The following is a 72,089-nucleotide window of genomic DNA, read 5'->3' as shown; positions in this document are numbered from 1 at the left end:
CAACCAATGAAAAGGTAAATTTTCTTCACGGTACTCTGTTTGAGATCATAAGAATGAGTAATTGTTTTTGTTAAAGTAGAATAAATAAAGTTCTAAAAACTCTCAAGGTTTCAAGATTGCCAACAGAATAAAGGAAAAATAGGCAAAGTGTAGAGGTATTGCAGTCCATTTCTTGGATATCAGCTTCTGTCTGAAATGGCTTATTGGATTGATAAATTGCATAAATAATTCTAAAATATATTCAACCACTGTCCTAGGACTTATATTTGGCACAGAGTGTATGTAGTTTTAATCATTGTTTTAGTCCAAGTTCTGTGAGAAGTAGATGTCAAGATTGTATTAAGCCTCCATGGCATTCATCAGAGGAACAATTTGTGAACCAAAATTGGTAGGGGGGGAAGCCAGGATGGGGGAAGAGGGGTGTTAGACCATGATGCAGGTATGATCTTGAATTCAGGAAATAAGTTGGTGAAAGCACTTTCATTTGCAGTAAAGTTCTTGAGAAAATTAGATGAGACTGTCAAGGGAGTTCTCTTCTTCTTTTTTTTTTTTTTTTTTTTTTTTTTTTTTTCAAGGGAGTTCTCAAGCCAAGGTTGCTCCTGAGAAACATACTGTGTCTTCCAGGAATGGGTGTGCCTTGGCGTCTCTGCTGTGTTCAGTGACTGATTAAGCACACAGATATTACAATTTTTGTCAGATTTATCCTTGAATATTTTATACTTTTTCATGCTGTTAAAATGTCATTTTTAACTTTGATTTCTGTATGTTCTTTGCTAGTACTGTAGATTATCACATATTAGTTCTGTATCCCTAATTTAAACTTACTAAATGATTAGTCTAGTGTCTTTTTTTGGTCGATTTCTATTTTTGTATATTTTCTATTTAAAATATCATGCCCTCTTTGAATAGAGACAGCTTTACTTTTTCCTATACAATCAGGATGACTTGTTTATTTTCTTGCCTGATTTCACTAGCTAGACCTCTGTAGTAGAATGGTGAATAAAAGGGTGAATGGTGAATAAAACATTTTATCTTATTCCTGATGGTAGAGGGAAAGTTTTCAGCCTTTCACTGTTAAGCATGATGCTATCTGTAGGTTTTTATAGATACTGTTTATCAGGTTGAAAAAGTTCAATCCTATTGCTGAAAGTTTATCAGGAAGGGCTTTGAAATTTGCCAAGTGCTTTACCTGTGTCTATTGAGATAACCTTATGTTTTTCTTTTTCAGTTTGTTAAAAAAGTGGCATTCCTTGGCCATGATGTAGTTAAATATCCTTGGTCATGATGTATTACCTCTCATATATTTTTGGACTGAATATTAATATTAACTATTAAATGATAATATCAATATTAAGTAAATTTATATAATAGGAAAATCACATTTATTTATCATGTCTTCTGGTCTTCATTCATATGTTGATCCTTATTTTCACTTGGTATTTCTGCCTAAAGGGTTTGTTCAACATGTCTTATAGTATAAGTCTTAGGTGGTGTTATTTCTGCTTCTGCATGTCTAAAAAGTCTTCATTTTTACTTTTTTTTTAAAGATATTTTTACTGGAAATAAATCTTAGGTTGGCCTCTTTTTCCCTTCTTTACTTAAAACTGCTGCTTTACCATTTTTATCATTTGCATTTTTTTCTGACAAGAAAGTGCTGTCATGTGTTTCCTTGTTCCTCTGAAAGTAGGGTTCTTCCCATTCCTCATTGGTTGCTTTAAAGGTTTTCTGTTTATTACTAGCTTTTGAGCAATTTTATTATAATGTGATTTGCTATGAGCTTCGTCATGTTTCTTGCCCTTGGGGTTTGGTGAATCTCTCGGATCTGTGGATTTATAGTTTTTATAACATTTGGAAAATTTGGCTCTATTATGTCTTCAAATATTTTCTGTCCCCTCTTTTTGAGGATTTTGATTCCACATATATTAAAATTCTTGAAGTCCTACAGCTCCATGATGCCCTTTTAACTTTTTATTTGATTACGCATGTGTTTAATTTTAAATAGTTTCTGTTACTATGTCGTAAATTTCAGAAATCTTTTCTTCTGCAAATCTAATTTGCTGTTATTTTTTTTTATTTCAAACATTAACATTTTCATTTGTAGAAGTTTATTTAGTCTTTATATTTTTTTCCAAGTCATGATTTGACTCATGGAACATAAGAAATACAGTCATAATAATAGTTGGAATGGCCTTATCTTCTAATTTTAACATCTATGTCAATTTGAGTTTCACAATTAATTAGTATGTCTTTTGAGTACATGTCACGTTTGCAATTCTGTGAATGTCTGGTAATTTTAGATTTGATGCTTAACATTTTGAATTTTACCTTGCTGGATACTGGATATTTTTGTATTCCCATAAATGCAAAAATCCCTGTAATTATTTCTGAGCTTTGACGTTATATTTCTTAACTCTTAGACTAATTGGGAGTTTGGATAGTTAGAACTGGTAGGAAATAATGCATGAGAAATACCAAAGACTGCTTGATACTGTATACACCTGCTTAGAAATATTCCAAATGAATTATGTCTATGATATTTATTTCCATCTTGCCAAAATGTAAGTTCACTTTATTAATGGGTCATTTAACAAACTGTAAGCAACAAATAACTATAATTGACTGAATATTTTCTTAGAAACATTAATCCAGATCTGATTATTGACTCTATCACTTGAGAAGATAGTAGTTCACACATTTAATATCTCCCTATAACATTCTTTTCTCCCTTGTGTAAGATGATACAATATGTCTGACTGTCTAGATAATTAAGAAAAATATAGAAAAATACAAGTATAAGACATCAGGTACTTTCAAATATCTAAGTAGGTCATAAAGCTGTCTTTTCCTAAATCTTACTGTTTTGTTTATATTTTTTGTATTTACACTCCCATCAGTGCCAGACTTCTGCTTGGATACATTCCAAGGCATGTCAACATTTTACTGAGCCTCTGCCTATAGCAATTTGAATTATAGAAATTGAACAACTTCATGGTTAAGCCTTTTTCTATATACTGGACCTCCTCCTGATGCAAAAGTAGATCTGCTTTCCAATGGTTATTGAAATGCATTTCATTTGAAACTCAGGGGGAAAACCAAGAAAATTTATGCTCAGCACTTTGAAGATTCAGAATAATACCAGGGTTTACCTTCTGTTTTGCTTTTAACATTTGCACATACCCACGGTGCAGTGAATATTTATTATCTCACAATGAAAAGACTAATTCTTATCTAGCTAAATAATAGTCAATGGTTAGATTTACATGACCTCAGTCTAGTGAAGTAGATAACTTCAGGGGTCAGGGAGATATTTCACATAAGCCCATTGTAAATAGTGGGAAAAGGGGCTGCGGATGTATTGTGTGAGGTTTAAGTTCAATTCCTGTTGCAAACATAACAGAAAGGTAACATTAGTTTATATCCTATGGACACTTGGTTTTACTTGCTTCTAGGAACATCTATCTTTTTTCCCTTTCTTTGTACAAGAACACTGCATTTACTTAAAGGAAATAAAATCAGATTTTAATTATAAGACTTCAAAAATTTTAGTTATTGCCACATTTAAAAGCATTGAATGTTTGATATAGCTTTGTTTATGAGAAACCATTTTTCAGGTTTCTCAGTTAATAACTGTAGAATCAATTTTTTTAAAGAGGTAGTTTTACCAATAACATTTTGGTTGTTGGTATATTGGTGGTATATTTGGTATATTTGGTTGTTGGTATATTGGTGGTATATTTGGTATATTTGGTTGTTGGTATATTGGTTATATTTGGTATATTTGGTTGTTGGTATATTTGGTATATTTGGTATTTGGTATATTGGTTGTTCCTTCTTATTTGGAGTACTTTTGGAATACTGGAATGAATCCTTTTGGAATCAGTCTTCATCACTCAAGGGTAAAAAATTCATGGTAAGTTATGAAAATCTGCATCTGAAAGGTGAACAAGAGATCTTCCATACTTTTCTAAAAATGACATATTCTTTATATGTTAGAATATCAAGTGATGGCAATACTCTGAGGCATTATTTACAATATTATTCTTAAGCTCAATAATCCCCATTTTTTGTCTTATTTATAGTAATCTTTATATATAATATATAATCATATATTTTTGCTATTGTTCAGAAATGTCTGTTCTGATGGAACCCTTAATTCTTTAACTGCCAGATGGATCATATTTAAAGACTAGTATTGCAATACTTTAACTTTCCGTAAAGAATAATTTGTCAAAACATTTTATTGACTCTTAGATATAATGAGTTAATAAAATAGCTTTGCACTGCTTCATAAAATAATGCCACAGTAAAGTGTTAACAGTGAAAAGAAGAAGTGTGGGCTTTGAGCATCAGGATCAAGCAATGAGACAAGATGATCATGGGTTTCAAACTTGGGAAATTTCAGATCAAGTGAGGATGCAGAATCCAAAGCAGATTGGAAAAAATGGCTCAGAGTAAGGTGTTGGAAGCCTCCATGAAAGTGATAATTGAATTGTGTTGCAGGGAATAGTTTCTTAGAACTATTCACTTTGCATTTCTTTCCAGTTGACTCCATGGTACAGCTGCAATGAATTTTCTCTGATTTCAATTTTGTAAAAAGATTTTATTTATTTATTCATGAGAGACAGACAGAGAGAGAGAGAGAGAGAGAGAGAGAGAGAGAGAGGCACAGACACAGGCAGATGGAGAAGCAGGCTCCATGCAGGTAGCCTGACATGGTACTCGATTTCGGGTCTCCAGGATCACACCCTGGGCTGAAGGCGGTGGTAAACCGCTGAGCCACTGGGTTGCCCAATTTTCTCTGATTTCAAAAAAAACTTCAGTGAGATTTTTAAAGAGTAGTTGAGAATGTGATAAGGAATATAAGCAAGAGCAATCAGTCCTATAGGAGTTATTTGGAGGGTCACATGACTTCTGTTTGTTGGAGCGGATGGCAAGATTGTTTAGGGAAGCCTCTATTTATGCAGTGCTCTCAAATTGTTCTTGCATATCTCTCCCTGTGGAAGTTTTTTAACACCCTCCACCAAGGAATCATGTGCAACTAATGCAGATAAAAAGGAAAGTAGGAATCTGATAACAACTGACAAAGAATACTTGATATTATAGTTCATTGAATACAAACAAGAATAATTATTTTGAAACTTATGACCATTTATCTTTTTTTGATAATCTTATTTCATTTCCTGCAGCCTTTTGCGTTATTGTCCTAGAGAGAGGTGAGGGCAAATTGAAAGAAGGACGATAGGGCATAAAAAGAATTTGCCATAAGAAATAGAGAGACCTAATGGTGGAGGTTATGGTGAAGCTCTGGTGCAAAAGAGGATAGAGTATAGCAGGCAGTAAAATGTATTTTTACTTGTCTCCTTTGCACTGACCATCATAGGGCAAGAGAGGAGAGGCACACATAGAAACACTTAGATAGGTTTGGGAAGATACAAGAAGCTCATGTTTAGTGCCCTATGCTCCCTCTTGTGGTGTTATTGAGACTGGAAGCCTTCCAGAGAAATCTCACATGTGGCATAGCACAGTGGACATTACGGTAAGAGTGGCCAAAGGAGCAGCATTACGGAAGGAGGTCTAGATAAAATCTGATATGTAGCACTACATGTTGCTCACAGCCTGAATGTACCATGTAGGAGGTCCAGAAATTAGAGTGGAAACCACAAAACACCAACATATCTGAACACATTTTTTAGGAGGAGAAAAAAGATGTTAAGATGAGTCCAAATTTTAAATGTATAGCATTTATGAAAAAGTATCTATTCTAGAGCAGAGAAGATAGAGTTATTACCAAACAGCACTTCACCCATGGACAAAAGAAAAAAAGGCATTTATATTTGCTTCAAATAAAAGCTCTTCCATAGTGCCTAATGACATAGTACAGTTGACCCTTGAACAACATGAGTTTAAACTGCATGGGTCTACTTCTATGCAGATTACATTTGATAAGCATGGTACAGGGCTATAAGTTTATTTTAACTTCCCTCTGATTTTCTTAATAACATTTTTTTTTCTCTAGCTTCCTTTGTTATAAGAATATAGTATATAGAACATACAACATACAGAATATGTGTTAATCAACTGTTTATGATATAAGTAAGGCTTCTGTTCAATGGTACGCTATATCGCTAAATTTTGGGGAAGTCAAAATGATATACATGATTTTCAACTGCACAAAGGTTCAAGGGTCCCCAGTGTGTGTAAGCAGTACAAAAGTAGAAATTTAAGGTCAAGGGTCAAAAGAAGCTTTTGTTTGTTTAACAGCTTTTTGAGTAAATAGCAGACAAAAAATTAAAAATAAAATTAAATAAATAAATAAATAATTTAAAAAAAATAAAAAAATAGCATTTTTAACTTCTACCTCAGATTTATTTTCAAGATAAATTTGTCACAAATTAGTCTATGTGTCTTCTCTTTTTTCTTTTCTGTTCTTCTTCTCATTTCTTCTTTTTTCTCACCGTACTCATCCCTTTCCTTTTCTTGGACAAAACAGGGATTATTTAACCTGTATTTTGCTTCCTTTGATTAACTTGGGAACAGCCCAAACATATTTCTTAAAGGTTGCCACTCCTTCATTCAAGCCTTCCTTTCTTTCTGGAACCCTAAATCATTCACATATCAGACTTTATTTTTAATGTCTCTAAAATTTTCTTTCAGATTTTCCAACTATTTGACTCCTTCTGGTGCATTATATATATTATTTAACCTGACATGCAATTTATTACTTTTCTCTTTAACTGGTTCTAATCTGTTCTAAACTTATTCACAGAATTTTACTTTTAATAATTAGATTTTAATTTTGAAAATGTGTATTTGGTAATTTAAAAAGATGATATTTTATTATTTTAATCACATTTTATCTCTTATTTTTCATTATTTCAATCACTATTTTATTCAATCTCTTATTTTTCAAACATATTGAGGGGTGTGTGTATATGTGTGTGTAATGTAAATCTCCACATATACTATTTTTGCATTTTTCATTCTGCTACAGTTTTTGTTGGCTTTTGATCATGGTACACTTTTCCCTTGTGACTTGGTGGTTTACTTTTAATTGTGACTCATATTCCTTGGATATTTAATTGCAAGGATTACTGAAGTGAATTCCTACAGAGAAAATTTGAACATATTTCTGAACAATTTCTGGGGAGCAATATCAATGTTGGATCAAAGCTGAATAATTGAAGCCAAATTATTCACCAGAAATGGTTTTCCTCCCAAATAAGTTCAGACTACAGACTCCTATGAGAACTGCCTTCAGAAATGACATCATTTTCTCTATCTAGCACCTTATTCAAGACAGGTACCATGGTATGGAAAAATACGGTATTTTTCTTCTTCAACCTTACACTAAATATGTCTCCATTATAATAAAGCTGAAGTTTATGCAAATTCAACAAGTGGCTATATATAAATACTTCTTCAGTTATCTGACAATCTTTCTGGACATGAGCTTTCATATAGTCTATAGCATATGAGGCTTTCTTGCTTTCTTTCTTTCTTCTTTCTTTCTTCTTTTTTTTTTTTTTTTTAGGATTTTATTGATTTATTCATGAAAGACACAAAGAGAGAGAAAGGCAGAGATACAGGCAGAGGGAGAAGCAGGCTCCATGCAGGGAGCCCGATGTGAGACTCGATCCCGGGACTCTGAGATCATTCCCTGAACCAAAGGCAGATGCTCAACTGCTAAGCCACCCAGGCATCACTCTTTCTTCTTTTTATCTGCCAGCTTGTTATGCAATTAACAGATGATTTTTATATTAACTTGATGTTATTAGATGCTATCAGTGAGTAGGTAACTCAGGGTATGAAGTGAACCAGATTACTGACAAGGGAAATGCAAGTCTTGACTCCACTAAAAAATAAATAAAAAAAAAATTACAGAACATACCAGATAATTAAAATGCCCATACAAAGGCATATCTCACTGTTATAGGTTGCATTGTGCTCCTGCACCACCAAATATTATGTTTGAGTCTTTAACCCCAGTATCTGGAAATGTAATTTCATTGAAGATAGGCCTTTTACAGAGGTAAAAATGAGGTCATTAGGGTAGTCTCTAATCTTATATGACTAGTATTCTTATAAAACTCTTGGTCACAGATCTGGGATTATAAAAATCTTGGACACAGAGGTTAAGTGACCAATATGGTCTCTCATAGGCCTTTGAGTAGTCTAGAAGAGCCTAATGACCATCACATAAGCCAAGATCTAAACAAGGTAGTTTCATGCAGCCACAGGTGTTCTGTAAACCTTAAGCCAGTATTATAGTAGGGGTTTGTGGGAGTTCAGGGAACTTTAGTAAGATGATTGGGAAGGTCCCTTGAATGAGTTCATATGGTTTAAGATCTGAATGACAAAAAGGAAACCATGGGACATTCTTGGTAACAGATATAGAGAAAGAAGGAGCAGCAAAGGGAAAGATCCAGAGAAAGGAAGTGGCTGCAGTATTCAGGGAAAAGAAGAAAGATAACTGTGGTTATGTATTGGTAAATGATGGCAAATGACACTTAATTCCCAGCAAGACAGAAGAGACAGCTGTTATTACAATAAATCAACCAATGTCTGCTCTAGGGACATTAAATGCTCAGGGCATTTTTCAAGGGAATTTCCTGTATGGAGTTCAGCAGATTTATAATCAAGAAGCACTTAGTTGCCTTGAAAATGGCCTCACCTTTACAACCTAGGGCCAAAAATCCTAACCACTGAAGATGGCACAAATACGAAAGAAATGGATATTTCCATGTTACATCCTGGGGCTCCAATTCCATAGGCACTTTTTGACCTCATTTCACATGCCATAAAACAGAGGCTTAGAGAGGTTTTGCAGCCAGTCCTTGTATTCCAGAGCTTATAAATTGCTCTCTTTAAAAAAAAAATCCCGCTATATCTCACGTTACTATACCCTTTATAACTAAACTCAAGCATCTCTGAGTACAAAATGAGTCCATTCTTCAAGACATCAGTTTTTACCAAGAAAAGCGTGTTGATCAACATGGCTTCTCCAACAGGTCAGAATGTGGCCTTGTGCACATCACTTCATTTAGTTTACCTAAGAAATACTGATTGAGTTCCTATTGAGTGCTGAATACTCTCCTTGAAGTGAGGCACATAGCAACGAGTAGGACAAAGACAGGTCCTGATAGCTTATGTTCGAGCTAGAGAGTTAGACAGTTAACAACAACATTGAAAAAGAAAAACAAAACCAAACCAAAAAAAAAAAAAAAAAAAAACACAGAGACACTCACAGCGGCAGAATGTCACTTAAAGATAAGAGCTTTGCTACCACAGTGTAGTGAGCTAATAAACTAATTTTATTTATCATTTAGTCTACACCAGAGACTTTTCTGTGTGCTTGGTGTGTATCAACTCATTTAGCATTCAACTGTCTGTGGTGGATACTGCTGTAATCCCGCTGTTACAGATGAATTAACTGATGAATAGAGAAGTTTAATATTTGCCAAAAGACACACAGCTAGTAGATGCAGAACAGATGCCAATTCAAGGAGTCTAAAGTGTGCATATCCTCTACAAACCATCTTAATATTGATATCTTTAAATGCATACCTTCTAAAATGTGTTTGCCTGGATGCTTCTTGTTGTTCCTTTGATATGGTCCAGCCACACATAATAGCCAAGAAAAGGACAGAAAAAAAAAAAAAACACTTCCCTAATATTCCCTCATTTACCTTCATGTTTATCTTTCTTTTCTTATTTTTAGTTTTTTGACTTCCATTTTCTGCTTCAGATTTTAAAAATTTTTATGAAAACATATACTTAACTTAGTTCATCATAGTCCATTCAGCACTCATACTCTTAACCAGTTAATATGTTAATATGTTAATATGTCTCTACATATTAACAGCTACAGGAAGAGGACACCCATTTTTTTTTTACTGAAATCCATGACCAGTGAGGCATCTGTCCACAACTGGCTGTGCAGGGAGAGATTGCCAAAATGTTAAAAAAAACAGCAAAAGCATTAGAATCAGATAAACCAAGTCTTTAACAATATCTCCAACCACCTGGAAGTATGTAGTATGTGACCATTTCTAAGTCATTAAAACCCTCAGCCTCAATTTTCCCATCTGTAACATGGGGACAGGAAAACAATCTTCTCAAAAGACTCTTACTTGAATAATTTCTGCATTACACCACTACTGGAAGTAACATCAGTTGCAGGCAATGGTTGGCTGGAAATTGAATTGCATAGAAACAAATAATGACTTATTTTTTTTTTTAAGATTTTATTTATTCATTCATGAGAGACAGAGACACAGGCTCCATGCAGGTAGCTTGACGTGGGACTCGATCCCAGGTCTCCAGGATCAGGCCCTGGGCCAAAGGCAGGAGCTAGACAGCTGAGCCACCCAGGCTGCCCACGAATAATGATTTAAAGAGTAAAAACAAACTCTATCCTTAAAACATTTTCCCAACATGATCTTTGGTAATGATAGGCCATAAGATCTTATAATTTATTCAGTGAAAAATCTATGCTGATTTGTTGTATTTCCTCACAGTATTTTTGTAACTCTGTTCCTTTCCACAATGATTGTATGGCTATATTATTTGTAATATTTAGCTAGAATTTATATTAGAAAGAATAATTTATAGACCATTTAAAGCTAAACTATCTCAACAAAATGGACAACTCATTTCTACTGCCATAGTAGCCATGGGCACACTACAAAATGTTATAAATTAACATCCTAGAGTCAGTATTTTTTCAGTGCATTATTATATAGATAAAGACATTTTATAATATCTGTGGGAGGAAATTTGACAAATACATAAGATAATTGTTGTCGTTAGCAAAAGAAAATCATCCCTTCAGGTTTTTGTTTTGCTAATTCAATGAAGATGACCAAGATCCCAAGACACCTGGGTGGCTCAATCAGTTAAGCTACTGACCTGTATTGGGCTCAGATCCTGATTTCATGGTTGTGAGATTGAACCCTGTACTGGGCTCTCCACTCAGAGTGACATAAGCTTGAGTTTTTTCTCCCTTTGCCTCTGCCCCTCAGGCCCAAATAAATAAATAAATAAATAAATAAATAAATAAATAAATATTTTTAAAACAAAAAAAAGATAACTGAGGTCCCAAGGCAGGATTAAACACACAGAGCACAGTCCATGATGCAGTTAGATAGATATACACAGCTAAATGAATAAGAATCCAAGCCCAGGATGACAGAAAATATTTGCAACATAGAGACACAAAGAACTTTTAAAAGTCAGCAATAAGAAAATAAGCAACTTAATTAAAAAATGAAGGAAGAATCCTAACAACCACTTTAGAAATCAAGATTTTTAAAAAAGTAAGAGATGGCAAATAAATGACTGAAAAGATGCTTAACATTATTTGTCATTAAGGGATTGCAAATTAAAACAGCAATGTGATACTAGTACTTACTGATGAAATGACTAACATTTTAGAAACTTATAACACCAATTACTGGCTGGGATGTGAAGCAACAGGAACTCTCATTTATTGTTAGTGGGAATGCAAAACAGTACAGCTGTTTTCATAGATAGTTTGACAGTTTCTTACAAAACCAAATATAGTCTTATTATATAATCCAATATTCATGATTATATATATTTGCTTATTTGAAAATATGTGTGCATATATATTTGCACATGAGTGTTACGGTAGCTTTATTTATAAACACCAAAAAGTGAATACAAGCAAGATATCCTTTGATGAGGGAGTGGGTTAAAAAATAAATAAATAAACAATGATCCATCCATGTAAATGGAATACTAGTCAACAACAAAAAGAGCTATAAAACCATGAAATGGATTAATCTTCAAGGCATATCGTTAAGTGAAAGAAGCCAGACTAAAAAACTACAAACTGAATGGTTCCAATTATACAACATTCTGAAAAAAAATAAAACTATAGAAGCAGTGAAATGTTAGTTAATGTTTTGACTGAAGCCCGGGAAGAAGTTTGAATATCTAAAGCACAGGGGATTTTTATGTTGGTGAAACTATTCTTTATGGTAGTATACTGGTGCATATAACACATTAAACACTTGCTGAAACTCATAGAACTTTATAGTGCAAAGAGTAAATCTTAGGGTATGCGAGTTAGAAAAAAAATAGGAATTTGGGGGAATCTCCAAATAGGATGAAGAGTATGACACAAGAATCCAAACATATTAAAAATATGTATAAGAACCTCACAGAATGAGGTAGGAGAATGTTACTGGCCTATGTAGCTTTGCAAATGAGTGAAATCTGTAAGGTGAAAAGCAGAAAGAATGCCATATAAGCACTGTACTTTAGTTAAAAAAAAACATTTTTTAACTTTTGTTTCCTACAGGGGTACAAATTAACAATTCTGCAACTACTACACACGTATAGTGGACTTGAACAACTAAATAAATGGATGAGAGATGATGGAAGCTAGTTTTCTTTCTGTGAAGCAGGACGTTGCCCTACAGATAGGGCAATAAGTGAGGTTGATCCATTAAATATAGTTTAGAGTTGGAGACATCAGTATGGACATATGTTTGACTTAACACAGACACAGATGGTTACATATAGAAGAATTTATTGGTATTTGTGAATATGACTTTTTAGGGGATAAAGCAATGAAATCCCAGGGACAATGAATACATCTAATGCCAAGACTTTGGTGATTAATACCATTATTCAGTAAAAGCAATAGAGCTCCTTGGAGAAATGAAAGATTCCAAGACTGGGGAAAGAAACATACATACAGATCCTGCAGCAGCTTGTGATGCCAGGAAATAAGTATTCAGACCAACAAAATACAAAAACCAACTGGTCTACCAACCAAAACCCCCAGTATGATAAGGATATGTTAAAGGAATATAAGGACCACCTAAAAGAGCTCTTAGTGGCCAACCTGGAGCACTTTGAACAAGAAAATAAATAAATTAGTATTGAATTATAACCTAAATAATAAAATAAATAACAATAAGTCCATGCTGACATAAATAAATTATTACATGAATAAATAATTATGGAAGAAGAGCCAAATCTCCTATATAGAGAATCCCAATTAATTAATGTAGATATCGAGCAACAAGATGGAGTGTAACACTTGACTACTTGAGTGTGGGTTCTGCATAGTGACTTTCTTACAGATTATAATATAGAGAGGAGGAAAAAAGAAAGAGTAATTTTACAGTGTCTAAGTCTGACAAACACTGCCTCAAGTTAGTTGATGAAGGTTAACATCAACAGTGTGTCATATTAATAGCCTGTACTCTTGATATGATGTGATAAGAATGGACTTACCTCTGTAATCTTCCTCTTCAAAACACTTTACCCTGTTCTTATCATGGGAAAATCATGAGATAGGTCCCAACTGAGGGACATTCTGCAAATTATTTGACTAGTACTTTTCAAAACTGTCAAGATCATAAAAAAGTCTGAAAAACCTGTCACAACTAAGAGAAGCTTAGGGAGACCTGACTATGAAATGTAGCGTGGTGTCTTTGGAGGGATCCTGGAACAGAGAAAGGATATTAGAAGAAAACTGAGGAAATCTGAATAACATATGGACTATACTTCATAATATACCAACATCAATACTTTAATTATGACAAATATGTAATAGGTGAACCTGAATGTACAGTATACAGAAACTGTATTATCTTCATTTTTAATTTTTTTCAAGATATTATTTATTTATTTTTGTAAATAAAAGAGAGAACATGAGCAGAGGGAGGGGCAGAGGGAGAGGGACACGCTGACCCCTTGCTGAGTGTGGAGCCTGACATAAGGCTTAATCTCACAACCCTGAGATCATGATCTGAGCCGAAATCAAGAGTTGATTGCTTATCTAACTGAGGAACCAGGCAGCTCTGTACTACCATCATTTTTTTTTTTTTGAATCTCAAATTTAACTTGAAAAAAAAAGTGTGTTTAAAAATTTTTCATTCTTACATTTTGTTATTTGATGGTTTCTGGATCTTCACATACACAATCATTCTCAAAGAAAGCAACAATAATTTTATTTCTTTTTATACAACCTTGCTGTCTTTCATTCTTTTTCTCTCTTATGTTCAAAAATGTCCAGTAAAATATATTTTTTACATCCAGTAAAATAATAAATGAAGCTGGGCTTTTCAGCATCAGTAAGCTTCCCCAATATCACCATTATATGTTTCCTGTTTGGTGTTTTTAAGATACATTTTCATTTGTTCAAATTTTCTCTGGGTGGATAAAAGTGAGAGTTGAAAAAGTTTCAGAGGTAGGGACCAATAATAATAGTTACCATTTATGACTTCCTTTTGTGTAGATGTTATTCTAGACCCTTTACCTAGATCTTTTTGAGTCTACAAGATCACATGGCAAGTCACTTTATAGACTTTTAACTCATCAGCAGAGTACGTCAAAAAACATGATTTAAGAGTTTGAAATTGAAGGCTTTGTAGAGAAAGGAGGCTGAGTATGGAAGAGGAGGAGCTGAAAAGGGGTCCATGGCAAGGAGATTATATTTGGGGTCTAGTTTGTGGATGTCACATAGCACAGATCAGGATAAGAGCTAGAGTGTCCCAAGAGAAGTGACAAAAGTATTAGGGTTAAGATCAGAAATGATACTCTGCTTTTTGGTGTAACCCACATGCTTTCGCCCTCAGATGCACAGACACTGTAGCTGTAAATACAATAATTAAAGAAATACCAAATACCCACCTCATCAATCATATTTGGATTCAGTATCTGTCTCTACCCACTGAAACTGTGTGTTGTTACACAAACAATTTAATAGTTCTGTTTCAGTTATCTGATTTGCAAAAGGGAAAGAATAATGATAGAAACATCATAGGAGACACTGTGAAATTCACTGAGGCTTTAGAAAGACAGATCCTCTAACTTGCCAGATTTGAAGCTGAGAACTGTCAAGCTACAGTATCCCCTTTCTATCCTGAATGAAAGACTAAGAGGTGGAGAGAAACTTAGCTCTGAGCACCTTAGTCCACCATGCCTGAAGCCACTGAAGACCAGTACCTCTAAGTGGATGGTGTTGGCATGTTCCCTTCTTTGTCTAACCTAGTTTGAGTCAGATTTTCTTTCATTTTTGAAAGAGAGAGAGAGAGGGAGAGAGAGAGAGGCTTAACTGATACATTCTTTTCTTCCTCATACTCAAATTCTCAAGTTCTTTGTCTATAGGTGAGTGTGGTCATGATTTCTGGTAGCACTGCTCAAATGATTTACCAAGAGGGCCACTGTGGGTTAAGTATGACATTTAATTAACTAATTAAAATCTCAGAGATGTTCTCTCATGGCTGCTGGCCCCAGACAGAGCCCTGGGGAATGAGGCTATTCCAATACCTCTCAGATTCTCACCTTCTGGGTTATATGGAAAGAACCAGGTTTCCAAATCTGAAGTGGGAACTGTAGTGAAACTCACGTCTCACGCGAGAAAGGTCCCTTAAACAGCAGATGGCTGTCTGAGTGGTTCTGAAACATTTAGTTTCTATTTGATATTAACCACAAGTAGTCAGAAAATAGCTTGGCTCATGCTACTCAGCAAATTCTCTCAAGGGCAAGGATTCACGCCATGAGTTTTTTTAAGGTCTGATGACTAAATCTCCTACTTCATTTATTACGGGGGCACTATCTGTTCTCTGGGGGCAGCACAGAATAGAAAAGAAACATTTTGTAGAAAGAGGTTGGATGATGAGTGTGCATCTCTTTCCCCAATGCTGCATTTTGTCACATCAGCCCAGGACGAGAGCAGCCAACTAAAGAGCTTCTCGATGTTGCATTGTAAAAGATAAGAAAAGAATCCCATTGAATGGCTAGCAAGCAGAAGCATGCATGTCAGCTCCTTCTGGAATGGAATGGCAGCCCTGCCCCCCAACTTCACAGGTACTTTTGCATTTCGTGAAGACAGTTGTAGATTTTGTTGGAAAACTTAGCCACTAGAGGGTTCCTCTGTTCAGCCAGGGCATACAAGGTTGAAGAGTTGGCACAGAGGAAGAGAGAGAGAGGGAGAGAGAGAGAGAGAAATGGGAGGGGGAGACGGAGAGAGGGAAACAGTTACAGCTTTGAAAATATGAATAAAAGAGAAAAACAAGAATTGGAAGGTAGTAGGATTGCTTTAGTTCATGAATATCTGCCTGTATTCCACTAATACAGGCTGTTGGCTGAGCATCTTAAATGGGATTGCTCCACTTTGAAGGAGAAATAAATGATTTTGCTCTAAAATACACAATGTCATATTGATAATTATTGATTCTAACTAGCTAGTATATTAACATCGGAACGGAGGATTAAGGTAGTTGGTTGCAGTCCTTCTCCCCCTCACCTGCACCATCATGGAAATCCTGACAGCTAAACTGAAAAAAAAGATGAGATTATATGATTTATAAGAAATATCTATTTTGGTCATTCAGATAATGAAAAAATATTTTTCTCGGCTCACACTCTCCCAAACCCTTGGAATTTTCTAAGTGAGGAGAACTATAAAGGTGTCTTTGTTTGCTCTAGGGTGACTTTTGGACCCCACCCAAGCCCAGGGCCTGGTTGCCAGGAGAACCAACCCTGCGATTAAAGGTTGGGATTTTCAATTCCCACCCATGACCTCTGGAGAAGGGAGAGGGGCCAGAGGTTGAATCCGTCACCAAGGACCAATGGTTTGATAAATCATGCCTCTGTAATGAAGCACCTTGTAAAAACCCAAAAGGATGGGTCAGAGAGGCTCTGGGTTGATGAAAATGTGGGCATTTGGGAAGAGTGTCACAATTAGAGAGAGCATGGAAGCTCCTGGTCCTTTCTCCATGGTTTGCCGTATGAACTTTTTCCATTTGACTATTCCTGAGTGACATCCTTTTATAATAAACCAGTGATCTAGTAAGTAAAATATTTCCCTGAGTTCTGTGAGCCACTCTAGGAAATGCACTGAACCTGAGGAGAGGGTCATGGGAATGAATCTCTGATGTACAGCTAGTCAGTCAGATCAACAAGTAGCAATACAGAAAAATGCTTTTGACTTGAGATGTTAGACTTAGATAAGAATTAATTCAGAAAATTTATGGTTTTCTGCCATAAGATGAATTGTGCCCAATTAACATCCTTCCGAAGTGTTTGGGTGTTTATAAATGTGACTCTAAAAGAAGGTTGTGTCTTCCTTGGTTTGGAAGTGGCCATGGATGGCCATAAAATGAGGTCAGATATTTATTAAACATTTTCTACTTTCACTTAGAAACTTGAAAGGTCCAGATCGTTAGTAAAAATATATCCTGCAAGTGAAGTCTTTCTCAGCATTGGGTGTCCAAAGCATTTTGCCCCATTTTTAGTTTTGCTGACAGTGGGAATATATTTTCAGGCTGGCTGAGATAGTGAATCAGATTGTAATAATTGTTCCTGCATGGACACACTCATTAAGCTGGTGAAGATTTTATGACTGCTGTTTTTTTACTCTTGTTCAAACAATATTGTTTTTTATTCCTCCATCAGTAATGTCTTGAAGTCTTTTTCATGTATTTACATTCAATCAATCTTTTAAGACTGTTAAAATCCTAAAACATCTTCAAAGTCTTCAGTCCTCCCAGATGAATGATTCTTCTGAACTAAAAGACTCTTTAATAATCTATGCCTTCATTTGGCCCTTGCTCATATGAATATGATCTTAATATTTATTATCTTCATTTATTATTATTATTATTATTATTATTATTATTATTATATAAACTATGAACTATTATTTATGGAGATTTTTGCCATCTATATAAAAAGTGGAGAGCTGAGACCATGTCTGCTTGACTTTAATACACTAAATCATCCATCTATTAATTCAGATGAATTCCTAAGTATGGAAGACTTTTCAGAGAATCCTACATTGGCTATGATTGGTCCTGCATCTGACTCTATTAAACAATTCTCACATTGAATTATATACGTTTGCTTCTCTGGCACTCTTCTGGATAGAAAAGGAGGAATCCTTAAGGGAGAGACTTTTCTTTTTCATCTTTCTATCTCCTGTATCTAATGTAGTACAGGTGACATCTTAGGCAATTATTCTTTCTTTCCTCCATTTATTCACCAAGTCAATCATCCATTATATTTCAAAACCATATTGAAGCCCTACTCTGTCCCAGGGACTCTAATTTCTAGTAATGCAAAAATTAATCTGGCATTAATTTTACCTCTCAAAAAGTCCTTGGCTAGTGGTGGGTCATTTATATTTAAACAAACAGTACAAAATAACATTGTTATTATAGAATACACGGATACACTCAAAGAATATACAGATAGAAATGCCCAGGTTATTGGGTGCCTGGGTGGCTCAGTTGATTGGGTGGCTGACTCTTGATTTTGGCTCAGATCATGATCTCTGGGCTTGGGATTGAGCCCCAAGTAGAGGCCCACGTCTGGCTCCATGCTCAACAGAGTCTGCTCCAGCACTCTCTCCCTCTCCCCCAACTTGTGTGCACACACTCTCTCTAAAATAAAAAAAAATATGGGGATCCCTGGGTGGCTCAGTGGTTTGGTGCCTGCCTTTGGCCCAGGGCGTGATCCTGGAGACCCGGGATCGAATCCCACATCGGGCTCCCGGTGCATGGAGCCTGCTCCTCCCTCTACCTGTGTCTCTGCCTCTCTCTCTCTCTCTGTGTGACTATCATAAATAAATAAAGAAAAAAAATATTTAAAAAAAAGGGAAACTTTTTAAAAAATAAAATAAAATAAAATAAAATAAAATAAAATAAAATAAAAATACGTCTTTAGAAAAAAAAATGCCCATGCTTGGCTTCTCAGAGGTTGATGTTCAATCACCTATTACCTTTCCAAGGCTCAAAGTATAATATTTCCTTTAATGCTAAAATCAAGAATTACAACAACCACTAGTTTGTTTTAAATGCTTTCACACAAAACATATAAAAATCCAATGAAATATAATTCTACTACTGGCAAATATTAAAAAGATTTCTGAAGTACTCATAGGATACTATAAGTCTGGCCATATGTGTTCAGCTCACCTGTAGTGGTGTAGTAGGCATGGGTAGAACTGTGTAGTAGCAATGGGTATCCATGTATGTCTGTAAGTGGAAGATGTATGAGAAAATCCAAAGATTAGCCAAGGGAATATATACAAAGGATTCTGAGTAACTGCTGTACAAGAGTTGTACTGGGTATGGGACCATGTGGGAGTAAATGGTTTGAGAAAATAATAATATCTTCCCTTTGTCAAGCTTTTAGGATTAGTGAGAATGTGTGCTCTCCAACAAGAAGGAGCTTACAGAGCCACAAGACACAATAGGTATGCTGTGGGAGGGCTCAGTCTGGAGGAAAGAACGGGATGTGAAACAGCTGAGAGAAGAGTCTTGATTTGGCTCATTCCTTCTAACATTTATTTATTCTCTCTGGGTCATCTTCTTATTCTTGATTTAAGACTCATTTGAATCACAATTGACCTAGATGACAGTGATGGGAGGAATAGGGAATGAGACCCCAGATGCTTTATTAAGTGTCAGTGAAGTATTTGACTCCCTAACTTACTGCTCTTACTTGGTGTGACAAAACATTCTGCTCTTATTCAAAATTGATATATGTATACTTATCTCTTGTATTTTAAAGACATAAAATTATAACATAAAGTGAATACTGAAGAAAGTATTGTTAACTGTTTGGTGTGTGGGATTATGGACACAGAGTGTCCTGCCTTTTGGGGTTAATGGCAAATTGATAAAGGACATTTGAAGATCATTCAGAGCTTCAGGTGGGAGAGGGGATTATCAATCAAGATTGTACCGAAGGCTGGCAAAGTAGTGCTTTGAACATAATTATATGATGGATACAATGTCCCTCACCCCTTTTTAAATGCCACTTTGCTTTCAGAATCTGATGATGTTCTTTATATAATACAAAATGTCTTAGGGGTGAAAGTCACTATATTAAAAGTATCTCTATGTTCCAAATGTGTTGCAAAATATTGCAGCAAGAAATTCAACCAGAATGAAAGGAAGGAGCTCTGAATTATGCTGTGTATGGATCACTGTAGATTTATAGAAAAGTTATAAACCAGATCCCTATATGTGAAGGGTTTGCTTAAAACTCCTTTCCTATAGAACAGAGACCAAGAATATTAACAAAGAAAGTATATAAAGAGTTAAATCCATGCTACTTAATCTTCCCAATAAATTGATTTTATTTATATCAACTCAGCCTGGCTAGCTTATTTCTTGACTTTTTTCTTTAAAAAAAAAAAAAAAAACTATGTGTCAAGGAGAGAATTACCTGTTTCCACTCAGATCAAATTTATTTCATAGAAAATAATGCCTTTAGGAAGCAGGTGCGACAATGTTTTATTCTGTTTTATAACATTAAGAATTTCTCTCTTCTCAAGAAAACATCCTGAGCTTTTGGGTTAACAGTGGTACACACAGAAAACATGAATTGGGAATAACAAGGCCGAAATTAGTTATTTTTAAAGTGTATCTTTCCAAATTGGACTTGATATAAGCTTTATTAACTGGTATGATGGCTGGCTGAGGGTGGCAAATCAAGAAAAATGACAAGAGGCTAGGTAGCTGGTCTTGTTTTACATCTTCATTAATGATCGAGAAGGAGCAAACAGCACATTAAGTTTGGATGATATTAATTCAATAGCTTTTGAAAGCCTAGTGAGGTCAGGGAAAGAATTTTTTAAAAGGCCTGTAAAACTTAAAATTGATGAAAAAAGATTGAAATAAGAGAAAGGAGACTTCCCAGAGCTTGGGAATAGGTAATGTTCAGAACCAATACTTAATGAAAAGGGTGTATTGCTAATGAGAACTACTGAATAATACCTCAGATTTATAATGGGAAAAATTAATAGAATTTGCAATATGACCCAAGGGTGAAAAGATAAAGATAAATTAGCCTAATCATGTATTAGTCTAATACATGAATTTAAGAATGTGAGCATTTATACAAAATGAAGCTATCACCCACAAATATTCTTCACAGTTCAGTCACAACAAATGAAAGCCCCAAAAATCTTTATATATGTCATTCATCCATAATACCTATGCTTAAATTTTCTGTTTACTTCCAGCAGCAACCAGAATCATATTCAGATTTTCCTTTGACTTATAGGCCAAGGACTCAAGTTGTCATTCTATCTATTGGTAATGTAGTTATGAATAAAACAGACCAAATCCTGCCCCTACCGAGCCTATATTCAAGTGGAGGGAGACAAACAATTTTGGGGAATCAATTGAAAGAGTTTTAAGAATAAAATTAATAACTTGATGGGATGGGCACTGGGTGTCATACTATATGTTGGCAAATTGAATTTAAATTAAAAAAGAGAGATGCTTGGATGGCTCAGTGGTTGAGCATCTGCCTTTGGCTCAAGTCATAATCCTGGGGTCCTGGGATCAAGTCTCGCATTGGACTCCTCTCAGGGAGACGGCTTCTCTCTCTTCTTATGTCTCTGCCTCTCTCTGTGTGTCTCTCATGAATCAATAAATGCAGTCTTTAAAAAGAAAGAAAAAGAAAAAGAAAGAAAGAAAGAAAGAAAGAAAGAAAGAAAGAAAGAAAGAAAGAAAGAAGAAAGAAAGAAAGAAAAAAGAAAGAAGAAAGAAGAAAGAAAGAAAGAAAAGAAAGAAAGAAAGAAAGAAAGAAAGAAAGAAAGAAAGAAAGAAAATAAAATTAAATGATAAAATAAACATTTTGGAAAGTGTTGAAAATGCCACATTAATTGCATCTGTGTTAAACCTTATTGATAGAAGTATTAAAATAATAACTTTAGTATCCATTTCAGTTGTCTGTGTAACAAATCACCCCAAATTTAGTGTTTTAGAACAATGTCAATCATCTTTTGTCATTATCCCGAATATTCTGGGGCTTTGATGAGGCTTAGCTGGGCAATGTTTTCTTGGATTCTCTTCACTGTTTTAGTCAAATGGCTGCTGGGGCTGGAAGCATCTCTAAAGCTTCTGTGCTCTGCTGTCTGGTACCTGGTCTGGGAAGATTCAAACAGCTGGAGGCTTAAACAGTCACAGCTCCTTGAGCATCTCTGTCCTATGTGGTTTATCCTTGTGATTTATCAGCATGGTGGCTTCAGAATAGTTTTGAGCTCCAAATGCAAGTGGCCTGGGAGGAAGAGACAAAACCAGGTGAGAACTATATTTCCTTTGTAACCTAGACTAGGATCACTCAGTGTCACTTTTACCACAATTTCCTGATTGAGATATTTATAAAGGTGCAATCCAACACTTCCATAGGGCATCCTGTGCTCATCACAACAAATGCACTATTAATCCCTATCACCCATTTCACCCATCCCCCTCTCCTGTGGTAACCATCAGTTTGTTCTCTTTAGTTAAGAGTGTATATCTTGGTTTGTTTCTTTCGCTCTCTCTCTCCCTCTTTTCCCCCTTTGATCGTTTTGTTTCTTAAATTCCACATGAGTGAAATCATATGGTATTTGTCTTTCTCTGACTGACTTATTTTTCTTAGCATAATATACTCTAGTTCCACCCTTGCCATTACAAATGGCAAGATTTCATTCTGTTTTAGGGCTCATTATATACATATATCTTCAGCCTATGCTTACTTAGGCTGTTTCCATAATTTGTCTATTGTAAATAATGCTGCTATAAATGTAGTGGTGCATATATCCAATTGAGTTAGTATTTTTGTCTTCTTTGTTTATTATTTATTTATTTATTTATTTATTATTTTTAAATTAATTTAATTTATTTTTTTTCTACCTTGGGTAAATACCCAGTAGTATGATTGCTGATCGTAGGGAGTCCTATTTTTATTTTTATTAATTTTTATTTATTTTTAAAAGATTTTATTTATTTATTCATGAGAGACACAGAAAAAGAGAGAGGCAGAGACACAGGCAGAGGGAGAAGCAGGCTCCGTGCAGGGAGCCCGACATGGGACTCGATCTCGGGTCTCCAGGATCACACCCTGGGCTGAAGGCGGCATAAACCCCTGAGCCACCGGGGCTGCCCCGGAGTCCTATTTTTAACTTTTAACTTTTTCAACCCCATACTGTTTTTCAGAGTGGCTGCATTAGTTTGCAATTCCCACCAACAGCGCAAGAGGATTGTCTTTTCTCCACATCCTTGACAACATCTGTTATTTCTTATGTTTTTGTTTTAGCCATTTTGACAGGTGAGAAGTACTATCTCATTGTAGTTTTGATTTGTAATTCCCTGATGATCAGTGATGTTGAACATCTTTACATGTGCCTGTTGACCATGTGCATGTCTTCTTTGGAAAAATGTCTATGTATGTCTTCTGCCCATATTTTAATTGGATTATTCATTCTTTGGGTGTTGAATTTTATGTTTTTTTTATATATTATTTTTAAAGATTTATTCATTTATTTTACAGCAAGAGCATGAGAAAGAATGCAAGTGGGGGAGGCGGGCAGAGGGAGAGAATCTTCAAGCAAATCCCCTGCTGAGCAAGGAGTCTGAACCTGTCTCCTTGCTCAGCAGGGGATGTGCTCACAACACATGAAATCATGACCTGAGCTGAAATCAAAGGTCAGATGCTCAACTGACTAAGCCACCTAGGTGCCCCATATAAGTTCTTTATGTATTTTAGATACTAACCCTTTATCAAATATGTCATTTGCAAACACCTTCCATTCCATAGGTTACCTTTTAGTTTTGTTGATTATTTCCTTCACTGTCTAGAAGAAGCCTTTTATTTGGATGAAGCTCCATTAGTTTTTTTTTTTTTTGCTTTTGTCCCCCTTGCCTTAGGAGACATATCTAGAAAGAAGTTGCTATGGCCAATGTCAAAGAGGTTACTGCCTGTGTTTTCTTCTAGGATTTTTATAGTTTCAGGTCTCACATTTAGGTCTTTAATCCATTTTGAATTTATTTTTGTGTATGGTGTAAGAAAACGGTCCAGTTTCATTCTTTCGCAAATTGCTGTCCAATTTCCCCAACACCATTTGTTGGAAAGACTGTCTTTTTCCCTTTGGATATTCTTTCCTGATTTCTGAAGATTAATTGGCCATGTAGCGTTTGATTCTTTTCTGGGTTTTCCATTCAGTCTCATTGATCTCTGTGTCTATTTTTGGATCAGTGACATATTGTTTTGATCACTATAGTTTTGTAATGTGACTTGAAGTCAAGAACGATGATTCCCCAGTTTTACTTTTCTGCTACAAAGTTGCTTTGGCTATTTTGAGTTTTTTTTTGTGACTCCCTACAAATTGTAGGATTGTTTGTTCTAGCTCTGTGAAAAATGCTGTTGGCATTTTGATAAAGATTGCAATAAATGCATAGATTGCTTTGTGTAATATATACATTTTAACAATATCCCTTCTTCCAATCCAAGATCATGCCATTTTTTGTGTTATCTTCACTTTCTTTCATCAGTATTTCATAGTTTACAGATTACAGGTCTTTCACTTTGGTTAGGTGTAATCTTCGATATCTAGGAATGCAGCAGATTTCTGTATATTGATTTTGTACCTTGCAACTTTATTCAATTCACATGAAGTTTTTCAGGTTCTCTATGTAGAGTATCATGCCATCTGGAAACAGTGAAAGTTTGACTTCTTCCTTGCCAATTTGGATGCTTTTTATTTCTTTTTGTTTCAAATTTCTGTGGTTAGGAATTTCAGTACAATGTTAAATAACAAGGTGAGAGTGGACATCCTTGTCTAGTTTCTGACCATAGAGGAAAAGTTTTCAGTTTTTTCCTATTGAGAATGATATTAACTGTGGGTTTTTCATATATGGACGTTATTATATTGAGTTATGTTCCCTCTAACTTACTTTGTTGAGGATTTTTATCTTGAATGAATATTGTACTATATCAAACACTTTTTCAGGATATATTGACATGATTATATGGTTCTTAACAGATATATACAGAACATTCCATCCTAAAACAGTAGAACACATTATTTTCAAGTGCATATGGAATATTCTCCTAAATAGATTACATATTATGTCATAACACAGGCCTCAACAAATTCAAGAAGATTGAAATCAGACCATGCGCCTTTTCTTTTTTTTTTTAAAAAAAGATTTTACTTTTATTTATTCATGAAGGACACAGAGAGAGAGACGCAGAATCACAGGCAGAGGGAGAAGCAGGCTCACTGCGGGGAGCCGACGCGGGACTCAATCCTGGGACTCAGGATCACGACTTGAGCTGAAGGCAAATGCTCAACCACTGAGCCACCCAGATGCCCTCTCATGCACCTTTTCTGACTACAACATGATGAAACAAAAAGTCAATCACAATAAATAATGTGGGAACACCACAAATATATGGAGGTTAAAGAAGATGCTACTCAACAATAATTGGATCAACCAAGAAATCAAAGAAGAAATTTAAAAAATAATAATACATAGAAACAACTGAAAATGAAAACACATTAGTTCAAAATGTTTTGGTTGCAGCAAAAGCTTCCGTAAGACAGAAGTATGTAACAATATGGGCCTAATTCAAGAAGCAAGAAAAATCTCACATAACCTTATATAAAAAGAAGCTAGAAAAAGAACAACAATTGAAGCCTAAAGCCAGCATAAGGGAGGAAATAATAGAGAAGGAAGAAATGACATAGAAACTAAAAACAAAATGAAATAGATCAATGAAACCAGGAGGTGATTGTTTGAAAAACTTAATAAAATTGATAAACCTCTAACCAGACTTCTCAAAAAGAGAAAAGAAATAAATATTTATTTTATAAATAAAATCACAAATGAAGAGAATTAACAATCAAAACCACAGAAATATAAGCAATTAGAAGAAAATATTATGAAAAGTACATACTAAAAATTAGACATCCTGGAAGAAATGGATAAATTCCTATAAACATATAAACTACCAAAACTGAAACAGGAAGAAATAGAAATTTGAAAAGACTGATAACCAGCAAATAAATTGAATCGATTAAAAAAAAAAAAAAAAAACTCCAAACAAACAAATATCCAGGGCCAGATGGCTTCACAGGTGAATTTTACCAAACATTTAAAGAAGAGTTAACACCTATTCTTTTCAAACTATTCCAAAAGTTAGAAAAGGAAGGAAAACTTCAAAATTCATTCTGAGGCATGCATTATCCTGATACCAAAACCAGATAAAGACTTCTCTAAAAAAAAAAAAAAAAAAAAAAAAAAAAAAAAAAAAAAAAAAAAAAAAGAACAGGCCAATATCCCTGATGAATATAGATGCAAAAATTCTCAATACAATATTAGCAAACCAAATCCAGCAATATATTTAAAAAAATCATTCACCACAATCAAGTGGGGTTTATTCCTGGGTTGCAAGTTTGGTTCAATATTTGCAAATCAGTCTGTGTGATACACTACATTAGTAAAAGAAAGGATGAGAACCATATGATTTATGGTTTCTTAAATCAGGCCTAAAATTCCCATAATTGTCCACATATATGCCCGAATATGGACAACTCCATTGATCAGATTCTCCATCCACACTACAAATGATGTGTTTCATTCTGTAGTATCTGTTGATTAGTTTCATTAGATATGCATAGATTTTCCTTGAGCTTGTTATTTGCATGCAGAGAAAGGAGTTAGAACTTTTTTGTGACATCTTGCAAAAACAAACTTTTTTTAGATTGGGAACAATGTGGGAAAGACTCCCCTACCTTAAACTCATGGCATCTGTGATTCTGTCTTCATAAAGCAGTTGAGAATTCAATTCCTTATATTTTCATATTGTAGGCTGTTTTTTAATTGGACAACATTTCACATTCATGTCCTATTCTTGGATATTTTGTCTAAAGTGACCTGGGTCCAGTAGTTCTTAACAGCATCTCAATCAACTTTGCAGATTCTGAACAATTGGCTCAAATATTGACAATATATCTTATTGGAGCAAGAAGATAAACACAATACTGCAGATTACTCTTATAAACCCACTCCACTCCTCCCACACACTCACCTCAAAACCACCACTGAGGGAGCATGACTCCTTCATTTCATTTTTGAATTTTGAATCCATAGCAGTGATTCACTTCGTAACAACACAATTTAACTGTGGTAGAACTGCCATTCTTCCCTACAAATTCTACCAGGCCATAGTGTTTTATAGACAAACATAGAGTCTAGTGTATACTCTGGGAAGAATGAAGACTGGCTGTAAAGAATAAACACAACTGTCTGAAAACCCATTATTGATCATCCTCTTCCCTCTCCATAGGCAATGATTCCCTTGGAATAACCCGTATCACATAGTTCTGAAACCTAAAGCAAGCAGTAAACCTCATTTAAGTGCCTCTGCTTCCAGGAAGTCTTCCCTGAAGTGATCTAACAAGCTCTTTAATGTTCCTGGAGATCTGTTTATATTCTTTTGTTTTTTTATTCATTCAATAAGTATTTATTAAGCACCTAATATATGGACACATAGTGCTAACTAACGGGTGCATAAAAATCAGAAAGAAAACAGACACAGATCCTATCTTACTAATTGGATTGACGATTTAAAGGAAGCAAATAGGGACCATGTAATAATAAAAACAATGTGTGTTTCTGTGTGTCTGTATGTGTGCATGTGGTGATGGAAGAATAGTAGTGGTTACAAAAAATACTCCAAAAAAATCTCTTAAAAGAGGTGCCATTTATTTTTTTTTAATCTTTATTTATTTATTCATGAGAGACAGAGAGAGAGAGAGAGAGAGAGAGAGAGAGAGAGAGAGAGGCAGAGGGAGAAGCAGGCTCCATGCAGGGAGCCCGATGTGGGACTCTATCCCAGGACTCCAGGATCACGCCCTGGGCCAAAGGCAGGCACTAAACCACTGAGCCACCCAGGGATCCCCTAAAAGAGGTGACATTTAAATTGAGACCTGAAGAAGTTAATGATGTAAAGGATATGACCAAGGTTGAAGGAGAGAGAATGGAGCTAAAGGAAGCTGAATGAGGCTGAAGGAAGAGCACCAGCTAAAGCTCTAGAGAATAAAGAGCTTGGCATGTTCAAGACACTGAACTCCAGAATGTTTGGAGAAGCAGCAGGTGAGGCTTAGGAGCCAGATGTGGCACAGAGTTTAATTTTAACTCAAAAATGCTATAGAAAGCCATTACAAAATCTTAAGGGGTTTCATGCAATTTCATAATGAATATCTTTCATATTCTGAAGTTTGCATGGTTTTCACTAGATCATTTATCATAGTTTCTTTTTCTAAGTGGTAAACTACTTTTGTCTGCAGGCTTGATGGTTACCTACCAGTATTTTTTCTATGATATCTGATAGAAAGTTGGTGTTTATTAAATAGCAGTTGAATCAAATTGAAAAAAACTAACTTAACTCCTTATTTACTCTTCTCAGGCTCATCAGTTGTTTGATTATGTATTAGTTATCTAGTACTATACGTCAGAGTTTTTTGACGAGGTAAACAATAATCATTTATTATCTCACACATGTCTCACCATATTTATAGGTCAGGATTTTGGGAGGAGCTTGGTTGGGAAGTTCTGGCACAGGGTCTTTCATGAGCATGCAGTTCACTGGGCTGCAGTCATTTGAAGGCTTGTTTGGGGTTGGAACATCCCACTTGTGAGATGGCTTATATGCATGGCTGGAAAATTGGTTCTGGTTGTCTACAAAAGTCTCAGTTCTTATCCACATGGACCTCAGGGCTGTTTAAGTGTTCTCATGTCATGATGGTTAGCTTCCCTGAAGGAGTGATTCTAGGACCAAGGTAGAAGCTGCAATACTTTTTATGATGTAGCCCTAATTCAGTGTTAGTGGACAAGCACAAAAGCACAGATGCTAAGAAGCAAGGCTCATTGGGAGCCACCTCGGAGGTTGATTGCCACAGGTTGTAAGTACTAAATACCAAATGTGTTCTACCACAGATTGGTTAGGAGTCATCACACATTGTTTTCGCTTTGCTAAGTCTGGTATGCTCCAGCAGGGCTGCACGTGAAATTGATTTTTCTATCGAAAAGAAAATCTGGAGATTCTAATCCAGATGCTCTAGGCTGTGCAGAAACCCACCTCTGGCTGCTGAATACAATCCAATATCTCTTCTGCTCTCAGCTCCATTTCTTTTTTGCCACCATGGGAACCAGATGGTAAATCTCTCAGGAGTACTGGTGGCTTTTAAAGCCTATTTACAAGATTACATGAGACAGCATGTCTTTAATTTGCTATTTAGCTGAAGAGTAATATGTTTCTCTATTTGCAAAATGGTTTTATCAAGGTACCGGAACAAGAGATAGGAAATTAGGATTTCTAGGATCAATTTCCTAACTGACTTATAAGTTGCTGTGTAGCCTTCAGCAAAGCACCTGATGTGCTTATGTGTAAAACAGGGATATGAAGAATAAATCCCTACTTCAAGGGAATGCATCATAGTTGAGTTCATATTAATTTAATGGGCTTTGAAAAATCTCACAAGAAAAAATACTATGGAATGCAAATTATTATGGTGTAAAGCTTTTTGGGATAGAAGTGCTATGTGCCTCAGAAATATCACTCTATTTTATCTTCTTTTTGGGTATCACCTTTTAATTTCAAAAAGTATCTCATCTTCTTGAATTGTGACAGGACAAAGGGCAAGCTCAAATTACATTTTGTAAATGATACATTGTTTTCGGAGCTGTCTTTCTCATAACCTTAAAAGTGTTCCATCATTCTCATTTGGAACTCACTCCTGTAATCAAATAACTCTGCTCAAAGATGACAATTGCTTTTTACTCTTATGCTAACAATAAAAGGTATATCACACTATGCACATTTATTTTACTGCTTAAAGTGTGGTTTTAATAATTATGGAAGTCTGAGGGAAGGTAAAGGAAGAAGGAAATTGAACTATAAGCTTTGCCATGATTATTACACATAATAGTGCATATAATACAGTTGTGTATAATAGTGTATGGCATATCAATATATAATATATATTGTGTGGATATAGTGAGGGTCTAGTATATATTGTTTATTTTTCATTTAGTATCTGGTATAATTAGGTTCTTGAAAATTATTTGGGGGTTGTCTTGTCTTAGGAAAGGAGAGGGGGAAAGGTAGGTATTGAATATTATAGAAATTTTAAGGACTCAGTCATAGGAAATGTTGACAATATGTGACATGCACATGTGATCAAAGTTCAAAGTTCACAAAATTTAGAGTAGTTGGATTTATATTTTAGAGTTCTCTCCCTTCCGCATCATGTTTTCCTTTTTCTAATCAGTTATGCTGCCACTTTTTACCTTTAGGAATCCATTAGTCTCATGCTGTTTCTCTATCAAAATCTCTTCTTGAGAATGAAGCTGAAATTGCTTCTCATGAGAAGCCAAAGTGACAGAGAGTAGTTTAAAATATGACCTCAGCCTCGGGAATTTGCAACTTGAAGAGGGATGAAGGTCCCGTGATAGAAGATAATAAATGACCCTAAAATGTCTCTTAGTGACAAGAAGACTTCTTCACCCACAGCAAGTATATGATTGGCTCTGCTCACAACAAATCCAATACCAATTTGGAATCTTGTGGGAAGAGTGAGAAAAGGTGACAAGGAGGTAAATCTGAATAAGAAAAGGGGAAGAGTCAGAGCTGTGGCACCCCAAGTAAATCTTCTTAGCATCATGTATTCTTCTATTCCTGTCGCTCCAAATATTTAGGCATTATTTCTTTTTATCCAGGAGGAAGAAAAAAAAAGAAAACTCTGTTAATAAAAAATTAAGTGCATAACAAATCATTCCAAGAACTAGTACTTAAAATAATAAGCATTTATTGTTTTTTATGGTTTTGTGGAATGGCTAGGTGTTTCTTCTGGTCTGGGGCAGGTTACTTGCGATAGAATAATTTAGAATTGCCTCAGGAACCTATCTGATGGGTGGCGGTAGTTGGTCTAATGTACCTCACCTATCTTTTTGTTGACTGGCTCGATGTTACACGGGACAAAGTCATGCATATCTCATCATACAGCAGGCTAGCCCAAGTTCGTTTTTATGGAGCTGGAAGGCTTCCTAGCAGTAACAACAGGCTAGCCCCAAATTCACAAGCATTTGCTGACAGCATATTTTCTCATATACCCCATGTACAAAGTGAGCCAAAACCTAGGCCTGGCATCAAAGGACTGAGAAATATACTTGACTTTTTGACGGGAAGAGTTTGAAATAATACATGGCCTTTTTTTTTCTGTCACATACCATATATTCTTTCATTACATCTGTAGTCTGTCATTTCTTACTGATGCCACAATATTAAAAATATGCTCCTTCTTTGTTTCCCAATGGATATGCACTATCAAAGTGCTATTCTTTGTTCCCTAACAAAATATTTTCTGGAGAAAGGGTATAAAATTTTTGTTTATATTGAGGTGCATTATCATCATCCTCTTCCTAGGAATATATCATTTTAACATGGAAAAGTGTATTGATGTCATTATATGAATAGAATCACGGATTTCTACAGACCTATTTGGAGATATTTTAGAGTAAAACTAGGAATTCCTTTTGATTCTGAAATATTACCATATAGGCCGAGTGGTGTCAGGTCCTCTTTTGAAAGATTACTGTTTATCTAGAGAAGCCAGCCTCAGCCTGACCTTTAAAAGTGGTGTTAACCGTCTATTGGATGATACAGAAGGCCACCATCTACTGGAAATCAACTACCACAGTATCTATTTGTCATTTTCCTGTGTATTTTCCTTGTCTATTTCTGATTTTCCTGATATGTAGCTACATGTCTGCGATCTTAAATATGCCCACCTTTCTGTACACTCATTTATCTATCTATTTTTTAAAAATATTTTATTTGTTTATTTGAGAGATAGAGGAAGAGAGTATGTGCACATGCCTGGGGAGAAGAGGCACAAGGAGAGGAACGAAGAGAAGCAGACTTCTCGCTGAGCAGGGAGCCTGACTCAGGGCTCAATCCCAGGACCCAGGGATTATAACCTCAGCTGAAGACAAATGCCCAAATGACTGAACCACCCAAGCACCCCACATTTATCCATCTACATAGCCGATATTTACGTTGCATGTACTATATGACTGTTACTAAGTGTTAGGTAAACCTCAGGGAAGATAATGGACAGTGTCACTGCCACCGTGGATCTCACCTTTTAGTGAGCATACTGGTTCTTTTCCTTTGTCTTTCTAAACTCAATCTTCAACCTTCTCCACTTTGCTCTGTGCTCCAGACTGTATCAACGTGTTTCTTTGCCCCAGACTGTATCAGTGTGCTTCTTTGCCCCTTTGGCTTTCAGAGGAGTTTGAATAATGAGAGGCATCAGCCACAGAACAAAAGGTATACAGAATGAAGTAATGGTAGTACTCCCAGGGCTGAGTTTTTGTTGGATTGCCATAGTTTGACTGCCCCTTTCTACTGAAGTTTCGGAGACAGCATTTATCATTAGAGACAAGGTGGCTGCAATTATCACTATAAGCCATAGTTAGCCATAAGAACAGTAATCAGAGTGTTTGGAGCTGTTGTGATAGCTAATTGATCAGAGTCCTGAAGACTTAAATAGATGAATAGCCTTCTAAGATACTGCTTGATGCGTATAGAAGCAGGCATTTTCTAACTATGATACAAAGAAAGTAAACTTGAGCCACTGTCATGGAGATCATGCTCTTTACTGAAGGACATAAGCTAGTTAATTGATCCAGACTGCTTGAGGGTAAGACCTTATCCATTTGAGGAAGGCACAGGAGTGGCCACAGATATACACCATGCATGTTTCCCTAAGCCTTCCCCAAAGTGGTCAGGGGCCATTTCCAGAGTCACAGGGATTAAAAAAAAAAAAAAAAAGATAAATGTTCAGACTTCCTTGTTGATATTACATAGTAGCTTTGCACTTGTAGCAATCACGAGACCTAAAGTACCACTCTGGTCTACTGGCTTCAGAGGGTTTTGGAGGTCAGGTGATAATTGGAAACTTAGATAAATCTATCTCATTTTCTCTCCAGTGGGATTGAGGGTCCATCTCTTGTTTTATTTTGTTTTCCAGATCCAAACTGTATTATAGAACTAAATACACTAAGTAATTAAAAGAATCCCCACAACGGTTCCCTGAACTCTGGTCTTTTATAATAAAAAAATGGGTGTGTGGAAGTCCCTAGAAATGCTCCTTCCAAAAGCTATATGGGGCCCCCAAAGAATGGCAAATTACTACTTTTAATCAAAGCCCTGAGAGATGCAAAAGTCTTGATTACCATATTATCCTTACTTAGTTCACACATTTTGGTCAGTACAAAAGCTAAATAGTTCATGGAAAATGACAGATTATTGTAGACATAACCAGGTCATGCTGTAATTCACAATTATAAATCCAAATGTGGTATCTTGACTGAAACAAATAAACAGAAACTTTTGGCACCTGGTATACAATCATTGGCCTAAAAGGCTTTTTTTCTACTTGCTTTTCAAAGATATGCTTATCAAAGATAATCAGAAACTGTTTTCAACTAGCAAGGACTGTAGTATACCCCTCCTCTCTTGCCTCTGGGTTGTGACAGCTCTCCTACTCTCTCATTATATAATCCCGAGGGAATTTGGCAATCTTTTTGTTTTGTTTTGTTTTTCCTTTTCCCCCTCAGCTTTAGTGGGGAATGACTGATAAATAAAAATCGTATATAAGATGAACAATATGATGTTTTGATGTGTCTGTATACATGGATAAATAATTTACACAATCAAGCTAATTAACCTATTTATCATCTTTTTATTTACCATTTGTGTGTGTGTGGGGGGGGTGAGAATACTTAAGATCTACTTAGATAACAGATTTCAAGTAAATAATAAATTATTATTAATTATAGTGACCATGCCCTACATTAGGTTTCCAGAACATATTTATCTTATAACTAGAAGTACCTAGTTACAGGTACTAGTACTATAGTAACTAGTATTGGGTTTTGACCAATGTGTCCCCATATTCCCCACCCCTAGTCCCATGTAACCACTCTTCTACCCTCTCTTTCTATGAGTTCGACTTTTTTTTTTAGATTCTACATATAAAATTACTGTCATGCAGTATTTATCTTTCTGTGTTTGGTTTATTTCACATAGCATAATGTCCTCCAGGTTAATCCATGTAGTCACAAATGGCAGGACTTCATTCTTTTTAAAAACCAAATAATATTTCATTGTACATACCTTTTTCTTTATCCATTCATCTATTAGCAGAAATTGAGGCTGTTTCCACATCTTGGTTATCGTAAATAGTGCTTCAGTGAACATGGTAGTTCAGATATCTCTTCAAGATAGCTATTTTATTTCCTTTATGTATATACCCAGATGTGAGATTGCTGGTTGTCCTATTTTTAATTTTGTAAGGAACCTCCATACTGTTTTTCATAATAGCTGTATTGATTTATAGTCCTACAAACAATGTACAAAAGGGAACTTGGTATTCTTGATAGCACAAACACATGGTTCGTTATATTAATGATATGAAGTTAATTGGACTGCGTGAACAAGACATAGGAAGCACCCTAGGTAACTTAGTAAGCTTTATGCATTTCAGAGAGTGACAATAATACTTGAGAGATTTCAGAGGCTTGGATTGGTGAAGTTTCTAGGCATCTAGGAATCTGATGCATGGCAGTATATCACCTTTAAGCTGAGAAACCAGTGTTGCATCTATCATGTCCATCACAAAGAAAGAAATATATTCGTGTTGGTCTGACCCACATAATGTATAATCTTTAAGGCTGCCAGTTCCAAATGGAGTTCAGAGCAAAACAAACAAAAAAGGCTTTGAAAAAGGTATATAGACTGTGATACAAGTTTTCCTGCCACTTGGTTTTTAAAATTCAGCAGCGTCCACGATAGGGGAAGTGTCTGTGGCATATAGACATATGGAATGGTGCCTCTGGGAAACCCTAATAAGAGTTGGTGGCTGTGCGTCTGGAGGTGGACAATACTTTTCACTGCCAGCAAAATTCCCCATTGTGAAAGCAAAGTTTGATTTTATGTCGGGCCAAATAGAAATCAATGTCTTCACAAAGGATAGTTGGAGGCTCAGTGACTTTAACTAGTTGTGTTACTACCAAAACTTGGAAAAATGGAAGTGCTATGGAAGACCAAACCTTGGGAGGGCTTAAAGGCTAGTGCAAACACCATGAGCAGGTGGTTCAAGTTCTCGTGGTATCTGCTCTTACTGCTTTACTCTTACTCTTTTATTGCATGCTCTGGCTTCATCAGGAGTTCCCAATTATATGTTAAGTGGGGAAGGAGAATATCAGACTTGCTGTAAAATGGACCTTCCTCATATGCTGGCACTATCTAGAAGTAAATGCAACCCTACCTAAGGGTGACCTATAGTACAGCAGTGGAGGAAAATTCTTCCAGTGGCAGGAATTTGGGAATAATACCTGTTTTTCTGCTTCATGAAGACTTGGCCTAAGGTATGTATCTACACTACTTCAGAGGTAGTGACTATGAATTTTTCACATAGTTAGCAACTTAGAATCAAATTGAAAGATTAGTGGTAAGGGGATCTGAGGAGGGGTAACTGAATAAATCTCTCAAGATGGGCAGAGATTATGCAGGTATTTAGGTCCCAAATGTCAACTTATTTTTATGCCCTACAGGGAAGGCCCAAAAATAATTAGGTGGGTAGATCTTAGGAGTAAATAACAAAGACTGAACCCTGTGGTATTGTCAAATTCAGAAGTCCAGGAAATAAGAAGAGGCACAGAACATTAACTATCACTCTGGTCACCTGATAGATTATTATTAAAGTGATGATTTGAAAACATATCTGATCAAACTACTTTCCTACTTAAATCTGTCTTTAGATTCCTATTTTCCATAAGGTAAAGTCTGAGCTCCCTGTTATGTCGTGCAAAGTTATATATTGCACTTATCTCCTGTCCATATCTGTAAATTTGTGAACTAGATTCAATTCATAGTTCTCTGATGTATGGTGGGACCTCAGCAAATTCCTGGGCAGAGTTATCTATAAGACTGGGAGGGTGTTACTCAGTTGGTGAATTAATGTTGTGTTGGTGATATAAACTTTCAAAAGACTATTTCTTGTCCCTATAAGCAGACTGGAATGTCTAGAGTATGATAATTCATTTTATGTGTCAATGTGACTGGGTTACAAGGTACCCAGAGATTTTGTCAAACATTATTCTGGTTGTGGCTATAAGGGTGTTTATGGGTGAGATTAACATTTAAATCAATAAACAGAGTAAAATAAATTGCTGTTCCTAATGTAGATGGGCCTCATCTAATCAGTCGAAGGACTGACTAGAACAAAAAGGCTGATGGAGGGTCCCCTGAGTAAGAGAGAATTCTTTCTGCCTGATTGCCTTCAAACTGGGACATTAGATTTTTTTTCCCTACTTTTGGACTCAAGCCAAAACCGTGGCTCTTCCTGAGTCTTAAACCTGCTGGCCCTTGGGCAGGAACTACATGATTGGTTCTCCTGAATCTTCAACTTGTTGACTTGCTCTGCTGACATGGGATTTATCCATCTCCACAATTTCATGAGCCAATTCCTTATAAGAAACCTCTTTATATATTTCCCCTACTGGTTCTGTACTTATTTACTGAAGGAATGAACTATATAACAACAACAGCAAAAAGAGTTATAGATTCAGATTTTTCTTTTCTCTATATAAATACCTAGTTTGAGTGATTCCCTCACTGATCTATCATTGCTCTAATGCCTATAATTTAATCCCCCACTATATAATTAATATTACTGAGATCTTGGAACATTGATAAATAATAATAAATATAGCTAATAACATTTTTAAAAAGATTTTATTTATTTCTACATGAGAGACACACACACAGAGAAAGAGAGAGAGAGAGAGAGAGAGAGAGAGAGACAGGCAGAGAGAGAAGCAGACTCCCTGTGGGGAGCCTGATACAGGACTTGATCCCAAGAATCCTGGATCACACCCTGAGCTGAAGGCAGATGCTCAACCACTGAGCCACCCAGGCATCTCAGCTATTAAAAATTTTAAGAGTATGTATGTACCACCGATCATTCTTTTTTTTTTTTTTTACCACCGATCATTCTAAAAGCTATATCCATTGATTTATTTAGTCCTGGCAATAATTACACATAATAAATATTAATATTATCCTGGAAAAAAAGCATATATAATTTGTGAGACATCTCCTTTATGCCAGTCCCTTTGCTATGTGCCTTATATAAATTATTACATTAAACATTTACTATAAACTCACAAGTTATGGAGGTAACACTGTCACTCAGTAATTTTAATAATCTGTTCAAGTTCAACAATGTGGGAGATGTCAGTCTGAAACCCACGTGTCTATGTAAATCCCAGATTCTTTTCCTCTAGTATTCTAATTGGGTTTAGGCTAAATTCTGACCCAAGATAGAAAGATGCATCTTCTTTTCACCTAAGTAAGCACTATGGAGCTTGGTCTTTAGAGGCCATGGCAACACTTTTTAGGTCTATTTCAAGGTCTGTCCAGATAGAATATTGTAAGCTTATCTAAGGTTCCGTGCACTAAAAGTACCAAGCGAGTACTTATCAGAAGGGATTGATAAATAACAAAGCCTGGGACATTGGAGATCTTAACAAGCAATAGTCTTCAAAAATTCAAAAGAAAATGGATTTTGAGCTACAATCAACATGAATCTAAAACATGTGTGAAAAAGAAATACATGTTCAGACCTGAAAACCTGCCATTTCATGAGCTCCTCCCTTAGCTTTTTTTTCTCTCGTGAGAATACTCTGGGTTTATTTATTGCTTCTGAACCACTACTGAAAGTCTCCCAGCTCTAAGTTGAGTCACCATCCTTAATAACATAGTGACATGTATATTGGATTATATTTCATCAACGTACAATTCCATCCATTGTGTACTTTGTCCAATCCTCCAATATATCCGATGATGTGTTTTTCTATCTAATTATATTTCCAAATATTAGCAGAGATAGAATTGTCTACATCCCTAGGAAAAGACAAGCCCTCATACTATTCTGAATACTTTTTAAAGGAACAGCCCTGCTGTGTTTTGCCCTGAGGTATTTTCATTGTGTGTTGCCTGCTTAAAGGCCGGGTGACCTTAGAGGATGGAAAATATGCACTGTCCATTACGGCCACACATTCACTAGTGGCTACCTGGATTCTAGTTTAAAGAACATATTCCTGTGCTGCTCCTTCTGTGTCAGAAGGTTTAGTAGCTGCGTCAGCAACCAGCCACTGCACGTTTCTTCTCCTGTATATAGACCCTCAAACTGGATTTAATGACCCAACCATTTACATTAATTTTATTAGAAAATAATTTCTAACTAGAACCTCAATTCATTATTCTTTTAAAGTTCTTTGAAAGAATAGAGGTTTGCCTTGAATTATTTCACAGCGATTTAAGTTGTTCAATATGTAATATTGAGCTGCCATAGACTATGAGACAGCAAAGCCTCTGTCTCTTAGAGATATTAAAATGTTGTGTATGAGGGTAATAATAATGGTTGGCGTAGACCTATGTGAAGATCTCAAAACATTTTTACATTTCTTTTAGTAATACTGAATTTGCTGAATTACTGTCTTTTGCTAGTTGTTTTTGGTCCTACTTGATGCACATTTAAGTGATAACATTTCCATTATTAAAATATAGAACAGTGGAGCCCAGGTGGCTCAGCGGTTTAGCACCTACCTTCAGCCCAGGGCCTGATCCTGGAGTCCCAGGATCGAGTCCCACATCAGGCTCCCTGCATGGAACCTGCTCCTCCCTCTGCCTGTGTCTCGGCCTCTCTCTCTCTCTCTCTCTCTCTGTCTCTCAAGAGTAAATAAATAAAATCTTTTTAAAAAATGTAGAACAGTTACATTTGGCATAGTTCCTGGAGGTCTGAAAGAGTTACTCATATTCCTATAAAGAAGCAAATCTGAGAATGTCTCCTCCTCTTTTCTGTGGACAAGTGTAGAAAAGTCTGGAGAAATCTTCCAACTATAATAACCATTTCTCTCTGATGATCATACTATTTGATGACGGTGAAAAATAATTCTGGGTTTTCACTTAGTTTCTTGGCATCTACACAAGCTTCGCATATTTATATGATGCATGATCATGGTTAGAAATGTTTTCAAAACTATTCCTGGAGAGAAAAAATATCAATAGAACTCTAGCATCATGATATATGATGTAAGCTTAAGACTATGAATAAATTATTTCCAAATAATATACAACCCTGTGCCAACTTGCATTTGGTCATTTTTTTTAAAAAAAATATTAGTTACAAAGTCAGGGGTGGATTCCTGGTCTTTCTTTGAAACAACTGTTAATATGAATATTTAGAATCTGAAGTATAGAACAGAGTTTGAGGAGTAGAGAGGGCTTTTAGGAGAAAGCTTTAAGCTTGGGGCAAACTATCTCTTTCTTATCTATGGCTCCTTCTAATGGCCATAAAATATAGAATGATATGAGACTATTGTTTATAAACACAGGTAGTTATAGGAAAAATGAAAGGTGAAGTTGAATAAGTAAAAAAAATAGACATATATGCTGTATGTTCACCTCAGCAAACTAGGTGAGATGATGATGAGAAAGAGTTGTGTAGCTAAAAATATTAAAGAGTAGGTTGAGCACAGATATTTCCCTAAGAAGAAGGGAATAAGCTATACCAATATAAAAATTATCTGTTGACACGGAGGGCCAAGATTCTGTAGAAAAAATAGGTAGAACCATCCCACAAGCAGGGACATCAGCACCCAAACCACCTATGGGTCTAAGAGTTAAGTTTGCTCCATTAATCATATTATACATTGATGACAAGACAATCTCTACCAAGACACCAAAATGGGGATCATTCCAAACTTTTTTATTTTACTCTAAGTTGAAATCTCATGGCCAACACCACAATTTGCCCACCCTCTTGTCTATAATTATTAGAGATCTGTTGGCATTTGCTATATTAGCCATGATCTGTGGGTGGGGGCAAAGTATGGAAAGCAGCATTTCATTTTCCTAAGACAAAGCCCAGGAACACAAAGTTTCCATGCCCCTTGCTTTCCTGTCTTTTTCATCTCTCTTTAAACTGTTGATTTCCTGGTAAATGGATATGAGACATATTAATTGGCGCCCTGGCAGGAAGCAGATGGCATATTCAAACCAGTGATTTGAAGAAATTTAAGTAAAGAGACTATTTAAAAAGGGCTTTGGCAGAATTCAGGAAAATCAGTATGAGAACGTCGAGTACACTGGAGCTAGTGACAGGCCTACAGCGCTAATAGGTTGTAGAAGTTCAAGGGATTTGGAGAAAGGTCACCGTTGGGACAAGAGCCTGGTTGAGGGATGCAACCAGACATCCTTACCCAACAGATAGGAAGCTGACCTCAGGTTCTCTCACTCACTTGCCTCTTGTTGGCTAAAATCCACACAATGACAGAGGGCAAGGGATCCTTTGATATAATCCGCAGGGCTCATCTGTCGGGGGCCAGAGCAGAGTGGAAAAGGAAACACTGAAAATCTTCAGGGGTAAAAATGTTCTTTAAGACACTAGAAGAGAGGGACGCCTGGGTGACTAAGTGGTAAGTGAGCGCCTCTCTTCGGCCCAGGGCGTGATTCTAGAGTCCCGGGATCGAGTCCCACATCGGGCTCCCTGCATGGAGCCTGCTTCTCCCCCTGCCTATGTCTCTGTCTCTCTCTTTGTCTCTCATGAATAAATAAATAAAATCTTAAAAGAAAAGACATAAGATCAGAATAAACAAAGTTTTAAGGAACCTTCACATCTGCTTTGGAGCAAGCAGATAGTTATCAGACGCAAACAATAGGGTTAGTAACTTTACCTTAGATTTTGGAAATTCTATTATAGTCATTCACAATGTTCAAGACAGGGTCAATATACAGAACGATTTTATGGGACTGTTCCACAACGTATAAGGAGCTCAGAGAAGTTGGGGTAAAATAAGGGGAAACGTAGACTTAGAAGCAAATTGCACAGGTCTGCCGCAGCTGAGGAGGTACTTGTTTGCTCAGGGTAGAATTCTCTGGAATCTGGCCTAGGTTTGAGGCTTGGCCTCTGTCTGACTTCACCAAGCTTTTCTTCCCTTATTACTCAATGTAAGAATTTATTGAATGTTTTCTGAAATTATAACACCTTGCCAGTTCATTTGAATTTTTTCTCTCCAATTAGCTTTGTTGGTGAAGAACCTGGCAGTGTCTGTGAATCGCTCCACACTCTTCATTCTGTCTTTCTCCCCTTCTCTGACTATTGCTTAGCAAACGCTTCTGGTCTGAACTGCACAGAGGAGTGGCTTCTTCAGAGGAGGCACATTGAGCCCTGTAGTACTTGCTTTCTCTACCCAAGGGGATTTTTTGAGCCAATTGTATCATGTACTTACATTGCTCTAAGAGTGCCAGGGTGGGGACAGTAGAGGGGTAGATATGCAAACGTTGCACAGTCATCTAATAAGGCCTAGAAGAGAGAGATGCACAGTGAGCATCCAGCAAACATATGAAGGGTAATTTACGGAAAAGCAATTTGGGGACTTTTTGTAGGCTGTATGACAATCATCATAAAAAAAAATTTCAATTCAACAGTATATTTATTTTTGGTATTATGAATTTGCACTCAGTGAATTGTTAGGTGTTACAGAGGGAAAAATGTCTATAATATATGCTCTGCGTGTTAAGGAACTTTCCACCTGGTTAAGATGACTGTGTTGCACTGTTGTTTAAGTGCCCAGTGAGTGGTACTGGCATTAAGTGTTGAAAGAGAACTCATTTATATAATAAGAAAACTTAGAGAATATGAAGGTCAGACTATAAGCTGAAACACAGGCATTCAAAAGATTGCAAGGGGAGATGGTTTTCCAAAGGAAGTATAAGCATCTACCCCTTTCAAACTAGAGTGATAAAGAATTACAGCAGCAGCAGAGTTGGCAAGAATAACAAGATTCCTGACCTCCAAAATCTTCCCTATCTATAATTCTCATGGATTTCCATCTGTCTCAGCAAAGATAAGAATATGAATTCTTCTGCAGTGTGGTCTTATTTATCTGATATGCGTCATAATTTATAGCGTATAAGAAATATGAAACTATATCCATTTGGGGTTCATTTGGGGGTAAATCTAGAGTGCTTGTATTAAATCTGTTTCTGTATTTGTGTATGTGTATGTAAAAAATATCATATTTCTAAATATGAATGTCCACATACACAAATATGAATATATCTACAGTATTATCAAGTGTTTCTGAGCTTGCAGTATTATGAATAATATACTGTTAGACATATAAATACCACCCAGGTTTTAAAAGCCTAATAAATGTTATATAATCATTCTAAACATTTTAGTAGAAACTTTCTGTTTCCTCTGCTTTGTTAACTCTTCATCCATATTCAGTTCTCATAAAATACAGTATGTTTTTCCTGGTTGGATTTAAAATTTCTCTCCTTGTGCTTGATTATTTAACTCAGCGTCAGAATTGCTTGGTTTGGCAAGATCTTAAAGCATCCAGGAAGTTAAAATTATGCACAGAAAATTACATTTTGCTTTATTATGTGGGCAGGTCTTATTTTTACATGTTGTCTCTATTGCAACACATAGCAAGACAGTCTCCCATTTTGTGAAAGTACATGGAGATAAATTTCTTTATATTTGGGGGCTCCTTTGAAGATGTGCAACTACCAGAATTAGCAGTCAGATTCCAGATGCTCTTTGTTCATTAACACTCATTGCCTTTGTTCGGGTCCGCATCATTACCATTATCTCAATTTAGAGGCTCTTCTATCTTCCTCCCTATAGAGTGTTTGTAAGGAATAAAACCCCATTGTTTTGTACTTATGGTAAAGCAAATTTGCCCACCCAATTTGTCAAAAATGCTTAAGTGGCTCTGAATGCCTGTTGTTTTAATTCCTTAACGCAGCATTAGTCACTTTTCACAATGACATTTAACATCTCTTTTACATTTTGTTTGTTTGTTTGTTTCTCAGTACACCCAGGTCTCCACTGACCACACAGACTTGCCAATAAGACTCTGTAGTTGTTACGGAGCAAATTTTGTAATTTATATCTCCACGTGTTTAGTCATATTGTACTTGCTCCCTGCAATGACATCTCCCCTCTCTTGCTTTTGTAATATCTGTCCTTTTAGGCCAAAATTAAATCTTCTGGTCATGATCTTTTCCTTTTCCATTTATCCGTGTTCCATTTATACTCCAATAAAATATGTGTCATTCTTGTTTCTGATAATTTATGTATCTTATGATAATTTATGTATCTTATGTTATGATAATTTATCTCTCTTCCTCTCTCTCTTATTGGCTAACATTTTACTAAAACAACAACAACAACAACAACAACAACAAAAAAGAACATTTAGTATGTCTCTACTGTGGGCCATGTTATTTTGCTAAGAGTTTGGAAAGAAAGTAGAATACAACAGAACCTTTGTGCTATGAAAGTAGTTACTTTCAATTTAGTGGATCCACAGTTAAAAATTATTACAAACCAATCTGATGTAGCTACTTATAAAAGAATATATAAAATGTTATATAAAAAGAGAAGAAATACTACCAAAGTCTGCTTATGAGAGTAAGGAAGTCTTCATTAATAACAGGTTAATAATGAAAAAAAAATAACAGGTTAATAAAACTCAGTCTTTACAGATGAAGAGAAAATTCAGGCAAAAATGAAGCAAGACTCCTAGAAAATAAACAGATTAATCGGAAAAATTAGATTGCCAGATGCATACAAAGGATTAAGTAAAGCTAGATTCAGAGTGCTTATAGAGGAAATGCAGTAGAAGTCAGGTCATAAAAAGCCTTTTGTGTCCTACTAAGGCTGTAAAGGATAGGGAAGAACTGAAAAAATTCTAAGCGGAGCAGATTTGTGTATCTGAAACACTGCCCAGGCTGTGGTGCAAAGAGAGTATGGCTTTGAGTAAATTAAACTTGAGAAAGGGAGTAAAATTATAGGATTGCTACTGTGGTTCAAGTGAGACATGATTAAATAATGGACCATGGCAGTGGCCTTGATCATGAAGAGGAGAGGAAGATTTGAGGACAAAGAGAAGTAACCAGAAGCAATAGCAATGTTTTTAGTGGCTAATTGACTACAGGAAAAGAGAGAGAGAGAGAGGGATTTGAAATCATTCTCTGGTTTGAGACAGGACAACTAGAGAAGCGGGCAGTCCATTTGCCAACACAGGGAATGCAAGGAAAGGCTAGTAGAAGAGGCAAGAGAGTGAAGTTGTGTTGGACAGGCTGAGTTTGAGGTGCATTTAGAATTTTCATCTTGAGTCATCAATTTGAAAGACAGAATAAAGTTGAAGAGCTTGAAAAAAAAAGCTGAAGAGCTTGAGAGAGAGATGATAAGACAGCTTGAGAGACTATGAAGGTGTTGTCAGGACTTGGAAGCAACACAGGTAATTAAAGTGGCAGCTTGCAATGGAATGTTAAGAGTTAGGTTATGGAGTGAAAACATTCAGAGAGCACTAAAACCTCTCAACATAAAAAGAGCCAAGGGAAGCTTATGATCAGTAAAAATGTAAGGTGAAGAAGATTTTAAAGGAATATAGAGTAATGAAAGATGAAAAAGGAGAAAGTTTTCAATGCCATCACATATTAGCAAGCTAACAATGAAATATCCATTGAATTAGGGAATTAAGATCTTTGATATCTTCATCAAGTCATTTGCAATTGGGGGAAAAGTCAATTTTCAGCAACTTGGGAGTGGAAAGAAGGAGACACTACATATTGGGTTCTGTTTTTGATATGGTGAGAAATGAAGAAATGGTATGTGGTAGGGCGATTACCAAAGAGAAACAGTATTGTTGAATATTCTATTTCTGTTCTTGATTTATGGGTGAGAGATCTCAAGTAGAACTATATTTTTATGGAAATGACCAAATGGAAAGCAGTAAAATAACTCCCTTGAGACAGTGGGAATTTGATAGAAGTTGAATCAAGATGAATTGTACGTATTAGAAAAAAAGGTGATGGCATAGTCTTTGAACAGTATCTGGAAAAAAACCCTAAGATTTTAAAAGAAAAAGTGAGATACCTTTGTCCCCCTGCACAGCACCTGCCCCCCAAACTTGGATTAGGAAGCTAGGTCATCCATCTACTGTGATGTGGAGAGGAGAAGAGGCCTTTGAAGAAATGGATACATATCTGAAATAACCACTGTGTGGATATGGACAAGGACTTGACCAACTGCATTTGGTAGGATGTCTGTGCAATTTTCAGGGCCCATATGAAGGCTGACACCATAAAGTTTCAATGGTACCTTTATTAAGAATTGGATGATTTTTATCCCAGGTGCAGAAATAAAAGAGATAATGGGACAGGGACAGTTCAATCTAGATTTGAGGAATTTTAGATGGAATATAATTTAAGCATTGTGCAAGGAATGTTGAGGTGATCATATAAAAGATCAGAAGTAATGAACCATGAGGTTTTGAAGCCTTAGAAGTGGGTGGTAAGTTCAGGAAAAATAAGAATTTCCTTTTGGTTGACGCAGAGGCCTGTTGTTCTCAAACTTATGTGTATATAAGAATCATCAGGGATATCATGTTAAAAGTGTAAGCTTTCAGGCTGACTCCACAGACTTTAGGGTGAGTTTTGGGAAACTACATTTTTAAACCGTCCCAGATGATGATGCGGGAGGTCCTCAATCAATTTAACTTTTTTTTTTTTTTAAAGAAAAAAAACACTGAGAAAGGATGTCAGTTGAAAATAAAGATTGGGAGTGAGGCTGGAAAGGTAAATGAGAGTTGTGTTGTCATGGGACTTAAGTGTTTGTGTTGAAGAATGTAAAATTCTTCTTTCAGATAATATATTAGCCTGAGAAGTTTACAAAAACAAAACAAAAACTCTAAGAACTAATAAGTAAGTTCAGCAAGGTTGTAGGATACAAAATCAACAAGCAAAAATCAATCACATTTCTACATGCTAACAATGAACATGTGGAAATCAAAATCTAAAACATAATACCATATATAATCATTCCAAAGAAATGACACACATACGTATAAACTTAACAAAATATATATGAAATCTGTATGCCCCAAATTATAAAATACTGAGGAAAGAAATCAAAGAAGAACTAAATAAACAGGAAGACATGTTATATTCATGGATGGAAAGATTCTATATAGTAAAGATGTCAATTTTTTTTTTCCAAATGGATCTATAGGTTTAATGTGATTCCCATCAAAACCCTAGCAAGATTTTTGAAAACATGGTCAAACATTCTCAAACGTACAAGGAAAGGCACAGGTACTAGAGCAGCTAAAAACAATCGTGCAACAGAAGAACATAGAAGGAATTGCTTTATGCATTATTAAGCCCTGCTGCATTTCTATAGTAACCAAGACACTGTGGTCATGGTCGAGGGATGGACGCTTACAGCAATCAAATTGAGAACTCATGAATAAACCCATGTACGAATGACCAGTTGATTTTTGACAAAGGTACAAGATCAAGTCAATGGAGTAGATAGCCTTTTCAAAAAATTGTGATGGAGCAATTGGGCAACCACAGAGGGAAAGAAAAAAAAAAAGGGTTTTGACTGAACCTCAAACCTTACACAAATGATATATCAGGTGGACGTTTTTGCAAGAAAATGGGAATTGGTTGTCCTTGTCTGGAGCAGGGGGGGCAGGTTTGAAGTCTTTCTCTCCCTGCCCAGAGCTTCCTGACAGGACTCCTTCACCAATCAATGACCCTCTGGATTTTGTTCATGGTGTCTCAAAATACATGTGCATCAGTACGTCTTCATGTTAGAAGACAGATTGCTGGGCCTCACCTTCAGATTCTTAGTGGGTTCAGATTCAGATTCTTAGTAGGTGAATGGTGGGAACCAGGAATTTACAGTTCCAAGATGTCCCTAGGGAATGCTGATGCTGCAAGTAGGGAGTGACGCTCTGAGAACCCCTGTTTTCAGTGTCCACAGAGCACAAGTGAAAATTGATGTTCACACCATAAGCAACTGAAAGACATTTTTAAGGTAGTAATAAATGTAATAAAACTAATAATACCTTGTCAATATTTGGAAGATGATTCTGAGTGGGAAGAGAGTGGAAGGACAGTGAAAAGAATGCTATGGTGGTCCAAAAAAATGAAAGAGGCATATTTAAGGAGCCAGATGTATAATTGGAAGTGATTGGTGACAGCTTGGGAGTCAGGAAAAAGAAGGAGGCATGTCAGTGATGTGTACAACATTTTAGCTTGGAGAGATTAGTTTCTCTTCAATGATGTGACAGAGAAAATACGCTCAACTCTGCACATTAACATAGTCATCTTCTGTAAGTGATCTAACTTTACTTCTAAGCACCCACTCCAACAAGAATCAAGGGGTGACTGGAACTTAAATTGCCAATTAATGGAAATATATTATTACAGAAGAAGAAGAAGACTATTTCAAGAAACCCCACCCTTTTTCAGGTCAATGATCACTATCTTGTTTATTCTCCTCTGTGCTTCTAGAAAGATGTAATTTTCCATCTGAGAAGGGATGAGGAGTATTGTGTCCTAGGAGACTGAGTATCAATGGCAACAAAGCCGGAAGATGACTCGTTGAATCTATTGAGGTGTGACAGGTGCCATCCAGCCTTGTGGTTTCAGGTCACTCCCTCTGTGGTTGCTACCTGCCATCAGCCATTGGTACCAATGTTTGCATTTATGATGCTCTCCTTTATCTGATGCAAGCTTTGTTGGCCCAGCTGCCCTCTCAGCATTTCTTGGTTCCATCAACAAAACAGGTGGTAACTTCTGTTGTCCTGAGTGCCATGTGTTGACCACGGACCATCAATGGTGTCACGCAGCTCTCCATCCAAGCTTCTGCCATGCATGCTATATGGCTGCTCCTCAGCTACACTTCATCTGGATCCCAGCCAAACACTGAGCTCCTTTCTGAGGTTTTTCCTCAGGAAATCATGCTAGAATTCCTCAGGATTCATGTTTATAGTCCTAAGTGTTAGGGAAACAGAGGCCTTACCAGGTTCTTCTCTTACCATTCCCTTTCTTTTTTCTCATACTCCAAGGAAGCAAAGGAGGCTAAGCATTTTCTGCTAGTATTGGGGAGAGAACTCCCCTATGTTATCTGCTCCATTCCCAAAGTAGTGTTCATCCACTCCTTCTCTAGAAGCTACAATCATGGATGAATACAGGTGGAAATGGATTTGTCATAATGTAAGATACACTGGAAGATAGGACATATGCAAAATATCCCAGGCACAGAGTGATAAAGAATATGAAAAAGGAGCTACTTTGTTAGGGAAGACAGCTTACTCCGCTTGAGCAGGATTAAATTTACGTCTTGCCATCAGTCTTCTAGTTGGAGATAATCCAACAGAATTTGGGAATATAGATCTAGAGTTCTGAAATAAGATTGTGCTGAAAATATAGATATAATAATTCTCCAAGTAATTCTTCAGGTTGCCCCAGCCATTTAATTAAAAGTAAAACAATCAGTTAATTAAAAGCTGTCTCCTTGGCTGGAATATATTCAAGCTAATTGGAGTGGTTTTACGGTCATGGTTTTTTGGTTTTCAGTTTTGTTTGTTTGTTTGTGTTTTGTTTTGTTTTACAGAATGTCACACTAGTTAACTATTTTGACTATAGCCCTGGGATACGCTCTATGTTTAATAGTTAATTTTGACATTTGGAGTTTGGAGAATTAATTTCATATGGCTAAATTACAGATAGTGACATAGTATTGTAGAAATGGCCCTATTTATTTATTACAAAAATGATGTGGTTGCAGCTTAGTTCCGGGTTGAACAAAAAAAAATACATATTTGTAATTACTCCTTCTCACAGTTATAGCTCAAAATGTCTATTTGATGGGGGATTTGAGAAAGCAGTCTGATTGTGGTGAGAGCCTTTCTAGAGTCTTCTGTCTGCTAACTTCCTGTCCTCTCCCTTCCCTAGTTCCTCACTCTTCCCCACTCCCAACCCAAACCAGGTTTCTGCTCTGCAATCCTATTATCCTTGTTTCTTACCAGCCACTTCTCAGATATTTTTTTCTCCTGACTTTTGCATTTTTTTTCTCCAACCTCTGAATGTTGAAGCCCCCAGAGGTCCATGCTGGACAGTTTTCTTCTTTCCCTTACCCTTGGAGATCTCATTCTGTCTCCCAGATTAGTGTGTTCATCAGCACAAATACCATCTATCAGCAGAGAACTTGCATGTTATGTCTGGCTCTGACCTCTGTAAACTCCAGACGCTCCAATATCTGCCATTGTGGCTCAAGATAGAACCAATCTTGAATTTAAATATCCCGGATAGAATTCTTGATACATGCCCTCTGTGCTGCCATAACAAAATAGTACAGAGAGCATGGAGTAAACAGCAGAAATGTATTTTCTCATAGTTCTGGAGACTGAAAGTACAAGTTTAAGATGTTGGCTGGGTTGTGTCTGGTGAGGATGTTTCACGTGGCGAATAAATGGTGGCCCTTTTGCTGTTTCCTTGCCTTACATTCCTGTAGTCCATTTGTGTGGGGAAGGAGAGGGCTCTTTCTCTTCATCTTCTCAAGGCGACCTATGATATCAGATTAGGATCCCAGCCTCATGACATCATTTAACTCTACCCCCTAAAAGCCTTATCTTCAATTATAGTTAGTCTGGGAGTTAAGGCTTTAACATACACATTTTAGAGGAACACAATTTAGCCCATCCCCTCCTTCTTCAGGATCCTGAAACTTTTGGTATGGAGGAAACAGAAAGCAGATGTTATTATAAGGGTAATTCTACTCTCTGGTGCCCCTTCTTGTAAGGACACTAATCCAATGAGTTCAGGGCCCTACTTTTATTTCCTCATTCAAACTTAAGGTCTTCCTTTTAAATGTATCTACAAATTAAGCCACATTGAGAGTTAGGACTTCAACCTATGCATTTTGGAAATCACAAGCATTCAGTCCATGTCATTCCCCGCAACTTGAATCTTCTCCTCCATAGTCCTCCTCCATATTGCAGTCAATGAGGTATGAGTGTGACCTCCAATCCATCAGTAATGCAATGGCCTCCATCCTCAAAATCCATGCCGAGTGTGATCATGTTTCACCTCCTGTCTACCTGCCTCTCTATGGAAGCCTCTTTCAATAGACTCTAGATTTCCCTGCTTCTACTTAAGTTTGTCTACAATTTGTTTTCCACAAACATAAATCAGATAATTTCACTCTCCTGCTCAAAGCCTCTCATACCTTTCATGTCCCTTGGGATGAACACCAGCCTTCTTGGCCCTGGCTGTGAGAGCTCACGTGGTGCAAGAGGCTACCAACAGAAGCCAATTCCCTCTACCCTGGTTTACTCTGTCACTATGCTACACTTCTATCAGTCCCCTTAGGAGTGTTCATGCTTCTGCCTTCCCACCTTTGCACTTGTTCTTTTCTGTCTAGGTTGTTCTTTCTCCTGCTCTGTGCATGGTTTGATGCCTTCACCTCAGGACTGTGTCAGTTGTGTCTACTGCTGCCTCCTTCCATTCACTTTCCAATCCCTTGTAGCCAGGTATCATATCAGAGAACCTGCGTTCACTAGCCAAATTGCTAAATCTAACAGAAATGATTCAGCTTGTGTATAGTTCATGCTTGCAGCAGCATTTGACACCCTTGAACACACTTCTTTTTTCTTTCTTGAACTATTCGTCTTTGCCTTTCATTACACCTTTCTGATGTGTCACACATGAAACATTCTTCTAAGGGCAAAAGTAATGAATAAACAACTGAATGTATAGCATGAGGTCACCTCGATAGGAGATGCTTTTTCAGACTAGCCTGTCTAAACCATAGTCCTTCTTTTGCTTTCCACCCCAAGACTCTCTATTTATCACCACCGGATAGGCTATTATACAATAGAATGTACACTCTCTGAGGGCAGAAGGTCAAGAATGTTTTTGTAAATCCTTGCTATGATTCTGGTTTTCAAAACACCACCAACCATGTGGTCATAGTGGCTCAATAAATATTTTCTGAGTTACTGACTGAGTCGTGGCATTATTAAGCCAAAAGGAATATCATTATTTGATGCCTTACATCTTGGTGTAATTTCAAGCAATTTTTTTCTTATTTTTGATGCAGACAATACAAGTACTCACAAGTTTTTAGAAAGTGTGTACAGCATCCACATAGTCCTGAGGGAAGTTGGGTGCAGTTTACACCATTACAATAAAATTGGAAAGAGAAGAGAGAAGTATGAGCTCACTCCACTGCCTGTCTCTAGGGAGAGGTTACAGTGCAAAAGGTAGAGATGAAAACTATAAACTGTTTTTTCTTGATTTGAATGAAAGTTTCAATGTGCCTGAAAAACTGTTGCATACGTCTGTGGTTCTCTGAGGAAGAAGTCACCACGAGTTCACACTCAGTCAATAACCCCTTTTATAATTTCTAGAAGTAACTGCAATATCCATGGTTGTGCTATCATTTTTACTGTTCCCGAAGTATGTTTTGATCAGTTGTAGGAAACAAAATTAATTCCTCAAGTTTCAAGATTAACTGGCAAACTCTCAGCGAAACTGACCAGATTACCAAGTACTAGACAGCACCATGGCATAGACTGAATGTGATAGAAAATCCAAGTGAGAAAATGAATGCATTTTCTCCTTTTTATTGTCAGAAATGTATTAAATTGAATTAATTGTGATGTGTAAACATTCCCTTTTGAATCCGTAATGAAATCTCAATTTCAGAATATGAGGAATCCAGAGCCAGCCAGACAAAGACGATGAAGACACATACCCACACACATTCAGAAATGAAGTGTCTTGAGGATCAATCATTGAAAAGTGTTGTTCATGGTGGGATATTTGTCAGTTATAAGAGGAACTGCTACATGATGGCACATCCTCCCATTACATTTTCTTACTTAGAAGTAAGAAATAAAGCCAATTTTCGTTGCATTAACGGAAGCAGCAAGCTCATTAATTACAGATGCATCAAGTCTTCAGCAGGGTGATAAGGATGGGTCGTATCCCATCCAGCCCGCCTCCCACATCTGGCATTAAATATGCCCCAGTAAGTAGCCATCCTTCCACACTAGGTTTGAGAAATTTTCTACCTCATACTCTAATATCGCTGCCAACCAAAGAACACTCCTAGGTGTGTAGCCCTTCAGCTGCAAGAACTTCAAAGACAAAACTTATTTTTTAAAATATTTTTATTTATTTATTTATTCATTAGAGACAAAGAGAGAGAGGCAGAGATATAGGCGGAGAGAGAAACAGGTCCCTCGCAGGAAGCCTGATGGGGGACTCGATCCCAGGACTCCAGGATCATGCCCTGAGCCGAAGGCAGATGCTCAACTACTAAGCCACCAAGGCATCCCAAGACCTATTTGTAAACAGTTTGAATTTTGCTTCCTTGTTTCTATCACCCCTGTACATGGGGGGAGGTGGCTGGTTGTGGTTAGAAGAATAGCAATCCTCAACTTGATAAGATACGATAGGCCGTATTTTGGGGTGATTTCCAAGATTCTTACTTCCTGGTATATATAAATTTGTACATCATTCCTTCCCCTTGGGGATGGGAGGAACCTGGAATTTGCTTCTAACCAGTGGAATATTACAAAGGTTAAGAGGATTTTTTTTAGCTATGATTAAGGTCCTTAACCATTTGATTTTGATTTAGTCAAAGGGTGATTTTTCTGGGTGAGCCTTACTTAATCAGTCGAGACCTTCTCTGCACCTAGAGACTCTCTTTGTTTCTGACTTTGAAGAAGCAGCTTTGAAAGTTGCAATGAAATGAATTCTGCCAACAGACTGAGGGGGCTTGGAAACCGATCTTTTCTTAATCAAGTCTCCAGATGACAACACAGCTCAGCCAACATCTTGGTGTCAGTGTTGTGAGACCCCGAGTAGAGAACCCGAATAAGGTGTGCCCAGACTCCTGACTTATAGAACCTTGTGTGATAATAAATGCACACTATTTTAAACTCATAAGCTTAAGTGATAATTTATTACACAGCATAGGAAACTGATACACAAGCGTTCAGGAAGTTAAAAATAATTGCTGAGCAAAGACAAGGATTTAGGGCATGAGATGTGTTCTCTGCTATCAGGACAGAGGAGAATTCGATGGAGAACACTGATAAAAATCTGAATTTACTGTTTCTGATAATCTGAAGATCTAGACAGTGTTTTAGATGTGTCTACTTATTTGACTCATAAAATAATTTATGTAAATCTTATATTCCCATTCTCATCCTCTAAACCTATCTTATTATTTTTCTTTTGTATATTCACTAAACTGTGTAATTTACTTGTTTCTTGAATATAAAATGCACCACCATCTGGATAAAAACAGAAAAGAAAAATCAATGATTTGGAGAGCCTCAAATATACAGATGTTTAGTGTTGAATAAACTAACATTCTGGATGGCTGACTGATTTGAATTTGCTTTTATTTGGATGTTTTGGGACTATGCAGATATGCCACTTGAATCTGTAGTTAATGATAAGAACCCAGATTTGTTAGTGATGACAATATGTAGTATGATAACATGAATTAAAAACCTTCTATGACTGTGCCTATGTGTGTTTGATAAAATGTTTTCTATTTCTTCTCCTATCCAGAGTTTAATATGTAATTGAAATGAATTATAACAAAATTTACGGACTTCAAGACATTTAAAATTACATTTCTATTTTGTTTCCCATAAATAGAGCTTCTTCTTTCTTTCTCTCTTTTCCACTGGACCTCCGTTTCAGTCATTCTTAAATGCCCAGTGTTGTTGGCAGTGGTATATTACATTAGAATACAATAAATAGTTAGGGGTCCAATTTGGCAGAATAAAGAAATTCTCACTGTGTTTGTGGGAAGGGATGACCTCAGAATTTTTCTACACCATCTCCTTGAACCCCACTCCCTGAACAGAGAAATTCTTGTTGTCTCTAGTTTGGAAAATTCTGACTCAGCAGGATAAATTCCTGATATTCATAGATACAACTAAGTGTTTATGTGTGTGTTGATCTATGGCAGAAGTAACCCTAAGGATTTTTTGTAATACAACGTTACCAGTCATTGAGAATAATTCACAGATAGTGGGACGCCTGAGTGGCTCCGCAGTTGAGCATCTGCCTTTGGCTCAGGGCCTGATCCCGGGATCCAGATCGAGTCCCACATTGGGCTCCCTGTGAGGAGCCTATTTCTCCCTCTGCCTGTGTCTCTGCCTGTCTCTCTCTCTGTGTCTCTCATGAATAAATAAATAAATCTTTAAAAAAAATTCACAGATAGTAACACAAAGCCTGTGCGTTCACATTTTTTTAAATGAAATGAGTAAGACAATGCTCTTTCACAAATAATTATAAATTGAGTGAATGTGATAAAATCTCCCTTGTAGAGATACAGAGACTGTGGTAATTCAAAAGAAGAAGAAGAAGAAGAAGAAGAAGAAGAAGAAGAAGAAGAAGAAAGATGGGCAAGAGGGATTCCATTTGAGGGGAATCGTTCTCAACCAACTTTACAATGTAACTTATGAATATTTGATCTTTGAATCTCTATGGCATATAGGAAAATTTCTTTTAATTGTATGGAGCACTGTTGTATGTATATAGTTTAACACTGAAAATTCTTAACCACTTGAATAAATTCTTAAGTTGCATGTTTAGACTTTTATCTGATGAATAGAGTAAGGGATTAGTTGCAATGTTGGAAAATTGCATTTTGGGAGGACTGCCTTATAGACAACCAACCTAGGCATGTCCTACGATTATAGGACAATTTCTTCAAAGAATCTGGTGTTGAAAAGAAACATGGGTGATATATCCTGAATTTGGAATTTTTATGTTAATCTCTAAATGTATTACCTTTTCTCAGGCATTTCTCATTGCAAATAAATGCCATCGTCTCACTATCATGAGTAATATTTTTCAATACAACGAGTACTTGAGTTTTCAAGTGCTTCCATGTATGTTATTTCAAGAAGGCATGATCTCCTTTAGGAAGAGAGAAACATTTTTGTTTTTGTTTCTGCTTGCAGGTCACCTTGGGCGATTGAAAAGGAAAGCATTCTTATGCATCCAGATTCATTTATTTTTTGGCTTGAATTTGTAGCAGAGAAAAAGCACCAATTCCCCACTGTTTCCTGTTCGTAGCAGGTCCAGCTGCCTGCGGGTGGTCTGTATGGTTATGAGAGCAGAGCTTCATGTGAGAAAGAGGTTGCCCATGGTCTTCCAACCTCAGATTCATCAGTTAGGATTGCTAAAATCTGGCACAAACTCTAGGAAGAGATTATAATTTGAAAAACTCTTCCCTTTAATTAATGATTGTGTTTCAATCTTAGTATAACTCTCCCTTGTTTAAAGCTACCCTTGCATTTATGTACTGATTTTTAACATTGATTTTGTTGTGGCATTGTCTTAAGATAACATTTCTACAAAGAAAAGGCAATGATATTTATTGATGTTTGTTTCAAGTAAAGCACAATGGCTTTGTTTGAATGGATAGTTTGGTATCTTTATAAATTTTTTAAAATTTATTTATTCATGAGAGACACAGAGAGACATAAGCAGGGGAAGAAGCAGGGTCCCTATGGGGAGCCCAATGCAGGACTCGGTCCCAGGACCCCGGCATCATGACCTGAGCCAAAGGCAAACAGTCAACCACTGAGCCACCCAGGTGCCCGATAGTTGGGTATCTTAAAGTTTATCAAAAACGGAAATGAAAGGGTCATCATTGCAACTTAAAACAAAAACAAAAAATTTCAAATCAAAGGTATAATTTAGAGAACATAAAGTTGAATTATGTTAAATTAGTCATATAAAAATGTGAACTTTATACCTTTCTGTTTAGGTTACATATTTGAAATATCAATTTTGTTTCAGGAGATAAATTTATATATTCTTATCTTTGACCTGTATTTTCAAATGAAATTTCTGTCTCCAGTACCATTTTACTTAACAATTGTTTGAGCTATTTTGTGTTCCAGAAATGGTGCTATGTCCTGGGCATTCAGAGATAAATATCACCCACTTGATATGCATCAGCCTATGGAGGAAAATAGTGGACTCCAACAGGAACTAAATGAAGGAAGTAGAATGATCTTATAAGACACACTCCTTTAATCTACTTTTTATGCTGACTTAGAAATGAGAAAAGATGGTTCACTTACTGGCAGTTAATCATGTTCAGTCAACTTGTATTAGTTGGTAGCCCTTTGGTGTTTGGCTGACCATGCATGGGTTATTATTACTGATGGGAGAGCAGGACATTGCAGGCTACACAGTCACCTAAGATGGGTGTGAACCCCTGTCTCATCCTTACTTAAATCTGTGACTTCAGGCAAGAGATGAGAACCCCAATGCTGCACAGCTCCATCACAACAGCAGGATAATTACCATACGTCCCTACTGAAATGTGAAGATGAACAAAACAACATGTATAAATCACTTAGGAAACTGCCTGAAGTATTATTACTGAACATGTGCTATGGGTTTGCAATTACAAATTCCATGTAATGTTACAAGTAGAAAAAAAATTAAGTTCCTGGATCATAGGTAAGCAGAATATTTTGATAAAGCTAGGACAACCCATTTGAAATACCAAATTAGGTATAAGAATCCAGCATCTGGTGACATTGTACTAACCCATAGGAAGACTACCAGGTTATCAGCAATGGGAAAAATGAGCAGACTGTGGCAAAGTCTTAATTATAAACTTTAAACTTATGGGAATATTTTTCCTACACTTGAAATCATGCCCATTGGTAAGGTTCTTTAAATAATCTTGTTCAATATGCACAGGAATCTTGTATAATTTAAATGACTTCCCCATTTTTCAGATAAATGTACTAAGGTCCTAATATAGTTTAAGTGAATTTCTCATAGTTGTACAGCTAGAATTTTATGAATTTGAATGCATGACTTTTGACTCTGAAGCCTGGCAGTTAACCACTTATCTCCTGTGGGGAGGTTGAGCATGGTTCATATGAATTTCCATAAGTCAAGACAGAAGGAGCAGCCATCTCATCACTGGAGCAAAGGTACATGGATGAGCCAGCTGTGGTTGGGGACAGTGAGGGATCCACTTTGACTGATGGTGTTGGATTGAACATGGGACTTGTATAGTTGTGGATTAAATCAAAACTGAAAAATAAGAAACTCAAAGTGACTTAAATAGGTTTCTTGTTCACATAACTGGAAGTTTAGGGGTAAGTGGTTACTAAGGTACAAGAGATAGTTTAAGGATACCATCAGGGCTCCCATATTATTTTTGTTTGCTTCTCTTCTTCATTTAGAATAGGGTCAATTTTGTCCTTATGTTCATCACTTTATGGTCATGTTTCAGTTCCACATAGGAAAATGGAAGAAGCTTGAGGAAGAAGCCTTAAAAATCTATGTCAGCCACATACGTCCTTTCTTTAAGAAAGTCATAGGTTTCCAAAAATTCCTCTTACCTCCACCTCCAACCAGGCAGACTCTTACCTTGCTCTCTCTGGCTGGAACTAGTTCACAAAGTCAGCCTAAGCTATAAGGGGACCAGACAACTTTCAGTATAATAGTTAGTTTGGGGGTACCTTATGTTGCAGTTACAAACAACTCTCTGAACATCTCTCTGAACATCTTGATGACTTTAAGGACAAGGGAAAGGAGAACACGGTTTCCTAGAGCAATGTACTATTACCAAATGGCAAAGGAACAAGTAAGTGCTTTCAGGACTAAAGAGCACTGCTTCCCTTCCCACTTTCGGTGCCTGCTACACAGAAAAGCTGGGCCTGTACCTTAGATTGAAAGTTTGTTATACTATATATTGGCAAATTGAACTTCAATTAAAAAAAAAAAAGAAAGATGATTACCATAAAAAGAAAAGGAAAGGAAAAAGAAAGTTTGCTTCTCTATAACCTCATATGTTGAAATCTATTCTGAATGTGATGGTGTTTGGAGGCAGGACCTTTGGAAGGTTATTTGATCATTCAGGGGGAAGGAACCCTCACAATTGGCTTTCATAGCTTTTAAGAAGGGACAAGAAAGGGTTTCCTTCTCTTTATCTCCCCCTGTCATGTGAGAATGCAGCAAAAAAGAACTCTTCCACAAGGCAGGACACAGAGTCTCACCAAACACAAATCTGTTGGCATCTTGATCTTGGACTTTTCAGCCTCCAGAACTGTGAGGAAAAACCATCTCATTCTTTTTTATTCGAGGAGATGTCTTGTACCAAATGTTATTCTCCTCATTCCTCCTCTAGTAATAGCACTAGTGGTAGTGGGAGTAGTAGTAATCAGGAAGGGAGTAGGGACTAAAAATAGGTTGCCTTAGGCCCAGACAAGAGAAGACCCTTCTCAGGGTCCTGCAATTTATAGGACCTTGTACTCTGGCCCTTTTTAGTTTTGTCCATAGAACAAAACGTACATGGCTACAAGGGACTCTTAGATCTTATTAGATTGCTTGAGGCCTGGCCCATGCCCCTGAACCTACCTTTAATCCTGTAGTTTTCTTCCCTAGTTGGCCTCCTGAAGGCCCCAATGAGAGGCTGTTGTCATTATTTGGGAGAGGCAGGTACATGAGCCCAGCTGAGCAGATGGGCGTTCATGTATATATGCAGAGGCCCTTTATGCTGAGTAACAGAACCTGGAGTGGGAAGGGAAGACCTAAGGTCCAGGATTTCTGATTGTCCTCTTGCCTGGGGCATGACAAGTTTTAAGGGCAGGCCTTACATGAGAGGGAGAGAAAAAGGGGTGAGGGTGACAGGGAGGGAAATGCAGTTAAGTGTAATTGTAATTTCAGGTCCCAGAAATTGTGGTCCTGTGTCTTAGGGAAAAGAGAGTTGAATCCTTTGTAAAGAACTTGATAGGGTCATCTCAGGGAGCTTTCTTCGGCTTAATTGTGTTCTGATAAGAAGAAAGCACACATAGGCACAGTGAAAGAAAAGAGAGAGAAGCTGACTGTTAAGATGATTATAATTGCTAGGGAAACCAGAGCTGCAGTGGTGTCTTAAAAAACAAAACTGTTCAGTTCCATGAACCTGAAGATGTAGCTACCGGGGCAGCTCTATGTTTCCATTTTCCCCAGTGTATCCTTATAATTAACTCCAATTCCCTGAGGCTCCATTCTGTTTCTTGCAGCCTCCAAGAGCTGGGCTATGGGAATAATTATCCCAACACCACTGCCACCTTCCTCATGCCTTCAGAGACTCACAGCTAAAATGCTATGAGAGATCGATCCCTTTGTTTGAGTTTGAAGTTTGCAGCATCAAAGCACTTTAACAAACTACACATCTGTCCTCCTGTTGTCTTCAGCTGATTGAAGGTAAATGCCATGGAAGCCTGTGACAACTTTGCAGAAGGGGAAACTGACCCTGGGGGGTGGGGGAGGATTTCACTGGTTGCAAGCAATGGCGGAGTCTACATCTAGTCCAAGAGAACCATTTGTTACTACTTCCTTCCTTCACATCTGCACATTCGTGCTTCCTGGCTGAACGTGTTTCACAAACAACCAACCCAAGCCTTGGTCTATGTTGGAAGTTTGGTAGAAAATATAGTTTCCAGTTCAAATCTCTTTTTCCTATCTTCTTCATCTGTTTTTTCTTTTTCTTTTTCTTTCTTTCTTTTTTTTTTTTTTTTAGGTTTTTTTCAAAGTGCTGAGAGATTCAGCTCATTGACCTTGCTGCACAGATCCATCCTTCCCCTTGCAGTTCTAATTTCTAACTCCTGTTGAGAGCTATTGTGCGAGGGCATTGTTAGGCTCCCATGCCCCGCTCAATCCTCAGCCTTTCTTCTTAAACTGCCAACAGCGCCAATTAGTACCACATGTGGTGTGAGTTTGCACAGTGGCTGTTGTAGCCAAATCCTGAAAATGTGGCCAAAATGCTAATTGGCCTATAGACAAGTTCTTGGGTGTGAGTTTCGAGGAAAACGTTTAAGCATCACAGCATAAATATAAGTCCTTTTATTTTCTGTAGGTCCTGGCATGCTTTATGCCTTTAAAGTAAAGTGTGCAACAAGACCTGGGGTGCTCTAAAAGAGGAAATATGAAGAAATACCAAAATGAAATAAAATTGGAAGAGTAGATCATTGAAAGCTTGGCTGAAGAGCTTTAAAGGAAGAGACAATGTGTGCGTAGAATTTTGAGCTTGTAACTGCCCGCCCTCACGACAGAGGTCCCTAAAATCTGTCCATCAACAGCAAAGCAAGCGCCTCTTGCCCTCCCAACCCCTTGAATCTTTTAGCAGTTACAAGAATTTTGTGTCGGGAACCTTTTTGTGACTAGGTACATCTATTCTGAATTCCCTGAGTGCTTCGTCTCCAAGGATGTGTTCTATCATCCCAAATCATAACAAATCACCCTGAATTCATTGCCGCATTTTCTTCCTCCGTTGTTCTAGTTTAGTGCAGAGCTCAGGTCTGGGTGTGTAGTCTTTAGAGAGTGAGCAGAGACCCTTGCCAGGTCTCCTTCTTCATCTCTGCCCTAATCTGGGGAAATTATATAAATTTGGGGGAGAGTAATGACATAGTAAGTGGACACTATTACATGCTAGAGACTCTCTTAGGCACTTCATTGTATCATTGGTTTAATGATCAAATGAACCTACAAGTAATTATCGTCTCTCCCACTACAGAGGTAAAGAAAGTAAAGTTCAATGAGGAAAGACATTTTTTTTCTAATTCATATAGCTACAAAGAGGTAAATCTGGTATTGAGACCTGGTTCTGTATAATTCACTAAATGATACTGTCACATAAAACTTGAGTGATCATAGAGATTACCATTTATAAAGCACTATCAAGTACCAGGCATAATGTAAAAAGCTTGACACACATTTTCACTAAGCCTTACTGTAAAACCAAGGTAGGCACAGGCAAACTAAATGACTTGCCCAAGGCCACACAGCTGAAATGTGCAGAAATGAGGTCAAATACTGATCTGTATCATCTCTGCTCCTTTCATTGCACTAAACCTTCTATACCAGTAAGAGGCCCCAGTTTTCTGTGAGACAGAATGGTTCACTGAGTCTCTTCACCTCTCAAGAAGAACACCCTGGAGTATGGTTTTCCCTGGCATCTGGGGAATCACAGCTACAAGTCATCTTCTCAAGAGGCTATCTTCAAGTCATTGTTTCTGTGTACTCCCTCATAAACTGAGTTCTCGTGTTTGTCTTGTCGGGAATCATCTAAGGCACCCTTCAGGACCCTGAGATGTAGTTTCTTAAAATAAGCAGAGTGTACTCAGCCCCTGAACATTTGCTTCCATATTGCTATGAGATCCTGTTTCCCCAGGTTTCTCATTTGTATACAACTGAGTAATTGGTGGGTAATTGGCGCCTTAAGTTGGGGGGGTCCCCATGCCCTCTTTCTACTTAGTGGTAGATCATGCCCATTATATAACCATATATGGGCTCACCTTCTTATATCACCAGTATCACTCAGTGGACATATCTGTAGTTGTGCTGTCCAGTTGGGATCTTGGCCAAATCAGATTTGAGTTATTTCTCTGTATGTCTTCTACTCACCATGCCAAGTGGTTGTCCAGATCATAATTTGGGTTTGAGCAAGAAAAGAAAAAAAATAATCTTGCTGACCAGATCAACTAATTTCCCTAAAGTATCAAGCTTTCATCCCAAGATTAAAACCCATCATTCCTGATTCAGCTGGGTTTAGTCAGGGACCTGGGCTCTGTGTATATCCTATTTCCAAGGCCAAGCGGCACAAACCACAGCCTGTCTAAGTATTTGCATAGAAAACAACCCGAACCAGAGATTACGCAGTTTGGGTTGGGAAAAGCAATCCATTCCATTTACAAACATCTGTTGAAAAGGTCAGACATAGGTTGGCCAGTCCTTGGACTCTGATTCTGGAGACTACTTTGGTTGCAAGTAGAGTGTCCAAGGGAAACTAAAATTCAAAGAGAACCCAATGTCAGGCAGAAATCCCTGACAGTTAACTCAAATTCAGTCCAAACTAAGATTTCACAGTCTCTTTCCAGAGGTGTTGAGCCAGAGAGACAAGTCAGAGAATTTATTACTTTTATTCAAGTATATAGACAAAGAGTAGAAAGTGTGTGTGTGTGTGTATTTCCGAGAGAAAGAGCGAGAGCGAGAGAGAGAAACATTTCTGTTAGCTCATCTTAAATTCAAGATTTTGTTTCCTTTTCTATACATGCATAAAGAAATTACTTTCAGGTAACCAATGTGCTGCTAGCAAAATATAGATCATCGATTTCATTTGATTTATTTCTTTTTTTCATGGAAAGCCACGCTACCACTCAAGGTAATTTAAAATAAAGTCCCTGGTAATAATGTGCAGTTTAAGCAATGAAAACAACAGAGACTATCAGTTTCCATTTCAGGGTATTGGAATGAAACATTCTTTCAACTTGGGGTCAGTGAACACATACTGCTATAATTCCTACAAGCCTGTGCCCCAAAGAGCTCATTTCCCTGATCTGATCTGACCAGGGATGTATCTGTCAGGGAAATTCATTACCAGTCTCCCGGCAATGCCAAATGAAGTGAACTGCGCAGCAGGGCACACTGCACATGTAGGAGAACCAAAACCTACTACTATTTATTGGCTACTAAAAGAAATTTCCTTTTAGGATCCACAAATGTGGTTTTAATTTAGTGGGGTTTGAGATGGTGGGGAGGGATGGGGGATAAAAGAGGAGGGGAAGTTTAGGAATATTCTTTCTCATGTAAATGGAACAGTATGTTTCTAAGCTTGGTCTACTAAGAAAAACACCAATGTCACAATCACTCTTACTCGCGTCAAATACCCTGCCTCTGTGTTTGGGCTTGAGTGTGGTGAGGGCTAATTCCAGAGGGTGCCTTATCTTCAGATTGGCTGGGTAATAACCATCTATCATCTACCTCTTTATTTTTTTCTGTCTTTGTCATTATGCTAATTACAATCTGTACCAATTGCCTGATCAGTCAAAGTAAAGAGATAGGATCTGTTTCACTTATGTTCCAGGCCGTGTCTGGCTTTCTTGGGTGTTTGTCAGGATGGTGGTAAGTCTTTTGCCTTAATCAGAATTTTAGCACAGGGAACATTAGTTGGGTTTATATCCATGCTGTGATTTGAAGTTCAGTGTGCTACAAGAATGTGGTAGATTAAAGATAGTTGCAAGCTCTTTGAGGAATGGAGTCTAATTCTACACTCCTTGGACTGGCTTACATAACTTTTTCCACTAATAAAATGTGAAAGAAGTGGCTTGGATAATCCAACTTTGGGCTGTACGAAGCCTGGCCATTTTGTCTCTTGAAATGCTTACTCTGTTAGCCCAGAACTGCCATGTAAGGAGTTCAACAAACTCTCACCTCAAAACAAGATACCATCAATCTGTAGGCTTACAAGTCGACAGTCTCAACTGAGTCTAGTATTTGGGTCATCCAGAGGTGGGTCTCTTAAGATGGGGTCCTGAAAATGCTGGAGATAGTTTGTATCCACTGAACCAGCCTATCCACCTGCTGAATATCACCCAGGTGATACCTGGAGCAAGAAAAGGTTTCCAACTATCTGTCAACTGGACAACTATGAGAGCTAGTAGCAAATCATTGTATTAAGCTATCAATTTACGGGAATGTTTGTTAATCAGAAAAAAAAAAACATAAACAAAGCTTGATTCAAAAATAGAAGCATACCACTTTATATGCTAGGACGGTCATCTCATTTTTGTCATTTTTGGTGCATGCTTTTATCCTTTGGATCTCAGATCAATTGTCATTCCCTCTTAAAGCCTCTGTCTCCGGCTTTGCTCAAGACAGATTAGATCTTCATTCTCCTTATTAAGTCCTCCTGCCTCAAATTCAGTTCCCTGAGGAGATGTAATTTTTAAACTGATTGATCATTTATTCATGTAGGAAACACCTACCAAGTGCAAGTCATGATGTTCATGGCTGGGAAAATTGGGGAGCCTCTCATTTTCTTTGTGGCATTCCTCAAACCTAGCATGCATGTACTTGACACACATCACGCATGAGCTTGACACACATCAGTTTTTGCTAAATTCAAACTTTAGACATACTCTCTTTTCGTGCAGTTCACTGGTTGCTCTGAGCTGCCTCATTTATTGCTACATGATAGAGATCATGAATATGGATAGCAATTAGAATTGACTTCAGGGACACCTGGGTGGCTCAGAGGTTGAGCGTCTGCCTTTAGCTCAGGGCATGATCTTGGTCCAGGGATTGAGTCCCACATCAGGCTCCCTGCGAGGAGCCTACTTCTCCCTTTGTCTATGCCTCTACTTCTCTCTCTGTGTCTCTCATGAATAAAAAAATAAAATCTTAAAAAAAAAAAAAAGAACTGAGTTCAAATCCAAATAAAAGACATATGACTGCAGTGATACCTATTTGTGCTTCTTTCATGATAGAAGTTATTTTGGGTGGCTCAGTTGATTAAGAAACTGCCTTGGGCTCAGATTCTGATCTCAGGATCCTAGGATGGAGCCCACCTCTGCTCTGCGCTCAAGGGGTGTCTGTCTATGCCTCTGCCCCTCCCCCTGCTCATGCGCACTCTCAAATAAAAAACTAAAATAAATAAATAAATAAATAAATTAATTAATTAATTAATTAAATATTTTTAAAGAAGTTACCCCAAAGGTTAAGGGGTTAAATTACAGTCCCATCACATCTCAGCAGCTCTTTGTTTCCCAAGCACTAGAGTGGGAGCCACATTATCCAACTCCTACAGTTATGAGTATTAATACATTACTATGTATAAAGTGGCTTGGAACAGTGCCCTGTACATAGAAAGTGCTAAAGAAGTATTTGTTAAACAAAATCATTTAAAAATATTGCTTAAAAAATAAAAATATTGCTTAGAATAGTATCTAGTGTAGAAGGACAATGATGAAACTATTTTTTCTCATGCCGTGCCATTCCTTTTTACTTTTTTTTTTTTTTTTTGCTCCTTTTAGCCTGTTGACACCTAAAAAGAAGTGACAAGTTTATACGTTGTTTATCTTTTTAACCTAAGTAATGGGTAAGTTTGAAAATAATTTAGTTTCATACTACAGGGCAAATGTTATGTGGGTAAACCAAGCTCTTTGTTAATTAAAGCACATACCTGCTAAGGCTCTCAGATGGGCAAAAGCCCAATGATTTTGGCTTTCTCTTTTTGGCTTTCTCTCTTTTTTTTAATCTCTTGATTTATTATTGGTTTGCAAATATAGTACTGTTGAATTGCAGTGAAGTGATACTTGGTCAAATTTTAACCAATGCATGTACTGTGCACTTCCTTCTTTGAGTATTAATATTCTACTTTATCGTTGAATCGCTAGGGGAGAAAGAAAGGAACGAGGAAACAAACAGGGAAGATAGGGAAACAGAAAAGGCAGACATGTTATATGTCAATATGATTCAGTATCATTGGATCCAACTCATTTCTGTTTCATTAGAATCTTTATAATTAAAGTCATAGAAGTTTAATTATATTAATCTGAAAATATATTCTTCAACCTGAATAAACACAACAATAGGAAGATCTAGGGATGCTTGGGTGGTTCAGCGGCTGAGCGTCTGCCTTCGGCTCAGGGCAGGATCCTAGAATTCTGCTTCTCCCTCTCCCTGTGTCTCTCATGAATAAATAAATAAAATTTTAAAAGAAAAGAAATAGGAAGGTCTAGTTTTTATAATTACTGGTGGGCAGTACATATCCTTAGAACTTTCAATTATACTGGCAAATTAGAGTCATTGTATACAGTCATATAAATATGTATATATACATAAATATATGCATATAATACTGACATTGTTTTATTTATGTCAGTCATGTCCAAGTAAAATTCAGCAATCTATAGGTAGAGAAAAATAAAGGTTTTCAAAAAACTATATGTGTATCTAATTTCTAGAGAGAGATCAAACAGTGATTGCCTTAAAAAATAGAAACAGAAAACAGATAATAAGCAGTTGCAAATGCATAAAATTAAATAAAGCAACTAGTAACATTCTGTAAAACAAATATTAAAAGGAATAGGGATGGATATAATGAGTCAGGAGTTAAAGGCTCCTCCTCTGCTTCTACTCTGTAAATTCCTCCCAACCAGCTGCTTCTTTCACAAAGAACCTCCCACTCTGTTTTCTAAATGTTTATAATCTTGAACTATTTTCTGATCAGATGTGGGTTCCTCAAAATATGAATCTCTATGTGACTATCCTTGGTCTTAACTACATTATATTGAAATGATTTGTTTACCTGACTGCATTTTCCACATGTCTATGATCTCCTGGAAGGCAGTGCAACTGCCTTCCACCCGGCTTATTATCTCAAGTCCAGTATGTGTCACAGAATGTCAAGTGGAAATAGTCTTCACATCTCAATGTGTCTAATGACCCAAAGCTGCATATAACAGGTGACAAGAAATCCTGTACTATAATGACAGCTGCTACACACATCACTGTAAGATTTAGTAACAGTTTGGCAAACTGGTCCTGACTACCAACACCCTTACCCACTTTCTCTATGCATAAAAAAAGGCTGGACATTTTAAAAAGTGGGTTTTTCTTTTCTTTTTTTTAAATGAAAATACAGAGAAGAAAGTGCTTCACCTTCACCTAAAGGTGAGAGAAAGAACCAGATATTTCTCCCCCCACTTTCTCCTGTTCCCACCACGCAAAATGAGGGGGAAAACCAGAAGAACCACTCATGAACACTTGATTTTTTTTTCCAAAATGGCAAGCAATCTCTTCATTCTTACATAGACTCTGGCTGAGATGTTGGCTGATTCCAGCAGACAAAGCATAGGAGTGTTCTCAGAATCTGACATTTATCTACGAAAAGATTTGTGCTTGTTTTTTTTTTTACCTTGAAAAAGCCAAAGGAAGGAGGATATCTGGCCCTGGAAAGCTAGGCGAGAAAATAGACCTGCAATAGATACAACCATTATTTTCACTATTTTTAAGAGCAAAATACTTTGTCACTGGTGACTAAAGATACCTCAGAAAGGGACCTGAGCTTTGATTTCCCAGTGAGCCAAAAGGACTTTAGCAGAAAGAGGCTCTGGGTGCATTGTCTGGGTCAGGATCTGAGGGAGTTGCACAACATTGACCACAGGCCATTACTTTGACACAGAAAAAGTGGAATTCAGTCATTGGAGTGGCATTGGAGTAAGCAGTGCCTAGGAAAAAAAATTCCCTGCATAAACTCTATGATCAAGGGTTTGTATTTTTAGGAATGCTATAGCAGAGGGTACCAATTACCCAAGGCTTTGCATCCAGGATTTTACTCCCTTGTCTGTAATTCTACTCTGAATCTAGAAGAGCCTGGGCATTGGAAGGCAAACTCACAGGAATGGGACAAGAGCAATGGAAAAATTAGATAGTTGTAAACATTTTACTCAAAAGCATCTAGTTTTAAGTACACATTTTGATGAATTTTGACAAATGTATGCACTTGTACAACTACCACCGAACCAAAATACAGACCATTAAAATCACCCAGAAAAGTTTCTTGGTGCCTCTGCAGACTTTGACTTTCCAGCCCTACTCTTGGCCATATGAGATCGCTGATTTACTTTGTCGCTATAGATAAGTTTTTTTTTTTTTTCAAATTTCAAATAAACAGGATGTTGGAATGTCTGCTTTTGTGTTTTGTTTCATTAAGTTTGTCTTTTTTTTCCTGAGATTTATGCACACTGTTGATGTATCAGTTGTTTGTTCCTTTTTAATTCTGGAATTTGTTGATGTATCAGTTGTTTGTTCCTTTTTAATTCTGGAATTAAGTGCAATTTTATTATATGGATATGCCACAATTTGTCCATTCACCTGTTGATGAATCTCTGGGTTGTTTCGAGTTTTGGGCTACTATGAATAAAGCTGTTATAAACAGTAGAGTCTTTGTGTAAACTTATGTTTTTATTTTCCTGGTTAAATACTTAGGATTATAATTTCTGAATATATGATAAGTGTATGCATTTAACTTATACGAAAGTGTAGGACTATTTTTTCATGTTGTATCATTTTACAATACCTCCAGCAAATATATGAGAGTTCCATTTGTGCCACATCCTTATCAAAACTTGATATTGTGGGTGTTCTTAACATTACCTAAAAAGTATAGTATCAAAAATATATACAGAACTAATACAACTCAACACCCAAAAAACAAATAATCCAATTAAAAAGTGAGAAGGGACGCCTGAGTGGTTCAGTGGTTGAGCTTCTGCCTTTGGCTGGGGTCCTGGTCCTGGGGTCCTGGGATCAAGTTCTGTATCAGGCTTCCTGTGGGGATCCTGCTTCTTCCTCTCTCTGTGTCTCTGCCTCTCTCTCTCTCTCTCTGTGTCTCTTATGAATAAATAAATAAAATCTTAAAAAAAAAGTAAGCAGAAGACATGACCAGATATTTCTCTAACGAAGACATATAGATGGTCAACAGACACATAAGAAGGTGCTCAACATCACCCATCTTCAGGGAAATATAAATCAAAGCTACAATGAGCTATCACTTCACACCTGTCAGAATGGCTAAAATCGAAAACACAAGAAAAAACAAGTGTTGGCAAGGATGTGGAGAAAAAGGAGCTGTCATGTGGTTTTGGTGTGAATGCAAATTGGTGCAGCCACTGTAGAAGATGGTGTGGGGCAGCCCCATGGGTCAGCGGTTTAGTGCCGCCTTCAGTCCAGAGCATGATCCCAGAGACCCAGGATCGAATCCCAAATCGGGCTCTCTGCATGGAGCCTGCTTCTCCCTTTGCCTGTGTCTCTGCCTCTCTCTCTCTCTCTCTCTCTCTCTCTGTCTCTCATGAATTAATAAATTTTAAAAAAATCTTTAAAAAGAGTTTTCTTTAAATCTTAAAAAAAAGAGAAGAAGATGGTGTGAAGATTCCTCAAAACATTAAAAATAGAACTCCCTATGATCCAGTAATTGCACTACCAGGTCTTTATCACCAAAATACAAAGACACTAATTCAAAGGGATACATGCACCCCTATGTTTATAGCAGCATTACTTATAATAGACAAATTATGGATGTCCATCGAGACATATATAATATATGTATATATATGTCTATAAAATGGAATGTTATTCAGCCATAGAGAAGAATGAAATCTTGCCATTTGCAACAACATGATGGAGCTAGAGAGTATGGGAAGCAAAATAAGTCAGAGAAAGACAAATACCGTAACATTTCACTCATATATGGAATTTAAAGAAACAAAACAAATGAGCAAAGGAAAAAGAAAAATAATGAGAAGCAGACTCTTAACTATAGAAAACAAACTGATAGTTACCAGAGAGGAGGTTGGTGGGGTGTGTGTGAAATAGGTGATGGGGAATCAAGAGTACACTTGTGATAAGCACTGGGTGATATATGGAATTGTGGAATTACTATATTGTGTACCTGAAACTGATATAACACTATATGCTAACTATACTAGAATTAAAAAAAAATACCTAACTCAGTAAGTAGTGTTATTTCATTGTTGGTTTACTTCACGTTATCCTGTTGACTATGGATTTTGAATATTTTTATGTGTTTATCACCATTAATGCATTTCCTTCTGAGAAATGTTGAAAGCTTTCTCTTCATTTTCTTATTGAGTTGTAAGAAGTTCTTATATATACACTCAATACAAATCCTTTGTGAGACAAATATATAACAAATACTTTTTTTTTTTTTCCCGTCCTGTTGAATGACGATCTTTTCCTCACCTGGGCACCTATGTCAAATATAAATTAATTAGATATGAATGACTTCATTTCTGAACTATCTATGTATACATTTATCCTTATACAGATAACAAAAGGTTGTGATTCCTGTAGTAACATATAAGTTTTGGAATCAGGTACTCTAAGTCCTGTAGCTTTGCTCTACTTTTTCAAAATGATTTTGACTATTTGACTATGTTTTGTCTTCTGCACTTCCACACATATCTTAAACCAAGTTTAATTTCTACAAAAAAAAAAAATTGCTGACTTTTTTTGGCTTTTGTTGAGTGTTAAATTAATTGGGGGAGAATTGACACCCATTGAATCTTCTAATCTATTGACGTACAATGTTTCTTTGCTTATTTGTGCTCTTTTAAACATTTCTCTCACCAATATTTTATAGTCTTAGTCCATAGTTCTTACAAATATTAAATTAAATTTTACCCAAAGTATTTCATATTTCAAAGCTATTGTCAATGGTAATAATTTTTAAAGATTAATGTCTAATATTTATTTGCTAGTAAATAGAGATGCAGTTGAATTTTGTAAACTGAACATATGTCCTATGACCTTACCAGTTGTTATTATTTTTGGAGATTCTTTAGAATTTTCTGTATAAAACATCTAGTCACAAGTGCATAGAAACAGTATTACTCCTTCCTTTGTAATCTCTTGTCTGATTTTTTTTTTTTTCTTAACTCATTTCACTAGCAGGACCTCTACATCTAGCTGAGAAGAAGTAGTAAAAATACTTGTTTCCCATGTACAATATTAACTTGTAAGTCTTATATAGATTTCCTTTAAAGGTTGAGGAGCTTTCTATTCCTAATTGTTGAGAATTATTATCATAAATCGTTACTGAGTTTTGTCAAGTGTCCTTTATATCCATTGATTGATCACAGTGGATTTTATTTTCCACCAGCTATTGTGTATTAAATTGATTTTTAAATATAAAATAATCCTTGTAGGGATCCCTGGGTGGCGCAGCGGTTTGGCGCCTGCCTTTGGCCCAGGGCGCGATCCTGGAGACCCGGGATGGAATCCCACCTCGGGCTCCCGGTGCATGGAGCCTGCTTCTCCCTCTGCCTGTGTCTCTGCCTCTCTCTCTCTCTCTCTGTGACTATCATGGATGGATAAATAAATAAATAAATAAAATACGGGAAACCTTAACAATACCCACCTGTTTTAAAATTCTTAAAAAAAAAATAATAATAATAATCCTTGTATTTCTCGGATAAATCCGATTTGTGCATGGTATAAGATTCTTTTTATATAGAATTGGATTTAATTAGCTAATATTTTGCTAAGAATTTTGTTTATGAAGGATATTATTTTCTAGTTTTCTTGAAATATCTTTATGGTTTGATAACTGAGTAATACTGTTTTATAAAATGAGTTAGGAAATGATAACTCCTTTATATCATTAAAGAGTTGAGGTACAAATAGCAAGTTTTGCTTCCTTAAATGTTTGAGACAATTGACAAGAGAAATTATACAAGACTACAGCTTGTTAATATGACTGCCAAGTTCTAGGAATTGCTCAGGGAAGTATCCAGACGTAGGCAGTGGCAATGGGAAAGGATGGTGGAAATATTGGCATTTCTCTGACCAGGCAGGAGGAAGGGAAAATGAAACATCACCGTATACCCAGCCCTTGGGCAATATCTGCATGGAGCTCAGAGGTTCAAGGTGTTTTCTCCCTTATAGATTGGATTATGCAAGCCTGCAAGGAGTCTTGTCTTAATCTCCCTGGGCACATGGGATCCTGGAAATCCACAGAGGAAGCACAACAAATCCTAGGGAGCTAAGAAGAAGACAGGCTATCTATGTCCCTTGAAGAGGCTGATCAGGGCATATTCATTATAGGATGAAAGCCAAGATACTCTAATCCACTTTAAGTACCTGTATAAGACACCAAGTGGGACACAATATTTATGATGCCAATATCAATTCATTGCTGCTATGAAAGAAACTGACAAATCCTGGGAATGGGTATAGGCTGTGGGATTTGAGACAGTTAAGGAGCTCAGAAGCCAAAAGCCTACCCCAAGTGGCTGTCAAGGGCCCAGTAAAAGTAACCCAGAGGCAAATGTGGTTTGACCTCATTGTTACTGGGATCTCACCTGAAGAGACCCTACTGCAATTTGACACTCTTTGTCAGCCTGTGGAAAGCCTTAAAACCTCAACAACAGTTCAGACCTGCTCCTCCTACCTCTCCTGCCCCACTGTCCCTGATGCCCCACCTGCTCCAGCAAGAGGCCTCAGGAAATAGTCCTATTCAGGATGAGTGCCTCTCATCCCCAGGTATAGGATGAAGGCTATGATTACCTCCAGATAAGGGCCACTGAAGGTGATTGGAGACCCACATTGAGCTCACTAGTCACTGATCCCCCAGAAATAAACAAAGGTGACAACTCTGGTAGATACTGGATTTGAATGTATTCTAATACATAGTAACTCAGAAATTTTTGGGGGCCAATCAGCATCATTGAATACAGAAGGCAAATGGTTACCATCAGAAAGGTCCTTTTGACATTGCAAGTTAGGCGTTTTCCCTTGTGCCTAAGAAAACAAAATTCTCTCTCCAATACCAGGGAACACACTGGATGCTGATATCCTTACAAGACCAAACTCTGCAAACTTCTATCAGGGAATTCCACCTCTGGATTAGAGTAATAAAACCAGTGCTAAAGGGAAACACCGACGGAGACCAAGTA

This window comes from Vulpes lagopus, chromosome 6, assembly GCF_018345385.1.
Source record: "Vulpes lagopus strain Blue_001 chromosome 6, ASM1834538v1, whole genome shotgun sequence".
In the NCBI taxonomy this organism is placed as follows: Eukaryota; Metazoa; Chordata; class Mammalia; order Carnivora; family Canidae; genus Vulpes; species Vulpes lagopus.
Note: the sequence above shows the minus strand (reverse complement) of the source record.